The sequence below is a fragment of the Urocitellus parryii genome, chromosome 15, assembly GCF_045843805.1.
Source record: "Urocitellus parryii isolate mUroPar1 chromosome 15, mUroPar1.hap1, whole genome shotgun sequence".
NCBI lineage: Eukaryota > Metazoa > Chordata > Mammalia > Rodentia > Sciuridae > Urocitellus > Urocitellus parryii.
The window spans coordinates 21,377,980-21,449,402 of record NC_135545.1 but is presented as its reverse complement, the minus strand read 5'-3'; the positions used below and the strand labels follow the sequence as shown (position 1 = coordinate 21,449,402).

Here is a 71,423-nt window from a genome sequence, read left to right as displayed (position 1 = left end):
CCACAAAGCCCAAGAGGCTTTCTCTGCCATTACTCAGAGCCCCTGGATGTCCCCACTAACCCTTTCCAAAGTCCCATCTCAGCTACTATCACATTTGATCCTGAGGAAGAAGAATCAATCTATCCAGGCCCACTTTGCAGATGATGAAGCTAAGGCCAAGGTCAGCGTAACTGGCCAAAGGCTCACAGCAAAACAGATACTACCAGGCCCTCCAACTCTGGTCATGGAGAGGCTTTGCAGAAAAGAGGTGTAGGGAGAATTCCCATGAGATCTGGTAAGACAGAAAGTAGATGGGGTCTCCCTCTTACAGCCCCAGGCTGCAGGCAGAAGAGGAAGGAAAAGCCTGATCTGAGCCCAGGAGGGCTCCAGGAGCACCCGTCTCCTCTCTGGTCTTCGTGCCATGAGCATGCTCCTGACCTTACAGGGCTGCCAGCTGACTCCACCTGATATGGCCAGTGGGAGCAGGGAGGAGTCAGAAGGCCTCTCCAGGACCTTCACCCACTGAGCATCTACCCTTTCCCCTCCACGGGGCCAGGAGTTCAGAGAGGGAAGTGGACTAGGAGAAGTAGGACAGCCCCAGCCCATAGGCCTGGGCACAGGGACTTGGGCTCCTGTTTCTCCAGGACCACTGGCTGGCTATGTCCCCTTCCCACACCCACAAACCCTCCACTGGTGTCGTGAATGCTGGACCAGGCATCCTGCTGGGACTTGTGCCTGACTCCCACCTTCAGAGCAGGTTTTCCGGAGCAGATTGAAGGCCTTGGCCCAGTCAGACTGGCCTAGGCAGGACCCACTAAGACAAAGTTGGGTTCTATAGAAACCGATTCTCTATCAGAAGACTGCCTGGTAGAGCTGAAAGGCATTGCCAGCAGGGCCCTGGTGACCACCCAGATGTACCTGAAAATGCATGCAGTAGGTGTCAGACCCCCAGTCACCCTCTCGGGAAGGAGTCCAGTGTCATCCCACCTCCAGTGCTGTCTACTCTTAGCAGGGTGTAAGGAGCAATCCCAAGAGAGGCATAGTGTGGGAGCAGAGGGGCCACTCAGACTGGGATGGGGTAGGGACATTCTTCCTTATTCATGCCTTCCCTAAATCTCCCTGCATCCCTGTCAGGCCTGTGCTCCTATTCCCAGTTCCCACATGGCCACAATGGTGAAAGGGCAGCCACAGCCAGGGTTCAAGTCCATGCCGTGCATCTCCTGAATGCTTTTGCCACACAGGACTGCAAGGAATGAAGGATGACAGGCCCATGCTCTGGTCAGTCCAACACCATGGGCCTGCAGAACCCAGAACCCTCTCCCAGCCCAGCTGGTCTGCTGGCAGAATGAGTTAGCAAAAAACAAAATGCACAAAAATATGGAAAACCTGACTATTAATATTGATGAACTTGATTTCTTGGAGGAAATATACATACTTCTCCAGCACCCTATCATAGGTTTAAAAATATATATATATATATTTTTGACAACAAAAAAACCTCCATAATTTCCAAAATTATATAAAATCATATGCACCACATTCTTTTATCACAATACAATAAAACTAGAAGTGATAATAAATACTTAATTTTTAAAACCTAATAAAGGTCTTTAATTTAAAAAATTTACAAGTCTTTTGCAAAACTATTGGATTGCATAAAATTTGCATGCCTTTAAGAGAAGAACACAAGGAAAACGAGATATATATATATATATATATATATATATATATATATATATATACACACACACATACATACATACATTGGAGTACTATTTAGCCATAAAGAGGAATGAAATCCTGTAATCTGCAAGAAAATGGATGAAATTGGATATCAGTGAGTTAACTGGAAATATGACAAATTCAGAAAGACAAGTATTGCATTTTTTTCTTTCATAAATGAAATCTAAAAAATCAAAAAAAATGACATTAAAAGTTGAAAAAAAAGACATGAAAGTAGAAAGGGAATTTTTAGGGAAGGGGAAGGAGACTAGGGAGGTGGGAGAGAGGGTGATAAGAGAGAAGGAATTGTTTTATTTAACACAGCATATACATGCACACAAATGTCACAATGAAACCCATTAATCTGTACAACTAATATATGCTAATAATTTTTTAAAAACATGAAAATTAGAAAAAAGAACAGAACAATGATCCATTCATATTACAGCAAAGAATTCAAAAGTAGTTCAGAGGAAAATGAATAACTTTCTTTGCTCTCGTTACTAAACAAGAATAAAATCAAATGAGCTAAGTTATTGTTATGAGCTAGACATTAGGTGACCCCCAAGATGCTCATGTGTGAGACAATGCAGGAAAGCTTAGAGGTAAATGAAAGGGTTATGAGAGCCTTAATCTAATCAGTGCATAAATCCTCTGATAACTAGGTGGTGGCAGGTAGGGTGTGCCTGAAGAAGGTGGGTCAATGGGGGTGTGCTTTGGGGGTATATATTTTGTCTGTAGTGAGGGGAGTCTCTCCCCTGCCCTTCCTGGTGCCATGCTCCCAGCTGTTTTCCTCCAACATGCTCTCTGCCATGTTGTTCTGCCTCTGTCCAGCTCAGAGCTATGGCCACCTCTGAAACTATGAGCCTTAAAATAAACAGGTCGTCCTTAAAACTGTTGGTCTTAAAATAGTTGGTCTTGTCAGTTCTTTTGGTCCCAGCAGCATAAAGTTGACTAAAACGGTCGTCAACTCAATAGGAGGAGAATTTTCCAGATTCCTGCTTCATTTACACATGGACAGTTTGCACAAAAAAGACAGTCAAGTTGCTTGACAGTCTTTTTGTTGTTGTTGTTAATTTTTTTTTGTAGTTGTAGATTTAGAGATTTTGTAGTTGTAGACTTAGACCTTTATTTCATTTGTTTATTTTTATGTGGTGCTGAGGATAGAACCCAGTGCCTCACACGTTAGGCAAGCGCTCTGCCAACGAGCTACAACCCCAGCCCCCCGTTTGACAGTCTTGTAGAATGTTTTACTTCTAGACGACTCTGTTGAAATAAACACTGTAGGATATTTTCTTAAATAAAAATACTTCTTGTGTAAAACCATTTTCTATGAACAACATTTAATGGATGCGGTGCAATTTCAATGCAAAAGTCACAACAGAACTTGTGAATGAGCCTCATCAGCCTGGATTTAGAATGACCCACTGTGAGCCAATTCAGCCAGTGGGGAAAACCCGGATGCATACAGCATGTCCCTTTCTCTTCCCTTCCCACCTCTATCTCTAACTCCTTATCTCTATCTCTCCTATCTTCCCATTTTTAACTCCAGCTACCAGATTCACACATCGTAGCTTGTTATAACCTACACAGATCATTTTGTAAGGTGGAATTGATGATGATGATGTTAAGGTGAGCTCACCCAAGTAATTTGTGACAGCCAATTTTTGAGTCAACTGGCCTGGATAAAGGGATACCTACGCAACTGGTAAAGCATGATTTTTTGATGTATCTGAAGGTGTTTCCAGAGGAATTGGCATGTGAATCCTGGTGAACTAAGCGGGGAAGAGGGGTCCTCACTATGGGTGGGCACCACCCAATTGACAGAGGGGCTGGGTAGAACAGAAACAGAGACAAGGTGAGTTGGCTTCTCTCCTAGAGCTGGGACATACTCTTCTCCTTCCCTTCAAGTTCTCTAGTGTTTGGACTCCAGGATTTACACCAGAGACCCTCAAGGTTCTAGGATCTTCTGCCTCCAGCCAAGAGTCACACCATTGTTTTCTCTGATGCTGAGGTCTTTGGGCTTGGACTGAGCCATGATCTCTGCATCCCTGGCCAGTTGTGGGACCTCGCGTCCATCATCACCTCACCAATGCCTGTTTCTCAAATCTTTACATCAATTATAGTGTTTCTGTGTCTCTGGCAAATTCTGACTAAAAATTAATAATTGTTAAATACTAAAGTGGATTTTTTTTAATGCCTCTGAATAGAAAAGATCATGATGAGAACAACAACAACAAAAAAAAATTGAGTCAGTTTCCAGAAAACATACAGTGGGTGTCTTTGAGAACATGCATCCATTTTGGTAAAGGATCTCACCAGCTCCAGAGCTGCCCCCAGCTGAGGGCTGGCCTCCCAACACTCTAGTCCTGTCCTCAGGAATGCAGAACAAGATGATTCCCTCACAGCTAGGGCACCTGTCATGGTTTGGATATGAAGTGTCCCCAAAAAGCTCATGTGTGAGACCCTGCAAGAACCTTCAGAGCTGAAATGATCTGATGATGAAAGTGTTAACCTCATCAATGGACGAATCCACTGATGTAGATTAACTGGATGGCAACTGCAGGCTGGTAGGGTGTGGCTGGGGGAGATAGCCACTGGGGACTTTCAGGTTTATGTTTTGTCCCTGGTGCTCTGCTTCCTGATTGCCATGTCCTGAGCTGCTTTCCTTCTCCACACCCTTCCTCCACAATGTTCTGTCTCATCTTGTGCCCAGAGGAACGGAGTCAGCTGTCTATGAACTGAGACTCTGAAACTGTGAGTGTCGAAAAAACTTTTCCTCCTCTAAAATTGCCTTGTCAGGTCTTTTGGTCACAGCAATGAAAAAGCCGACTAACACAACACCTATGACTCTAGCTAGAACAACTAAAATTCCAGAGTCCCCTCTAGCGACTTCAGTGTTTGTGACATTGGCCCCCTCTGCCGGGACCCCAGGAGCACTCAGGGAACAGAGGCCAGAACACCGGGCTCATGGCACCCTCCAGGAAGTCCAGTGCTATGTTGGGTCTGACATGAAGGCAACCCTGAAATAAGGGATGGAGAGGGTGTAAGAAAGGAGAAGGAAAAAGAAGAGGGAAAGTGGGAAGGAAGAAAGGAAAAGGGAAGAAAGAAAAAAGGAGGGAGGAAAGGGAACAGCTTAACTCAGTACAGAAAAATGCCTACCATCCTTCAATTTCCACACATCTGCTAATTAAATTTTTGCATCAGTCAGTGTCCTCCTCCAGACTCTTCAGGTTACTCAGTTCTCATATAACCTCCCCTTAGCCCACAGCAGTGATTACCTCTGTGATATACACGATTCTGTCTTTGATTATAATTAACTTAGTAACTACTTTATTTTTAAACAGCTTTATTGAGGTGCAATTTGCAAACTACAAATTCACTCAAAACTATGTCACAGAATGCATCATGAGCAATTAGGAGCTTAGCAGTTATTGGGAGAAAAGGACCTCCACGGAGTTGTTTGGGGACCTGCAACTTCAACAGGCACAGATTTGGACCCTCCAGGGAGTGACTCCAGTGGACCTTCCCTTTGTCCCTTTCTAAGAGCGAGCCAAGGGCAAATGGATTCCAGGAGACAGGGCTGACTACGTGTGCCCAGATGTGGGACCTTCCTGCAGCCTGAAGAGTCCCCATTTCATTGCACAAATTATGTCTCAGGAAAGCTGCTGAAAAGGATTGCAGGCTATAATTAGAATAATGCCCTGCAGGATTACATTCACAAATGTAATTACATAATCATTTAGAGCTAAATGGCACCGTGAAACGACATAGTTTCCTGAGGAGTCGGGTGAGGGGAGGTGCCAGGCACCTCTTGTGGAGCTGGGGATTCTAACTCCTCTTTCTGATTCCAGCTTAGCCCAGAAATAGTTAAAGATGAACGTGAAGACCCTTAATTCCTCAGTGGATTTGTCTTGGGCATCCGTTGACCGAAAAGTGAATGGATAATGTGGAAGCGGCCCAAAGACAGCCCAAGCTGGAATTCTCAATCGGCTCCCGAGGAACACGCCAGGAAAGAGATGGTGGGTTTGGGATCCAAACTTCTTGTTTGTTTCATAGAAATCCTGTCTGTGTGGCACATATGTGTGTGCAAACACAGTGAGCCAGCCACGCTGGGAAAGTGCATACAGTCTGTTGTTTTACTCTCCTGAAACCTGAGTATCGCCCAACATTTTGGAGAGTTTCCAGCATTCTCCAGATAAAGATACTGAACTGTTCCTATCGCACACCTAAGATCAACATGGCAACATACACTCAGCTTCCGGAGATGGTCTGATCTCGTACCATTTTGCTCTATCAGACATCAGCGATCTATTCAATGTGCTGTGCTTTCTGAAACTTTGTGCCATGTTCCATATGTTTACATGCACAATGGAGAGAAAAATATCTTTTGTCAGCCCAACTGCCCTAAATTTGGGACCAGAAAAAAAAAAAAGGTAGCTGTATAAGTAGCCCACAGCTTTTGAAAGCCATGACGATAAATCACATTAATTTGGACCCCATTAATCTGAAGTATGTGCTAATCCCGTAGGCCTAGGGGGAAGCTTAGCTTTGAAGAAAGAGTTTGCTTTCTAAGCAAAGAAGGATGCAAACAAGCCCACAGTGAGTGTAACCTACTTAGAAGCAGATGTTGTTCTTAAAGAAAAAGGTGCACAATAAGCCACGTTGGCTAGCGAGTCCTGATCCCCAGCTCACCCTCCACTTTAGACATCAACCAACCAACTTACCACACAATATGGAACTCAGGCCCCTCACTCATTCTAGCAACCACAGCGCTTCCTCCAATACTCACATCAGAAATGGAAATGCTCCTGGAGATCCACGGGCCCCACAGCATTTGTGGGGAAACTGAGACCCTGATAAGGGAAGGAACCAGCCTAAGCTTACACACCTCCAGCAGTTCAGCCTGCTGATTAATTAATTAATTAACCCTTGATTAATCATCTAGATGTTCCAGCTTTGCCTCCCACAGATCAGGGTTCTGATCTCAGCTCCACCTCTTCCTGGGAGACTTTGGACAAGTTACTTGACCTTGTTGGTCTAGCCTCTCCTTGTTCTCTATGTAATACAGGTGAAGGCTGGCGTCTCCCCCACCCACTGCAGTCTAGATAAGATTGGTCCAGACTGCACTACATCCTCTGTGAATGCAATGCCCTCTCCTAGATCTCTGCCCTATAATCCTGCTTCCCTGCACAATGTCTCTGTTCCTCACTTCATGGACTCAGAGGGGACACCCAGCCCCATGCTCAACCTACAGACTCACACACACCTCTATGAATGAGGTAGTCTCAGGAGGGGTCCCTAGCTGAGGAAGAGAGCCAGTCTTTGCAATCCCCTTGTCAGTCAGTCATGGGCTACAGGGATGGGATAGGGGCGGGGGAAGGGCTACAACCAACACTTAGCAGCACTGGGAGTAGGAGAAGCAGCAGCCAGGTAACCACCTTAGAAAGCAGGGGAGGGGAGATGTTGCTCAGAAACTTCCATGCACTCAGCATCGGGTACCACGGTTCCTAAAATGTCCTTGGTCAACACATCAGGGTGCACCTTGCCCACATCGACTTCACCTTTGTGCCCTCTTGCTTCTCACCATATCATCTCTGCCCCCTTCTTCTTTTAGTTCTCCTTCCCTCTCTGGAACTTATTTAAATCTCTTTTTCTTCTGCACAACAGTTTAATCATTCTTCCATTCTTCTATTGCCTGAGCTGCCACCAACACCCTCCGTACAACCCAGCTTGCAAGTTTTAACACTGAAAGTCCCACATCCCAGGAAGACCGTCCATCCCAAGGAGACTGGACTCCTCCCCCATGGCTCTCTCAGCCCCCCGGCATCTCAAGTCTCTCTCCTAAATGGACAATAAGTGTGATATTGGCTAAGGTGGTCAATCATCTTTTCTTCTTTAATGATAATGTGTGTTAAATTGCATCAAATGCTGCTCAGCCTCTATTAAGAGACTCACAAGGATTAATCTACCAATGGAGTAAATTACATTAGAATATTATCATATTTTTGATCATCATTTGTGCTGGAAAAAAAGCCACATTTGAACACACAGTATGTTTCTTCTGCCCTCATGCTTGATTTGATATCCTAATATTTCATAGATAACGTTTGTTCCTAAGTGAGTTTTATTCACAGTTTCCTTTTGCCACTTTTGTGTTAGTGCTGGAATAGGCTCGCATTGTAAAATGAGTTTGAGAATGTTTCCACTTTTTTCACACCTATTTCCTTCCTGCCTGGCCTGACTACATGAGTGAAAAATGAAAGAAGAAAGGCATTCCAAGTTGTCACACGGAAAACTTGCCTCAAGGTGAAGGACTTCATCTTTACATCCAAAAAGCACAACATGTTCAGGAAAAAAATGTGTTCAAAATGACGGACATCAAGAAATATAATGGTTAAATAAAGAAAATAATTCTTCATGCACTCACAGAGGAAAAAGACGCATTTTCCAGGGTAGGGAGGCCTCGTGAAAGCACAATGCTTTCAGCTTCTTCCTCTGCCAGCTTCCAGCCGGAAAATATGGACCTGAAATGTTATGACCATTCACCTTGTCATTTAAGCAAAAAAGCAACAAGCAAACATTCTCAAAGAATGTGAAAGAACTCAGTGAACAGAGCAGCCACGAACTCGTCTTTGGAATCTCATTGACAGTTAAATCCAGGCAAATTATATCAAAAGGAAAAGGAAATTGGAACAGCCCTGAAATTAAGGTAAAGAAGGAGAGGTGGGGAGATGATTAGAGTTGGGGGAGAGGAGAGGGGGAGGGGGGAAGTTGGGGAAGGGATAAGGAAAGGGGAGGGCTAAAGAGGGGGAAATCCTCAATACTAGAGCACAATGCAAAAAGGTAGATTTTTTAAAAAATTTGTTCTAATTAGTTATACATGGCAGTGCATTTTTTTTTTGTACTGGGAATTGCACTCAGGGTCACTCAACCACTGAGCCACATCCCCAGCCCTATTTTGAATTTTATTTAGAGACAGGGTCTCACTGAGTTGCTTAGCACCTTGCCGTTGCTGAGGCTCAGCCGCTGGGATTACAGATTTTGGCTAATAGAATACATTTTGACACATCATACATAAAATGGAGTATAACTTCTCATTCTTGTTGTACATGATGTAGAGTCACACCAATCGTGTATTCATTCTATTACCATGCCTACTCCCATACCCCTCCCCTCCTTTCACTCTCCTCTGCCTAATCCAAAGAACTTCTATTCTTCCCTAGCCCCACCTTTTATTATGAATTAGCATTCAAATATCAAGAGAAAACATTCCTCCGCCTTTGGTTCTTTGGAATTGGCTTCTTTTGCTTAGCCAACTCCATCCATTTATTGGCAAATGCCATAATTTCATTCTTCTTTAAAGTTGAATAATATTCCATTGTGTATATATACCCCATGTTTTAAATCTATTCATCTGTTGAAGGGCATCTAGGTTGGTTCCATAGTTTAGCTATTGTAAGTTGAGCTGCTATAAACATTGATGTGGCTGCGTCACTGAAGTATGCTGATTTTCAGTCCTTTAGTATAAAATGAGGAGTGGGATAACTGGGTCAAATGGTGTTCCATCCCAAGTTTTCTAAGGAATCTCCATACTGCTTTCCATAATGGTTGCACCAATTTGCAGTCCCACCAGCAATGTATGAATGTACCTTTTCCCCCACATTCTCACCAACATTTATTGTTGTTTGTATTCTTGATAATTGCCATTCTGACTGGAATGAGATGAAATCTTAGAGTGGCTTTGATTTGCATTTTTCTAATTGCTAGAGATGTTGAACATTATTAAAGGGAACACCATATATGTTTCAAGTTGTTCTTAAAACAGAAAACTCAAGAGACAAATATTCTCTAGCACAAAAAAAGACAGGCAACACAGCACCCATGATTCTTAGAAGGAAATTAAAAAAAAAACTATTACACAATAAAATACAGCATCAAAATAGAAAAAAATTGAAATGCAAAGGTCATGAAAAAATTAAGAAGCAGCAAATACAACAATGTGTGGACTCAGAGGAAACCCCACATAAGAGAATCCAAATGTTTTAAACTCAAAGTAAGTCTCATCTAGGGAAAAAAAAAATCAATGAGAACCTTCAAAAAAAATTAAAACCTGCTAAATTCCTCAGCTTTCACAGTACAGAGCTAGTCAAAATTGTCTAGAATTGGAAATATGCCTAATCAAAATGATACCCAGAACATACTGTTTTTCCTAACCTCCTTTTTTTCTTAATTTTAGCAACTCTTTTAAGAAGGATTTTTTTTTTTTTTTTGAGGTGATAAAACGTTGGTCTGAAGTTCAACCATTGTTTCAGTTTCACTTTAGGTTTTTCATTGCTGCTATGAAAATCAAACAAAACGTAACAATTCTATTTTAAAATAGCAAGTGCAAAATGTTCAGCTGTTCCTATTTGTGTACCTGTGCATATTCCTAGAGAGACATCTGGAATGGCTACCACTTACTTTTAACAATGAATTCTGGATGGTGAGATGTTGGACTGTCTGTTCTCTTTTACTTTCCCACATCTCTCACTTGAGTTATTTACAAGGATGTATTAGTTTTATAAAATCAGTGAAGTCATTCTTCTTAAAAGGGGAGGCCAGGCCAGAGGTGCACATCTATAATCCCAGCGGCTCCAGACGCTGAAGCAAGAGGAACGCAAGTTTTAAGCCAGGCTCAGCAACTTAGTGAGGCCCTGAGCAACTTAGCAAGACTCTGTCTCAAAATAATAATAATAATAATAATAATAATAATAATCTGCGAATATGGTTCAACATCTCACCATCACTTCCCTGGGCTCAAAACCTGGTACCAATTAAAAGCGGGAGGGGAGAAAAAAGAAGGGAAGGAAGAAGGGAGGAGGGTGAGTTGGGGTCAGAACATGACAGCCCAAAGTGTGGCACCTTGGCTTGCTGAGAACTTTTTTTTTTTTTTTTTTTTTTTTTTATTGGTCGTTCATAACATTACATAGTTCTTAATACATCATATTACACGGTTTGATTCAAGTGGATTATGAACTCCCCCTTTTACCCCGTATACAAATTGCTGTATCACATCAGTTACCCTTCCATTGATTGACATATTGCCTTTCTAGTGTCTGATGTATTCTGCTGTCTGTCCTATTCTCTACTATCCCCCCTCCCCTCCCCTTCCCTCCCCTCCCCCCCTCCCCTTTTCTCTCTCTACCCCTTTTACTGTAAATCATTTCTTCCATTTGTATTATCTTGTCTTACCCCTCCTTTCCTCTTATATGACATTTTGTATAACCCTGAGGATCGCCTTCCATTTCCATGCACTTTCCCTTCTCACTCCCTTTCCCTCCCACCTCTCATCCCTGTTTAATGTAAATGGAAATGGATGGCATTAGAGCAGATTATGCTAAGTGAAGCTAGTCAATCTTTAAAAAACAAATACCAAATGACTCCTTTGATATAAGGGGAGTTAACAAGGACAGGGTAGGGACGAAGAGCTTGAGAACTTTGAACTGAAGGAGAACTGAGGCCTCAGAGGTAACCTAGTCTCTCTGACTTCCTCCTACCCTTCTGTCTCTCACCCTTTTCTCCCCCAAAATGAGTCGAAGAAACCAGAATTCTCTGCCCTGGGTGTGTCATGGAAACTAGAACTTCTCTCTCTCTCTCTCAAAGCCAGCAATAAAACCTCAAAAGATCACTCTCTCTTCCATTGTCTTCCAAAAAGACCTGCCCCAGACCCAGAAGGAAAGAAGGCCACAGGCAGAAACTAAAAAGAATCTGAACGGACAGGCCTTGCTGGGTCCCCTTAGTCTGTTACCATCAATTCAGACCCTTTGTCCCATCATTTCTACATGGACATTTATTCTTCATGGAATAAAAGCATAAAAATGGAGTCTTCCCTGGGTCTTTGAGTCTTTTTTTTTCCTGAAGGCTCTTATATCACAAAAACTTTGATTTAATGAATTTAAGATTTTCTCTTATTAACCTATCTTTTGTTATGGTATCGGGGGGCATGACCCATTACGGTGGGTAAGAAAAAGGACCACACCTTTCCACCCTCATGGAAGGAAAAAAGAAAAATCCTCAAAGCCATTAGACCGTATGGTCCCATCCACCATCCTCAAAGGAAATCAGGAAATCAGCGTGTCCTACCCTAGCATTGGCCACCTTCCCAAATTCACACATCCCCAGCAGCAGTGTGGTGACAGCCCCAGCCATGTGCTGTTCTGACGGATGGACACTCCTCCAGAGGTGGCAGGACATTTGGCAGAATTGACTCTACTGAGCTTTGATTTTACCCTCAAGAGGGTTGAGATTTCCTCTCCCATTTCTTTTCCATTGATCTCCATTCCCTTCAGAAACAAACACAAAATTTGCAGATGCCAATCACACTTACTGAGGTCAAAGTGCTCAGAACCCTGGGCTGGGAGCAGAAGACCAGGCATTCCATAATCTCACTATATGATCTTGGATAAGCCTGTCCTAGTCTTGGGGCCTCATTTTTCCCCTTGGTTAAAGAGAGGTTCTCCAAGAGATCTACCTACTCTGAGGTTTTAGGGAACAGTGAACTCTCAGTAACAAGGGCAGAATAAAAGCAGGCAGATGTTTGGGATTGCAACCCATTGCTGATATCCCCAGGTACAATCCCATGTCATATTCCCATCTCTGATGTTCACATTTGTGAAAAAGCTCACATGGCTGCAGTAATTGCTCCAAGGGCACCCAGCTAATAATGAGTAAGAGCCAGAATTTAAGCCCTATTCTGCCTTGCTCTGAAGCCTGGCTCTCTGGCATTTGTGTGTGTGTGGTTTGTTTGTTTATTTGTTTGTTTTGGTACCAGGGATTGATCCCAGGGGCACTTAACCACTGAGCCACATGCACAGCCCTTTTTATTTTCAGACGGGAGCTTGCTAAGTTGCTGAGGCTGGCTTTGAACTTGTGATCCTCCTATCTCAGCCTCCTGGGCCCCTGGGATTATAGGTTTGTTTATTTTTGAGACTGGATCTCACTGTATTGCCCAGATTGACTTCAAACTCCTGGGCTTAAGGGACCCTCCTGTCTCAGTCTCCCGAGTAGCTGCAACTACAGGCATTTGCCACAGCACCCTGAAGCCTTGCTCTCAATCACTCCCCAGTCATCCTTCCCTGCAATATCACCGGCCCTGAGCTGAGTTGGAGCAATAGCACAAAGGTTGGACTTTTTCACATCAAGGTCTATGCCCTTGGACAGGGTGAAAGACCAGTCCCTCTCTAGAGCCAAGCAGCTTGCTGCTGCCCAGGAAGAACTTGGAGGAGGCAAGAACAAGGCGGGAGGGACCTGCCTTGGCAGGCTGGAGAGGAGGCAGCTCAGGAAAGTCACCATTTTCCACTCCAGAGTCTTTCAATAAGGAAGGGCCTAGAAAGTAAAGATCCTGAGGTCCAGCCAGGACAGTGGCAAATGAAAAGAGCCAAGGTCAGGGCAGCACCAGGTAGGACATGCACGCAATGAGGAGGGCCCAGAGAGGTGCCCCATCACTCAAATGTCAAGGGGGCTATGCTATGGAAAGGATTCCTGCTGTCAGGGAGGGTGGGTTCATTTCCCCTGCAGAGCATACCAGTTCCTTCCGGCATCTCACTTCTCAAAACAACACTGTGACGTTCCTTTGGGTCAGCACACTTCCTCACTCTCAAGTTCTAGTGGTTCTGAGAGAAGCATGACCCAAACCTGGACAGTTGATGCCACCCAGATCTCTGGACACTGCCAGAGGTTCAGGTGAAGAAATATGACTCAAATTGATTGATGATACTCATTTCTAAGACTTTTGCAAGAATCACTAGGGAAGGAACCTGTAGATAGCCTGTAGACAGAGGGCATCCACATGGCTGGGGACTGCAAGATGATTAAGCTCAAAAAGGAAAGCAAAAAGACATATTTAAAAAGAAAGAGAGAGATTGAACCGCTGGATCCAGCCATGCCTAAAGCTTAAGCTTTTGGGTTACTGAGTGAGTTGCCCTCCCGGTTTTTATCAAGTATCTGATGATTTTCTGTCATTTGCCATTACATGAAGTCCAATGAAGCAGCCCCTAAAGACCCTTTCAGTTGGGAATGAAGTCTTGGGAATTATCAAGTAAAGCAGTTAGCAAATGGCAGAGGCCTCCTGAGCTGACATCTAGGGGAAACCAAATGTTGCATGTGGCCACTTCCCACGGGACAAAAATACATGCACACCCATTCACCAGCCTCTTCCTTTGTAGAAGTCACCTCTGGCTTTGGGATAGAGGCTGCCTTCATCATCCCTGGCCTACTTCTGCTTCAGAAGTCTGGAAGGGAAGGCTTTGGCTCTCCCCTAATATCCTGGAAGGAAAATTCTCGGGTGGAAAGAAGAAGGGGCTGAGCTAAACATCAGTTTACAGGGGACCTTGATAGAGGACCCCGCTGACTTCCCCAAAGAGATGGTCTCATGCAGAAGCTGTGGATGCTCAGCCTCAAGTGCTGCTGTTGGTGAGGACAGGGGTTAGAAGGAGCCTGAGGTTCCTAAGGGCCTCAGGAAACAAGGTGAAGGTAAGGGTGAGAGGCACTGATGAGCCTGGGCATTCCCACTGGGCATCCTGTAGCTTCCAGCTTCTCCTGGCCTCCAGTCTCCTACCCACCAGGAGCTGGTAGCCCACCTCTGAACTCCAGCCCAGCCCAGAGTTCAGAACTGAAAGAACAAATGCACGAGTGAATGAATGAAGCAGCTTCCATGCCCCTGGCCCTATATTTGCTCTGGTGGCCTGCATGTTCCTTCAGCGCATGTGCCTCTGAACAGTACCTCTAACCAGGGAAAGCAGAGGCCATCTTGGCAGAGCCGGCCATTCGGCAACATCAGACTGCCTCGAGCACTCTTTGCCAGTTAGGGCTGCCTGATCTTTTAACTAGCACTAAATATCTCCCATCCAGGCTGATTTCTTCAAGAGTCTGCACCAGGCAGAGCGTTTTCAGATTTCCCCAAACAGAACTGTCACAGAGAAGCATGGTGAAGTCTTGAGTGATGGGAAGCCCCACAGAGGAAGTTCCCCTCTCCTCTCTTCCATTCATACAGTGACTGACATCAGCCTCCTTCCCAGCTGCCCCTTTCTGCAGTGCTTTTCCCACGTCACATCACCAACCATTTGGAATCTAGAACCCCTTGTTATGCAGACCTGGATGCATACATAGCTCAAGGGCCTGAGAGCTGGGTATCTTATGACAATAAGTTCCCTCCTGCCCAGACACCATCCCTGGGGCTCTTTGAGGTCAGAGGTCTTGAAGGACTCCTTGTGCAAGGTAACGGGATCCCCCTCATTGTCTATTTGTACCTTGAACACTCAGGTAACTCGAGGTTAAATAAATCCAAGTGACATTCCGTGCTGGCTGACTCTCCCACTGAAAGCAATTAAGTATAGGAGGGAAACCAATAGAGAAGAAGGGGACTGAGAGGGAGAGAGGAAAGAGGTTCTAGGGAATGAAATCTACCAAATTATGCTGTACAAATATACCCAGAGAGTCCTGCTTATGTATATAATGATAATGTTCAATTAAAGTAGTAGTGGTAGTAGTAGTAGTAGTAGTAGTAGTAGTAGTAGTAGTAGTAGGGAGATCACTAGAGCAGAGCAAGCAGATCAGGGGAATAAGGAAGGCAGAGTAAAGTAGGTACTGGGGGAAAAGATGGAGCAAATCATGTGCATGTACAATGTGGCATAATGAATTTCACCATTATGTATCATTAGAATGCACCAATAAAAATTTTTTTTATGCAGTTAAGTAAAACTGAAGGTGTAGCTCAATGGTAGAGCACACGCTTAGTCTGCAGGAGGCACTAGGTTCAATCCCCACCACCAAAAAAGAGAAAAATCAATTAAGTCATTCATCCAGGCCACAGGCACTCCCTCCGCCCAATCCTGAGATGCAGGGAGGAAAGAGAACACGCTCCCCACTTTTCCAGTTGAGAAACTGAGGTGCAAAGAGGAGAAATGACTTGCCCAAAGACACAGAGAACTAACAGAAAAGCCATCACCAGAGCCACCTCTGCAGATTCCTGGTCCAGGGCTCTTCCCCTCTACGATGGGACACAGAAGCTGGCAAACCTGTTCTCCTCATCCTGAGGTTACTGACATACAACCAAAGTGTCAAAAACGTCAGAAGTAAGAAATAAGATCACATTCAAAACAGGAGCAATCATTGGGCGATTCACCAAAAATTCTCCAAATGCCTGAAAAACAATCCATTCTCTAAAATTCCCTCAATGCCCAATATGTTACCAAATATTTTTTTAAAGCTGCAGATCAAATGGTTTCTGATTCTTCAGAAGCTCCATGTCAATAGCTGATGTTAATATTTTGTGAGAGACAGGCAGAGTGGAACAAATGCAAAATCAATGCCATCTGTCTCCAGGAAACTACTCGAGATTCCAGACATCAGAGAGCCCTGACGCAAGCAGATTTGGGAGCAATAGACCCCACAGAGGCAGACAGAGATGGGAAGCGAAAAGATCCATTTCTAGTCAAAAGAAATCTCTTTTTGATTGTTTTAAAAAAAACAAAATTGGTAAGATTGGGCCATTTCTGATTGATGCTTCCTTCTTTTAAACCCTTGGTCCAAACACAAATTTAGAATACAATCATCCAGACTTGGCAGAAAGATAGCATATGGTCAGATAGCATGGGGGACTTTCTTGATAAGAGATTTGGAGCTCTGGAAGAGGCCGACCAGTAAGGCTGGTTTGTGTGAATGTCCCTTAGATCTAGTCACTTGTCCAGAAGCAGAGGCCTGGATAAGATAGCCTCCAAAGGCACCTGGAGGCTAAAGATTCTTGGAAGGCTGATCATCAGGTTCACCATCAGGAGCTGGAGCTGGGGACTCAGGATTGTTAGGAAGGACACCAATATCCCACAGACTCACCAGGTAGAAAACCAGATGAGCTTGAGAAATTGGCCAAGGCAGCTTCAGAAATCCAGGCCTTAGTATGGTGCATGTGATCGCAGGTTCCTGGCATGCTCAGCCAGGTGACCATGTGCATAGCAGAGCCAAAAGCGCATAGCAGAGCCCAGGCAGGAGCTCAGAGCCATTCCAATTAGGGAGTCCCCAAAGACTTCTGAGCCCCATGAAGGGTGAGCATCTCTTTAAGCTACCTGGCACCAAGATGGGCACCCTCTTTCCCAAACCCAGATCAGGACCCAAGGTCTGATAAGAACATGTCTGTGAATGAGGTACAAAGGACAGAATTGAATTCGGGAGAACTCAGGCCCGTGGCTGGTTCTTCTCCCTGCTGTGGACCACCCCCATCACACCAGAGGCAACTGGCCCTGGGCTCTTTAGCTTTCCTGGGCATCAGTGATGTTAGCTGAGCCAACGTACATGGGGCATCCCCACCCACCATCGGGCCTCCTCCCTCTTCCCAGACATGCTGACTGTGCACCACGGCACTGGGAGGGTGCTGACAGCTCACTCTGGCACCATTTCCTCTAACCAGTGTGTGTCCACTGCAGCTGACGGGCCACGGCTCTCATCCCTTTCCTTCTCTCCTCAGCCTGGTTTCCCTGAGGACCGCGTTGATCGCCATCTCTTGATTTGATCGCGTACTCCCTTAGATGCTCTAGCGAAAGTGACATTCAGTGAATGCTTGAACTGGAGCAGATATGCCAAAGGACAGGCTTCTATGCCAGACATTAGGATTACAATGAGCCAGGGGCTTCGGCGTCTGAACAAATACATCTTAATGAGGGTATGACAGTCAGGACCCTTGGTGACAAGTGACAGAAACACAAACCAAGCCAGATCAGGCATAAAGGGAGGATTCGTGGTTTCCAACCCCAGAAAAGACAGACATTCTCTATGGGTGGCTGGGGATGTCGGGGGTGTCTCCCTCTCCCCTCTCCATCTTTCCCAAGGCTGTCTCTGAAACTGGACAGTGGCAGCCACAATCCCAGGTTTACAAGTCCCAAACTGCCATAGGGTTTAGAGACAGCAAAGGGGGAGGGTCTTCTCCTGATTCCAAATTTAAAATTCCTGCTGATTTTCTGCCTCGAATTTGAGTCACATGGTCCCATTGGCCACAGCCTGACCTCCACCCCCAGGAAGTTCAGGGTGAGTGAAGGAAGAAGTTCTCCCAAAGTAGAAGCACACTGCTGATACAGAGGAGACAGACAGCACGGAACAAAGGGAAGGACACCCGTGACTGGGCCATGACCTCTGCAAAGTGCATTTAGCTGCCATTTCTCTCAGACTCTTCTATAGCAAAGGGCTCACCTTGTATGGGATCACAGGTGCTTTAATATCTGAGTGGGGACTTCTTGACTTCACCCTAAACTGCAAAGCACTGTAGAGGGGATGGTGGGCAGAGCACCACTCCACACAGATGTGCCCTGCAACAAGGCCCTCCAAGCCTTAGCCTCAGAGCAGCACATGGTCACCTGGCTGAGCATGCCAGGAAGCCATGAGAAGTGGAGCCCAAAGAGCGGCCTGCAGGAAAGGTGCCCTTTTAGTACCCTTCAAGTCCCCAGGCACTGCCAACCCTGAGTACCTGCCATCAGGTCCCCTGTTCCCATGCTACAAGACACCCTCTTCCCTCTCTGCCATTGTGATCACCCCATCCCCAACCATAGGAGCAGATCCTGATATAGCCCATTAATACAGTGGGAAGTGAGATGGAAGGAAACTTGCAGGATGTGGTCATGAGCAAGTTACTGCTCTAAGCTCAAGCCTCCTGGGGCACCACTGGACCATGGTGCAGAAAAGGCCTGGGAGCTGTCCCACCTATGAAGGGAGGAAGCAGGTATTTAAATAATCCATCAACTCTCCTCCATCACCAGGTGAAGGCTGCTCCTGGGGAAATGGACTCCCCCTAACCCTAGGCCCCCTGCTGCATGCTACTGAGTCTGCAAGGAGAGTGCCACATACTCAGGATAAAGAGCAACTGTGTGCAGGGCAACCATGAGGAATGGGGGAGGGGAGTGGCGCACCCATGGCATTTGCTGCAGTTCCAAGCAGCTCCTTTATGGGACTGAGACAAGCCCCAGGTGACAAGGAGAGGGTTTTAATCCCATAGAGAAGAGCAAGCCTCATTCCAAGTCACAAGTCACCCAGGGAAGCTGGGTGCCTCCTGCTGGCTCCTGCCTGCCTGCGCTGAGTGTCTAAAGCTGCGTGTCCTAGCAGGCTGCTCAGAGGTAACGTTTGCCCCAGAGTAGGCTTCTCCTCGAGGTGTGTGCAGACAACAGGGAGGGGGCCACTGATGCAACCTACCATGTTAAATGAAGTCAGTAACTCTCTCGTCTGCATCATAATTAACTTGACTTTCTTCAAAGGGAGACATTAAGGCAAAATGTTGGGGATTTTTTAAAAAAAGAAAAGCCATTTTCCTCACTCATATTATTTTTGATGAGCTAAGTGGTGTTAGCTTTTAAATTGCAATTGAGAGAGAAGATACGCACACACAGAGTAATGGACAATTTTAATTTTCAACAATTGTGATTGTGAATAATGCTGCTAATGCTACTAATAGCTTCCACGGTGGTTTATATTCATTTCCCCCAAATGCTCAACTCCAGACATCTATATTGAAGAATAAAAAGATGACTTGGGCCAATTAGTACACATCGTGTGTGTTCCACATCCTCTTATCCAGAAGAGCCTTCTGTGATGTACCCATTTATCAGAATCACGGGGTGTTTCTGCAGCCCTTACCGGGAAACGGAACGATTTGGAGGAAGAGATTCAATGTGACCCGCTGAATCACCACCTGAGTGGAGCATCAGGAAGGCCTGCCTGGCCAGCTCCTGAAAATGACTCTCCACCAGCAAGAAAACGAAGCACTCCCTTCACAAAACATCCCCATGGTCAGCGGCAACTGACGAGCTATGGGCGCCTTTAAAAATAAGCCCCATTGTTCCCCAACTGCCTATTAATAGCTCGAAAAGACATCTGTTCCTAATTTGGTCTTCTCAAATCAAGAAATCTTCCTTTCACTTTCCTCCAGGGCCAGGATGAAATCAATCAAGCGACAAAATTTATCAAGTACCAGGCACATTCCCAGCCCAGAATTTTGAAGCCAAATCTGCAGTCTCACCCAGGCACCCAGAGACCTAGGGAGCTCATGCCCTTTCTCCAGTGCTGACGCCCTTCCACACACAGACAGCACAGAGACCACTGAGAGAGAGCCCAGTGTCAGGCTGGCACACCCCTCAGCACCCCAGCCTCCTCTACTCTGCCCGCAAGGACCAGCTGTTTTACCAGATTCTGCCGCCACGTACAGCTCCCTCGGAATCCACTACTCTCGGTAACTCTTCCCATCTCTGAATATCTGAGACTGCTTAATTCTCCTGAGTGTGCCTGCCAAGGGCTGGGGATGTGGCTCAGTGATAGAGCACTTGCTTAGCATGTACGAAGCCAGGGGTTCAATCCCCAGTATAAAAAAAAAACAAAAAATTAAATCCCCTTCCCACAATAGGTTTTACTCTGCTCTCTGGGCCTTTATGCAGCAGGGTGACCCTTTTTTCCCATGACAAACCTTCAGCTACGTGGGAAGAGATGTCTCTCTGTCCCACAGGTCCTTCTCAGCTTTGGCACCTGAGAAACAGGGCTGTTGTGGACCCAATGCTCAGACAGAAAATTGAGTCCAGTGACATAAAGTCACATGGAGACACATTCCTGGCAGCAGCGTGGCCTAAGTGTTTGTGGGTCCCCCTCCACCACCACCCCTGCCCTCATTTCTTGCTGTTCCACATAGGCGATAATTCTTCTAGTCTCTGTGCTCACCCCAGAACCTTTGCTCTGCCTTCCTCTGCCTGGTAGCCTCTACTCTGAGTTCTGCAAAGCTGATTCCTATCTTTTCATCCAGGTCCTTAGGGTGCCCTACTCTGACCTCACTACTAAAGCACACCCCTAGCCATACCCCAGAACAACCTTTCTACAGAGAAGTTAGCACTATGCAATTTTTTTTTCTTCCTTTTTATTGACATGTTTATGAGCTGTGTCACCCTCTGGAATGTAAAAGCATGAATAACCACAGGGTAGGAACCTCATAAATGGTTATCATCTGAATAAAGAAAAGAGTTTCCCAGGCCAGGTAGGGTGGCACACACCTGTAATCCCAGCGACTCAGGAGGCTGAGGCAGGAGGATCACAAGTTCAAGGACAGCCTTGGCAACTGAAAGAGACCTCAGCAACTTAGCAAGACCCTGTCTCTAAACCCAAAAGGGCTAGGATACAAAAGGGCTCAGTGGTAAAGCATCTTTAGGTCCAATCCCTAGTACAAAAAAAAAAAAAAAAAATGAAAGCTTCCCAAGCCAAAAACACAGCAGCTGGAGTAAAGACGCACAGAGAAGCTATGGAAACTTCTGAATCTGAGCACGAGACTTGGAGTGAAACAGGTGCAGGCTGGCCAGCTGTGTGGCCTTGGGCAAGTTTCTTAACTACCCTGTGTCTTGGCTTGAACAATTTGCAAAATGAGTACAGTCAGAGCACAGGGCCTATGGCCGGTGTGAGGTGGTACCTGCACACCCCGTGGAATATTAGTGGGTTCAGAACAAATGCTCTGTCTATGAGCTACAGCTTTGAGTGGGGGAAACTGGGATCAGAGCCCAGGGGTGGCCACAGAGGGAGAGGAGGCTGGGTGGCAGGGGAGGAGGTGGCCTTGAATGTTATGTCAAGGCTCCTGCCCTGGTGAGAGCACAGTGGTTGGAGCTTCCCAGGGCCCAGCAAGCTCATGGAGGCCAAGAGAGGGAAGCTGCTCCTGGCTGGGTTGTTTCCCAGCATTCTCCTCTTTTGTACCCACAGAAGAGCCTCCAGCCCACTGCGGGGCACAGCTCAGGGGAGGGCAGCTCGAGGGGCAGCAGGTGGGCAGAGGTTTTCATCTGCAGCTCACATCCTCTGAGAGCCCACTGAGAAAGGAACCAGGCCCAAGGTTTCAGGCTGGGCCTGCAGCAGCCCTCCCTGCCGACAGAACTCATGCCCTTGGAGCGTGACGGCAAGCCGGAGGCCCCCGGGAAACGGGCTCCTTGCGGGCCTCAGCCTCAGCCTCCTGGGCCCCAGCCTCAGCTTCATAAGCTCCACGCCCCCTGCAGCTCCTGGTTTCCAGCCAACCCGCTTCCTTCATCCCCTGGGTCCCCAGGACACAGCCGGAATTGTCTGGCCTGTGGCAGGCGACGAGCCACAGCTGAAGGGACAAGGCCCAGCTGTTCCGGGAGACAAGTGCACAGCTTTCTTCCCACATGAAAAGGGAACCTGTGTCCCCTGGAAGAGGGAGAAGAGGAGGAGGGAAGGGCCAGGGAAGGCCCAGGAACAGTTATATATATCCCTCCTCTAGGGCCCCATCCCCTGGAGTGGGCCCACGTCCCCAGGAAGGGTGACGCACTTCTGACTCCTGAGCACACTGCCCAGCCTCCTCTGGATGCCCTGGCAGAATCCGAGGCCTGGCCTCTGACCCTTGTGGGACCCTGGGCCAGCCCCTTCCCAGTGTGGTTTCCGTCTTCTCCCCTGAAAAAGTGGACATTGGAGACTTTTCCCTGTGGTTCTTACACAGGAACAGCTTCAAGGAAGGAAGGGGCCATTTCCTAGAAAGGTCAGGGCCCCCTGGAGAAAAAGGAAGTATGACCCTGGACATGATAGGGATGAAGACCCAGATAGGGCCATCAGACCCCCTGTGTGCTTGGAAGGCAGACCCCAGCGTGCCCTTCCTGGCCTGGGCAGTCTCCCACGTTTGTTCTCCGAGGCCCCAGGAAATTACCAAAGAGGAGGTGCTGGGGCTGGAGCCTAAATCTATCGTCACTATGGGAAGTTCCTTCAAACCCTCCTCTGAAAGAGTACAGGACTAAAAACTAGATAAGGAGTGTCTCTTTTTTTATATATGTCCTGTTCCCTGGGCTTTGTCATCAATCATAACCTTATTCTTGGGAAATAAGAAATCATTTCTGCACCAGTCTTCACACACACATCCCCCAGGAACAGGACCCCTCCCCACTGACTCCACTTCAGTCTCCAGAACTGGATAAAGGCAGGACCTCCCTGAGCATCAGCCCTTTGAGATTTAGCTTCAGAGCACCTGGGACTCCCTTCCCAGGAGAGCCAAGTCCTTGGCTTCGAAGAGGGGCAGACAGTATGCCGACAGGGCTGGACAATAATAAAGGCACTGTGGATCACTAGTACAAGGTGTGGAGAGGCTCATTTAACCTCAGCCTTATTTAAAATATCAATGTCTGCTATTAATGACATGCTATTTAATTTTTAATCAGGGGTGGTAGAAACCTGGACAGATCCTGCCAGATCCTCTCTAGTGGTAACTGACAGAAAACTGAGCTCCAACTGGAGTTTAAAGAAAAAAAAGGGGGTGGGGGCCAGAGGTCACTGTATGGGGTACACTTCCCTCCAAGTGTGATGGCAACTAAGATGCAAACATTATAGAAGTCTTTTCTCTGTGACTCTGTCCTGACTCCTCATCCACATGGTGAAAGATGGCTCCAGCCATCATCCTCAATGCCTACCTTGCTGGAGCACTACTTTCCTGGTAACCAGACCAGACTCTTCGTTATGATGTGTTAGGTCCAATGAGACCCCATTCCCCTGGACCTCTTTTACTGGGCTCAGGCACAGGAGTGTCCTTATCAGCAAGGACTGGGTCACATTTCCCAGTCCCCTGAAGCTGGGGAATGGGACCAGGCACAACTGTCCAATAAAAACCAGTTGGAGGAAAGGTTTATCATCTCCATGTCAAAAGTCCCACCGCATACCTGGGATTCAGGTGAGCTTCCTCCATCCTGTAGAAAAATGAAGGCCAAGGAAACTCACTCGCCCACCTTTCCTCAAGGATTGCCATTTGTTGCATTTTGATTGAGATGTTTCTGAGAGGCCCATTCGTGTTACTAGGGAGCCACCTTTAGGACAGGTGGTGTCCATGCCTCCTCAGAGTTTGTTCCCTCTCCAAGATCACCCCACAGAGCTGTGGATGCAACCCAGGCACCCAATGATGTGACGCAGGGCCTCTGCAAAGCCGAGCAGGCAAAGGCTCGGACATGTTTTAACAGTGAGATGGAAGTCGTTAGCTCCCTTTTTAATTTAACGAGCCCAATTTTATAAATAAGAGTGAATTTTCCCCGGCTATTATTTCTAATTATGCATTTACATCAATTCACATTATGCGGTTGATGAAATGTTAATACCAAAGGCAATTTTCTGCTGACGGGTGGCATGGAGAAGAGCTTTCTTCACATTACAAGTCAATATTTTTGGAAATAATTACCCAGTTGCTCACCAGAGTCTGCACTGACTAACCCAGTGGCTGCGTCTATACAGCCCCCAACTTGAGACACTAAGGAAAGGCTCCAACAGGGAAAGAGGACAGAGGAGACCCCATGCACACTGAGTGGCATCTGGACAGCTCTGACTGGTAGCCCCCACCAGGCCTAGCTTCAATTCAACTGTGTCCTTGGATTCATTACTAAATGTCTTCAGAACTTAGTTGTTTTTTTTTTTATCTACAAGATGAGAATGATAAAAGTCTCTCATAGAGTTAAGTTAATACATTCATGTCTTCATTGTTGATTAACTTACGAAATATTTATTGCAGTCCTACTGTCAGGCATACTCTAGGTGCTCAATAAATGATAGGGAGTTTAGGAGGAGGAGAAGGTAAAAGCACACAGATATTCTAACAGATGAGGTCAGTAAGTGTCTCCTTGCCCTGTGTGACAATGCCCCTTGGGACTGAATGGCAACAGCAGCCCAGAGACAGAGAGGTCTGGCTCCAGACACAGTCCAAATTCTAAGGGAAAGCACCAGAGGACCCGCCCTTCAGCACAAGGATCATTCCTCCACAGCCAAGTGCCAGGGCTCCGGGAGACCTTGGCATCATCCAGGAAGTGATGAGTTGGTGACTGAGGCCATGAAGAGAAAAGGACACAACTGAGAGAAAGGTCACGGCAATGGGCCTCAGGGCGAGTGAGAGAAAGGGTCAAGGATTCCTCCCATTGGTCTTCCTGGCTGTCAGGAAAAGCACTCAGACTGAGAAGGTTGGTGGTGGACCAGGTCTCACAGGGCGCTGTGTTCATGAAGACAAACCATGAGCCCCGTGTGGACATTGTGAGGTTCCCTTGAGACACATACGCTGAGGCCCACAAAGACAGAGCTAGAGAAAAGGCTGACGCTGAGCAGCAAGGAAGCCCGGCACTCAGTGGTTTGGCAGACATGATTATAACAGGGGGACTAGGGTGTGCAGCCAGAGCAGCTAGAGTCAGTAAAGAGACTGTCACAAGTCAGGGGAAGCCAGCACTTCAGGGAGCGGAGTATGCTCGATGGTGCTGAATGTTCTAGAAGGCCAAGCTCAGGACATGTGAGACTTACCCTGATCTGATCAGGATATTTTGTATACACGCATTGGCATGTCATGCCGCACTCCATAAATATGTACAACTCTGTGCTCATTCGATTTTTTAAAAAATTTATTTCTTTAAATCTTCTAGAACAATGAGGTACTGAGGTATCTTACCAGGAGTCACTTCAGTAAAGAAATAGGGTGGGAGCCAGGCGAAGAAACTAAAGGGCAGGTGAAAACAGACATAGAGAAGACATCCTTGCTGTGAAAGAGAAGAGGGAGAGAGGTGGGTGCCTCTATCAGCCTCTGTAGGAAGATCCTGGAATGAGACCAGCTGTGTTCTCCCCAGTCTCAAGCCCAGGAGCCAGGAGCAAAGTAGGCCAGGGCAGAAACCTGAGAGCAGAGCAGACCAACCTAGGCTTGTTTCTCCTTCTCTTGAGCTCAGTTTCCTTGTCTGTGGGAGGTGGGGAGGGGAGTAATTCTGGACACAGGGTGCTGTTGAAGGTGGAATGAGAGCACGGAGCCTGGCCAGCAGCCGCTGCACAACCCACCCCTCAAGAGCAATGTGCACATGATTCCCTGGGGCCAGCACCACCACTTCCCTGAAGTGGCTGCCATATGCATGCCACACGACAGCAACACCCCCAGAACTGAGCAGTGCCCACCCCAGGTGAGGCATAGGGCTGCAGGTCAGAAATGAGGCCTCCATCACCTCCTAGCGGTCCCCCACATCATGGCCCCTGACCTCCCATTTAAAAGAAGCCCCATAAACAGTTCTCTGAGAAATGCTTCTTGTGCTGAAGGGTGGGTCCTTCTGGGGCTTTCCCCCAGGGCTCAGGCTGCATGTGCAGACAAACATCTCTGATTTCTCTGCCACTCATCAGCATCTCTCCCTTCCCCCTTTATATGTCCGCCTGGCCCTCAAGAGCCTGGGAGTCCAGTGGTGGGCTCCACAGTTCTCCAGAGATCTCAGATACACTCTTCCAGCCAGCAGGAGGGGGAAGGGAGCCTATGTGCTGCATAAACAAGTTGATCCCTCTGCTGTGCTAGGGTACAGGTCCTCAGGTCACCTGAGCCGTCCAGAGGGGAAGGGAAGAGAACCCAACCATTCTTCCCTAAGAGCAGGACAGCAGGAGAAGGAGGACTGCCCTGGAGGAGGAGTCAGGGAGGGAAGAGAGGACAGGAAAGAGATGGGAAGAGAGGACAGGAGAGGGAACAAGAGAAGAAGGAAGAGAGGAGGAGGAGGAAGAAGAAGAAATATAAAAGGAGGAAGACAGGGAGAAAAGGGCCTTTTCCTAGTGCAGTCTCCAGTTTCCTTTTCCCTTTCAGCACCCCCACACCCCAAAGAGGACACTCTTGGGAGAGCAAGCCAAGAGGCTGAAAACTGCCTCACTGTGATGTGTGTACACACACAATCTGTGCACACACATACACACACACGCACATGGCCTGCACACACACACACACTGTCTGGGTATTTTCACATCTTTGTGTGCACCTGTGTTGTCTGTTCACACGGCTGTCACTCTGTCTGTATGAGCAAATTACCTGTGTGCACACACATAGATACACAGAAGGTAACCAATCTGAACATACTACACCCACACTCTGGGCAAGTCATCCACACAGTTATAGTGACTGCACACATGTGCATGTGCACACATATACCTCCTCTACATACCCACTATCTGAGTGCATGCCCACCACCTACGTCCTGAGGGTACATCCCTCAGACCCCGGTCCCCAAGAAGAAGGGTGGTGGAAGGCTGGAGCCCATCTGGAGAGCATGCCTGCACCAGATTGTCTTTGAGAGGAGAATCTGCAGGTGAGAGAATATGCAAAGAATGGGGGTTGGTGATGCTTGAAGCTGCAATCCAGCCCCAACTTGCCTAGGTAGGTGTGGGCAGAAGCTACAACCCCTTAACAAGCCTACAGGTGTACTCCAGAGACACTTCTGCTACTCTCCCTTACCCCAAAATGCACATCAGTTTGTGGCTCATCCCTGCCCATCAGGCCACCCTGATCTCCCTCTGCCCACCCCCAGCTGGGGGGCTCTGAAAGCCACACTGCATGCCTGACCCCTACTGCCACAGTGCAGGCCAGTATTGTTGCTGCAATCTCATGGGACAACTCTTCCCCAGCAAGGGAGAGTCCTGAGCCCACCAGGGCCTGGTCCTTTGTCAATAACTGGGACAACTGGGCCCTGAGCTACCCCAGGCCACTCATACAGCAGGTGCTCCCTAAAGGCTCACTATACTGAGGCTACCTCAAAACTTGACAAAAATTTTTATACCTATTCTCCCCTATTGCTGGCCACCTGGTCCTGGAAAGAGCAGGACAGTATGTTGTTCCCCAGGATCAGAGGACGGGGCTAAGCCAGGGGAAGGACAGGGGCACAGGCCAGCATGGTCTGGCACCAAAGCCTTTCCCAGAGAATCTCATTTGATAGTTTTTTTTTTTTTTTTCCCTAGGAGGGGAAAAATGATATTTTGAAACATTATTGTGAAAAAAATATAAGTTAGATCTGAAGCATCAAAGACATTTTGCAAATAAAACCAGATCTTTCTGTGGCTAGCAACTACAGAGTTTAAACCTCCAGGCGCCTAGGCCCAGCCAACAGGCCCCACGGGGCGCAGCACTGTGTCCACCTGACATTGCACTCCTGGGAGAAAGTCGGCCTGCCTCCAGAGAGCTGGGGCAGCAGAGAAATCCCATGTGTGCATGGCCGTGGCAGCTGGCCGTTGCTCAGGCAGGGTGACCTTTTGTCAACTTCGGACAGGAACACAAATCTACCATCACTCTGGACTGGCCTTGATTGGATCAAAATCCCATCGGAAAACGGGGGGGCGGGGGGAGGCAATAAAACCTCCAGAATTGATATTAAACCACTGACATTTCACAAACCTAGCAGCGCTGGCAGCTGCCAGTCTATCGGCAGGAGAAACTCTAAAGGGGCAAGTCAGGCGTGAAGGTCATGGCAGTGCCAGGGAGCCACTCCCAGGCCTCAGCATCAGCGCCAAGAGGAGCAAGAGCTTAGATGGCAGAATTCAGCCTACTCAGACCAGGATGGGAGTCCCTATAGAAACACCCTGTCCATGTTGGACCCTGTCTATACATTTGCACATTTATATTGAAGCAGGGGTAATGAACTGACCTTCAGGGTGGCCCAGACCTAACGGGGTCCTGAAGCTAAAGATGATCTTAAATCAGGAGCTCGTCCCTACCTTCTGACCACCATACTATAGCTCCACAGCCAGCACCCAGGACAGGACCAGGAAAGACCAAGGTTACTTTTAGAGAATGGCTGGGACCTGGGAATTCACTGAAAGTCGTATAATTGCCTTGGCTTCCTGCCACCCAGCACCCATTGAGCATCTGCCACATGCCAGACAAGGTGTCCAGGTAGGTACAAGGATGAACTGGGCATAGCTCCTGTCCTGGAAAGACTCAGACTGTGCACATTTTTCCCCAGGTGAACCCTCCTGGGCAGAAGCAGGGAGCTGGGCTGAAATAAGGCACTGCCAGGAGCCAGTCCTCCCTCTTAAACACCTGCCTCTACACTGAAAGTGAACAGTGAAGGTCTCCTCAAGTCTGCCAACTCCAGGCACAGATCTACCTGTGCCTACGGAGCTAGCCCTATGCCGGCCTTGAGAGGAAAGCACGAGAAGGTCTAGAAGGCGGAAGCCCTGTCCAGTTCCCAAGGAGGCCCAGGAAGCCACTGTGGAGGTGGCAAATCCTGCCCCTTTCCTCTTCACCCCTGCCCCATGGCAATGGCAGACATCACTAATCACCTGATGTGGTCTCAGAGAACCCAACACAGAGTCCCCATAGTCACCACCTCTTCCTGGAAGTTGAACTGTGAAATGAAAGTAAGACTGAGCTCTCCTGGAACAAGAGCTTAAAGTCATACCTGAGGGCCACTCTGGGTATGGGAACAACACCACCACCAACAACAACAACAACAAAAAAAAGGCAGACAAATGTGGAGGGAGAAAGAGATTATGTGGAAGATTTCCTAGAGGAAAAATAGACTCCAGCTGGGCAGAGTTAGTCACAGTGCTGGGTGAACAGGCCATCTGTCCAGGGCTGGCCTGACAGGGTGGACCATCTGGGACTAGAGACAGACTCCTGAACCCAACCTTGAAACTCCTAGGTGGAGCCAGAGATGAGTCCTCTGCTGGAACTGCAGGAGCTCCTCAGCCCAGGACAGCACTGATGGGATCAAGGATCTATCTACTTTGCTTTCACCTTTGGAGCCACCACCGGGGCATGGAGATGAGTTATCGAGTGCCCCAGAGCCTCTTGTGTCCCTCAGTGCCTGGCATCCTGTTAGGGTGCTCTGGTCAGAAACCTACCATGGTGGCCCAGAACGTTACAGAGGGATGACAGAGTCCTGAGGTCCTGAATCCTCAATGTGATTGGCATTTCCTGAGCCACTTCTAGAATCCAGAAATGCAAGGGACACCAGTCCATAATCATTGACATAAGTCTACCTCATGTTGATTTACAAAGTCACTTTCTGGACATCAGTTCATTGACCCCATATCAGCCCTGGGAGGTAAGGTCCTGGTGCCCTCCAAAAGGAGGAGCTGAGTTCAGCATAGTGGAGACTCAGTGAAAATCCCTCAATAGCAGCACCCACCCCTAAGCTTGGACTTCCCCCACCACACACACACACACACACACACACACACACACACACACACACTGCTACCTCCATAGCACCATGCCCCAGACCTTGTGCTCACACTGGTCCCTTCATGGATTGAGGCTGAATTTTCGGAAGCCAGTCAGTCCCAGAGAGACCAAGACCAGCAGGAGTAAACACGAGGATCGAGGGGAACCATAGATGCCTCTATCCCCCCCAAAAGCATCTCCACCGGAATCATCAGACAGTGTCCTGAAGGAAGTCTGGAGAAAGCATGAGAGCAAGAGCCCTGACCCTCTGGCTGACCCCTAGTCATTAATAGCCAGCTTTGTGTTTTCCAATCACCGTCCTTGCCATTAAGGTGAAGAAAGCACATGGGGAAATAACAGAGTTTATCTCAAACAGATCGATCTGCTCAGATCCATCTGGCCCCAGCCTCTTAATTCTCCATAATGTCAAAGCAATTTTTGGTTAAGTATACAGACTGTCCTCTACTAAATTAAACTAATAGATCTAGTGGGAAATAAAACCCCGAGTGTATTGAGAATATTAAAAATAAAAAAAAATAAACTCTCCATGGGTCTGTAAGATTTATTTTGGCAAATGATTAAATAACATACACACACACACACACACAGACTATAATAAAATCCATTAGGGGATGCGCAGCTCCATTGATCACCTCCAAGTTCTGACTCCCCTTCTCCTCTCTATAGCACCTTCCCTTCCCAGTACCCAGGTGCAAAGACAGGCAGAAAGGACCCCAAAATGCCCATCCTCCATCCTCATAACACCAAAGGCAGCAAACACATGTGCTTTAAAATGTGTGCTGCTGCCCTGCTAATACTACACCCCAGCTGCTGAGCAAGCTGCTCTCAAAAATCGATCCTCCTGTCCACCCTTTGCACTCAACAATGTTAGCACACCCTTCCTACAGATGTGAAAGCTGAGGCTCTGAAAGGCCAAGACAAGGCCAGGATCTGAAACCAGGTGCATCCAACTCTAGAGCTCTGGACACCACCTTGTTCTGCTTTGTTTCACTTTACTTTTTACTTAATTGTCCCATGAGCCACAGACAACCCAGGCCATGGAGACAAGACTTTGCTCAGATGACACTCATCAGAATCATTGTTGATGTTTTCCCAACTAAATCCAGAATTTTGAGGAACCAGGAAGGATAAGGCAAAGACTTGAGCACTGCCAAACTTGGGCACCATGGGACTCACCCCCAAACCTTCACACTTAAATTGTGCTGGGTGTGCTGCTATTTGTGAGTGTCAGCTCTCAAGGTCAAGGAGAACAGAGAACCGAAAAAAGGTGATAGGTAAGGACATTTCTCAGAGCTGGGTCCAAATAAGGAGGTGTCTGTGGCAACCACCTTGCCTCTGCTCTGGGCTCCCAGCCTACAGTCTTGCACCTTGGATGGGATGGCCAGTTTCCTTGCTTCCAAGCCCACCCCACCCTGCAGATCATCAAGACCTCCTCAGCACTGAGTTCAGAGTCTTAGCCTATCCTGTCCCTCAACTCCATTGATGATCCTGTCACCCTAGACTTTTCTTTCTGTCCCTGCCACAACCCAAGATCTCCTACTTCCACAGGATTGCAAGTCAGCTGCTTATTTGAGATGCTGACACACACACTGACCCCACCCCAGCTAAGCCAATCACCTTCTCCTGCGTGTTCAGGACTCAGCTTGAAGTCCGGCAGCCTTCCTGGATAGGATCTACCTTTTTCCTCCCTGAAGGTCTCCCGCTAGAGGCTGGATCATTACGTGCTGGATTTGCTCACCCACTAGGCTCCATGCACCATGACCAGGGCCATATCTTGTTCAATCTGAGCCTCTCTCTTCTTGGCACAGAAATCCTCATGTTAGCCACCCAGCCCCAATGTACTGTCCCTGCCTCACCTCACCATGCCTCTGAAACTCAGTATGTTCTACCACATTTACCCTCTACCCTAACCTTGGCACTTGCTGCACCTGATGCTAAGCCCTCTTCTTCTCCCATGTCTCTGCCTGGCTGACCCCCCTCAGATCTCCCCCTGATCACTAAGTGCAGAGGGAGGGGGGCTGGGTGTTGTTACCCACCACTGGATGAAATGATCAGGCTGTTTTGGTTTCCTCTTTGAGGGTCTTTCTCTTCCTCTTCTCTGGCTTAATGCAGGTTCTTGGCAAGCAGAAAATTTCTCTGGCTCATTACAAAAGCCCCAGCACCTACACCATAGAGTAGGTGGCCATAGGTATGTGCTGGCCAATGAGGAAATCAGGTGCTCAGGACACGTTGGCTTGAATGAATGTCTGAAGTGAAACAGGCTCTGCCTGGAGCTTCTCCCTCTTCATTTCCCTTCTCTAGACAATTCCCAAGCCCAATCAATCCTGACTCTGACAAGCAAACACAGCCCCAGGCTCTGGGGACTCAGGGAGGGGACACTGACAAGGCAATGAAAATGACGACAGGCCAGATCCTGGGGCCTGGCAGCTGTGGGTCTCCTCCCTGAGCCAGCTGAGCCCAGGCTGACTGAGAGCCAGGCTCGCGTTGCCGAGGGCACACAAACAGGGCCAGGCCCTGAACCCTGAGAGAACAGAGACGCCCTCTCCTGACTCTGCCCTACAGGGGCTAGAACCCAGCTTGGCACTCCAAGCTGGTGACAGGTGGGACCAAAGAAGGCCAAAGGAACCCAATATGAGCCCTGTCACTTGCCCTCCCCCTGACTCAGGAGCACTCTGCCATCTCTTCCTTATCAATCCCCAGCAGTTTTTACAGGGCACCGAGCAGGCCTGCCCTCCCACCCAATCCCTCACTGACCTGACATGTGCCCTTGGAGGGCAAGTCTTCCTGCTGCCAGACTCCAGGCCTTTATCCCCTGACACTGATGGCAAGTGAGTGACTAAATTGGCCAAAAATAAAAGTCCTATAAATCTGATATTTTGCTTTAAGCTGTCGGGTACACAGGGTGTGCTGGGATTATTGATAGAAAAGTTTATGGATGGGCTGCATCTTAAAATCAAAATACATTACCCAAAATCAATGTTGCTGTACGTGGTACAGGGAGGACAGGAAAGGTCAGCCGAGACAAGAATATCGAAACCCCAACTCCAAAAGGACCTGAGCAGTAAAATAAATAAATTTTGAAAGTGAGTTCCAAGGAACGACATCTTCACTTAGGGCTGTAATTTAAGGGCGCTTTCACAAGTGACTGGGCAGGCTTTTTCTAAATAGTGCTATTTGAGGTACCTCTGAGAGCCCTGCGAAACCGTCCACAAAATGATATTGACAAGCGCCACACATCCCAACTCCAAGCCCAACAAGAGCAGTGGGTGATGGCAGGAAAGTGACAGGGCACTGAGGCCGGACACACGGAAACCAGGGCAAGCCAGGAGCAAGCCCAAACCTGGGCCAGATAAACTAAAACCCCACTGGTCACATTATAGGAGTATTCACTACCAGATCCCTTTACACAATGACCCCACAGGCATTTCAGAGCTGTGCCTGGAGGGAGAGAAGGAGGATAAATGCTTGTCACCACCCACTGATGAGCAATCAGGTCTGGAAATAAGACAGTTGTGAACTGTGCTCACAAGTCTATCAGCAGGAAACCCGTTTCACTTCAGGAAAGCAAGATTCACTCTAAACAGGGTATCTCTGTGGGAGTCCAAAGGACATTTGCAGTTGGTAGGGCTGAATAGCTCTATCCCCAGAGAGAAGCATCCCTTTGGGAGAAGCAACACTCCACCAGACACCTTCTTCTAGAACCTCCAGCTGAGAGACCACCAGGATGTGTGAAGAGGGAGCCAGCTCCTCCCAGGGAGTGGGTGGCCAGGCAATGGCAAGGTCCAGTGGGAACCACGGCCTGGTTTCAGCATCCTGATCCTCCAACTGGCAAAAGGACTGAGTCAAAATCCCTGCCCTGCCCACAGGAAACCCTAGCAAAAGGGGATAAAGTGCCCCTTCCCCAACACCCCTAACAGTGCTCCTAGTTTAAACATTTACTGGGTCTAAAGATGGATCAGACCCAGATAGGAGTTAAGGACACAGAGAAGAAGGTCCAACAGCTGCCTGCACAGGTTACAAGAGGGGACAAAAGAGCAAACAGCCCCTTTCCATACAGCTGAATGGTCAGGGAAGAGACTGCAAGGCTCTATCAGGATGCCCCTGACTGCCCTCAGTCCAAGGCAGGAAGCCCTGCTCTCTTCACCAACTCCAGGTGTGGGGACCACAGTCCTACCTGCAGTAGGGAAGAGCTGGGTGTTTTTGGTTAAGAACAAGGACCTCAGAGTAAAACAGACCTGGATGGAAGTCTCACTTGGCCCTTACTAGTTGTGTGAACTCAGGGAATTTTCATAAGCTCTCTGAGCTTCAGCCAAATCACCCATAAAATTAGGTGAAATCACAATGTCTCCCCTACAGGGCTGATACTGGGATAAAATGACAACCCCATTCATGCACTCATATTTACTGAGCATCTATTCTGTGCCAGGCCCTGTTGTAGGGGCTTGGAGATGCATCAGGGAACAAAGCAAAGAGTTTTATAAACCTTGAACAAGAAACACAATGAATAATTGTACAATACTTTGGAAGGTGAAAAGGGAGATGTGGATGAGAAGTTGGGACTGCTGGGCAGTAAGCTGCAGATTGCAATATTAAATATGTAGACCAGGTGGGGCCTCATTGAGAAGGTGACTTTCTGGAAAAAAAAAAAAAAGCAGAACATAATGGGGTTAGCCAAGCAGGTGAAGCAGGTGGTTGGGGGAGGGGCATCCAAGCCAGATGGTATAGTTGGTGCAAAGACCCTAGGGTGGGAGCATACCCAGTATATTGCATTACAGAAAGGAAGACAATGTGGTGAGAGAAGTGTGAACCAGAGAGAGGATAGAAAACACAAAGAGGTGAAGGCAAAGGAGAAAGCAGGGATTGGAAAGGTGAATCACTTGACCTTGTCAAGCCACTGGTATTTATGCCAAGTGAAATAGGAACCACTGAAGGGTTTTGAGCATAGGAAAGTAATGTGATTTCTGTTTGAGAAGGATATCAGTTGTCCTGTTGAGAACCGAAGCGTGGAAAGTGAGTGGCCAGTTGTCTGCTACATGAAAACCATGTGATATTATATGGCTCTTACTCTTACTAATAAAAATAACCCCGTCATGCCATGGGCAAGAAACAACTTACCCCACAAGGTGATACAGACATAGAAGATCCACAAACCCTAAAAGTAATCAAGACATGACTCCCTCTAGCTGCAGGAATTCTCCCCTTGCGCATCCCTGATCACTGGTCATCAGTCTTTGCTTGGAGGGGTCCTGCTTGGATCTGGAGAGGAGACTGCAGCTCCTTCAGGCAAGCCACTGCACTGTGAGCTAGCTCTTGCCATGGGAATCCTGTTTGTAATTAGTCCCCAAATGAAATCTGCTTTCCTAGAATTCCACTATGGTCCTGAATCTGTGTGGCACAGTGCAAGTCTGCCCCCTCCCTTCAGAAGCTGAGGACAGCAATGGGCCCTGCAGGGTCTTACATTCATCAATCCATAGTGGTTTCTAGGGGCAAATGGAATTTCCAAGGGAAAGCTGGTAAGTGGCACAGTGACAGAAGGAGTTAGCAACTGCATCTTTGGAGACCCTAGGAGGGACTTTGGTAACCAAGGGCTTAATAGATGAGCAACAGTGACCCGGGGTATAGAAATGACTCCTTGGCCATAGATGAGGAAACTGAAACCCAGGCCCAGGAAGGAGGCAGGGCGATGCCCAGGGGCACCCCTCTGGCAAGGACAAGGCTTAGAAAGAGCTTGCAGCTTCTTCCTCTTGGAGGCTGTGCCCCTGGCAGCCAGGACCAGGGTGGCTGCTGGAAAGTATTTTCCCTCTGGTTTCCTTCTCCTTGGCTCTCTGGGAACCCTCTGGCGGTGCCTCCCCGGAGACTAGTGAGTAGGAAAAGCAGATACAGAATCCACTAGGTTGCTGCACCCCAACCTCGGGTCAGGGCTGCAGGACAGGGCTGGGGCATTGACAGAGAAACTGAAATCCACTGGCTGGGGACTCCCAAGAGGTAGGAGAATAGACCCATAGACCGGGACTATGTACCCGGTCCCAACCATATGTCAGCCCTATATTTCCTTTCGGGGACCAGACCGCACTCCCTCAGATGTCTGAGGAGATGGCAGGCTCCGATGAAGTCTGGGGGAGACCGGGATGCAGGGGCTGCAAGAGCGGGGGATGGGCCCCAGGATAGCGGCTGTGGACTCGACCTCTGCCTCCCGTCTCCCGGATCTCCCTTTGCACTGAGTAAAGAGGGGGTAACCGCTGGCTAGGAACGTGCGGGTACGCAGGGACCGGCTATCGAGGGACAAGAACCCCGCCCCCGCCCAGAAACCTCCCGAGCCCTGAGTCGTGCCCGGCGCTCCCTACCCCACCCCACCCCCGCCGCCTCTGCCGTCACTCACGGCCGCTGCTTGCTGGCTCGCTGGTGCGCTCTCCGCGCCACAGGCACCTGCTCGCCGGGCGCTGTGCGCTCACTCTCGCTCACACACTGCAGACTCTCGGCGTCGCCGCCGTCACCCGGCCTCATCCCCTGTCCGGCACAGCGCTCCGCCCTTCTCCCAGGCCCCCGGCGCCCACCCACCCGCCATGTCCCGGGCCTGGGCCAAAGAGTGGTGCAGCTCATTGCCCAAACTGGGGTAAGGAGTTGAGGCCTGGGGGCTGCAGAAAGGGCCGAGGGACACATAGGAAACAGGGATGAGCGACCGCCTCGAGGGATGGAGACTGGGAAGAAACCTGGGAGAGTTTGGGTGGGAGGACCCCCCAAGCAAAGCGGGTGTGGGGCGGGGCTGCGCTTCAACCTGAGAGATGGTGGTCCCTCTGAGCGACCCCCGAGGAGGGAGAGGGTGCGCTCCAGGGCGAGGGGGGGCAGTGTGAGCTGTGGCAGAGGAGGGGAGGGCGGGGGTGATGCAGCGGTGGAGGCGGCTCCGGCTCGGCGCTCAGCCACTGACCGCCCCCTCCCTGTCCTCCCCTCCCCCTCTCCCCGCCTCTCTCCGGCTCCGGGTCCGCCACGCCGGACCCGCTCTCCTCGCGCGGCGCTGGGTCGGACGCCAGGTCTGCGCGCCACGGCTGAGCGCCCACTCGCCTTGCGGAGAGAGTCGCGGAGAAACCAGCGGGGGCGGCGGCAGAACTGGGCGAGGGCTGGAGGAGGTGGCAGTCGGAGCTGAACCAGGAGACCCGGAGGCAGAAGCTCTTGGCTCTGAGGCGCGCACTCGCTTGGCCAGGGATGGGTACTGGCGCAGCCCGGCCCCTGCCCGGCCAGCCGGGCAGAGACTGAATCGCACATCCCCAATATCCTGTGGACCTCTGACAGAGAGAAACACTGACAGATCGCCAGTAGCCTTCCGGCGGCGGGACCTCACCTCCTGCCCACCCCGCGCAGCGCCCCCAGCCGCAGCAGCGCTGGGCAAGCCGGCAAGGGAGAGGGGTTGATTGGCGGCCGCCGGCGGCCAGGGGAGGGAGCGCCGTGCGGGGCCATGGCAGGCTCCGAGGCGTCCTAGCCCAAGCCGGAGCCGAGCTCACGCTGCTGCTACCGCTGCCTCTCCGCGCCCGGTCCCCGCCGCCGCCGCGCCCCCTGCGGGAGATGGAACAGCGGAACCGGCTCGGTGCCCTCGGATACCTGCCGCCTTTGCTGCTGCACGCCCTGCTGCTCTTCGTGGCCAACGGTGAGCGCGGGAACTTCGCTGCCGCGGTGGGCTCGGGGAATTCTTTGCTGGGTCCACCGGAGCCAGCCTTCCCCGGCTGCCATGAAGGAGAAAGAGGAAGAAAAGGGGAAGCATTCACGGTCTCCAATAATCCCTGTGTGCAGTCCGGGCCCGGAGGGGTAGGGGGAGGAAAGCAGCGAAGGGTCGCGGCAGCCGCGGCGTCCGCGCGGGAGTCGTTCCGAGTCCGGCCGGGATCCGGCTACTGAGAGGAGGCCTGCGGGGAGCGAGAGTTAACGCACCCAGCCTGGCTCTGATGGTGCCGCCCAGAGCTGGCGAGAAGCGTGAACCTCCCCTGCCGTCCCACCGGATCTGGAGCGAAGCAGCCTGCGGCCGGCGGCCAGTCCCTGCTGCCGCCCTGCAGCTGCTGGACTGAACTTTGCTAGCGCCTCCGGCCGTGGGCCACGAAGTAACTGGGGGGTGGGGAGCCCAAGGCCAGTGAGCGAGCGGGGGAACCTACCGCCTTGCCTTGGGTTGCCCCAAGCCCCCGCCCTACAGCTGGTCACGCCTCTCTCTCCCCCCGCCCCCAGCTACATTCACCGAAGTCCCCAAAGATGTGACAGTACGGGAGGGAGACGACATCGAAATGCCCTGCGCGTTCCGGGCCAGCGGAGCCACATCGTATTCGCTGGAAATTCAGTGGTGGTATCTCAAAGAGCCTCCCCGGGAGCTGCTACACGAGCTGGCGCTGAGCGTGCCAGGCTCCCGGAGCAAGGTACCCCGCCACCCACGCGTCAATGGAGCTCCTGGGTCTCAGGGCTAGGGCAGCGGAGAGTTAACCCCTGGAAGAAGGCAACAGGGTTCATGGACTCAGTGTGCCGCCCTGTCACGCAACCCATCTCCCACCCTCGGCATCCCACTGCATCTTCGAAGTCAACAGTTAACTCAAAACCCTATCAATTCTTTTGATAATTTCCCTTTTCCTGCAACCTCCTGGAATTCTATTCCCTCCCAGCCCCTAAGAAGCCACGCCTGGTCTAGTTGGCCTGCTCTTCTTGATGAGGGTAGAGCATTTGATAGGTGCTGGCTGGTGAGGGAAGACCACTATGGTTCCACCAGGCTCTCCCTGCCCTCTGCCACTCCGAGGTCCCCAGGGCACAGGGCCAATGAGTTAAGCTCCTCCGGGCTGCGTTCCAGAGGCCAACAGAAAACCGTATTTGGGGAAGCCAGCAGGTCACCTCTAGAGCCTCCACAGGATCAGAGGGATTGCCTTCCTGTGGCTGCAATCCGACTCAGGCTGCCCTTCTGCCTCATAACCCACTCTCTTAAAAGCGCTCCAACATACACACACACACACACACACACACACACACACACACCCCTTACACACATACCTGCATTCTCCCCAGGTTCCCTCCCAAAGTTATTCATGTCTCTCACTGGGTCCTGTCCAGACAGCCCGGCCAGCCCCTCCATTGAATTTTTCACGGTTCCAAATTAAGAGACAAGGGAATGAGGATGCTCCGGAGGAGGGACATGGGCCTTCCTAGCAATGCATTCTCCCCTCTTCAGCCGGCAGGTGTGTGCTAAGACAGCCACTCCTTGACAGGCACCATGTTAGCTCTAAACCCAGCTTTCTTCCAGTCAAACTGCCGGAAATTCCGACGTCCTCCATGCCCTCAACCCTCGCCATACCCCAGGCAGTTTCGGGTCGCAGCCTGAGCGTGGAAGGTCCCTCGGCCAAAGGCAGATCTGAGTTTCCCGAGCCTGAATGCCAACAGCCTAATGTGTCTCTCCCTTTGCATTTTAGGTAACAAATAAGGATGCAACTAAAATCAGCGTAAGTGTGGAGCCCAGCATGGGCCGCGGGAGACCCCTTCTGGCCGCTTCGGGCCCCGCAGCTCCCTCCCCTTTAGAAAGTCTAGGCAGCCGCGCTGTGTACAGCCGCACTCGCAGCTTTGCATTGTCGGCCGCTTGGCGTGTCTGGGCGCCATCTGTCGCTGGTAGCAGGATCGGTTCTCTTTTGTGTAAATCAAGGGTCCAAGGCCTGAGTCTCCCAAGTCGGCTAGGCTCTCACCTGTAAAACTCTCCTTCCTCCGGACCGCGCGCTTAGGCCTCTTGGGCCTCTGCTGGCTTTTCTTCTACTGTCATTTCTCCCAACACCGCGACCCCGCGGCTGCCTGCCCTCGCCGAGACCAGTGCTCCTTTTCCCACCCCTCTCTGCTCCGCCCAGCACACAGGCCCCGCGGCCCGGCAGCGCCCGCCGCTGCAGCCCTGCCCTCCGCCTGAGCGAAGTATTGTTGGGGGCGGGGTGACCGGTATTCTTGCCCAGCTGCGCGGGGTCGGGGTCCTGGGGTTCGTAAAGCTGGGAGAAGCGCCCGAGCTTCCGCAGTCGGAGCGTGGAAGTAGCTGGGCCTGAAGACAGCGAGAGCCTCCCCGTGGGCTCGGTTCAGAGGTGAGGGTTCCCTGGGTGTTTGGTGAGTGCCTCTGAGCGGTTCCTTCCCGACGACTCCACCAGGCAGCAGAGAGGAGCGCTTTGTCGCCAGCTTCAGGCGCCCTCGCGGAAAGGCGGGTTCGTACCTGGAGTCCAGAGAGTCAGGCAGTAGCCTCAGTGTCTCCTACCTCCTTGGGAGAGCCAGGGTTAGCTGCGACGGGCGGGGATCACAGTAGGCAACGAGGCTTTCCCTAATACTCTACCCAGGCCCTCCCAACTCCAGATAAAAGGGAGCGTGAATGCGGGTCTGAGTAGTGGGCTAGACTTAAGGCAATGCCTCAGAGCTGATGCGGTTGGTCGGAGCACCTGCAGCAGTAAAGACGTGGACGGTTAGCGATCAGGAGACCCAGCCTTCTTTCTTGAAGGTGCAGGAGGAAGGAAGGAGAGAATGATTGCTATTCTGAAGTAAAAGCTAGGGGAAGACAAGGTGTGTGGGGACGGAGCAGGGGGTTCAAGAAGAGGAGTTGGGGACCTGGGAACCTGGTGACTCAATGGACATAGCAACAAGGCCCCCCAAACGGAGTTGGGAGCCCCATGCCACTGGGGAGATATGGATTGAAAGGAAAGCCAGACTCTGATGGTGGGCATTCCAGGGTCAAGGAAGTATTGGAAATATTGGGGTGCTCTGGCAAGGAGACTCGATGGCAGCACCAGTAAGAAGAGCAGGTTTGGGACTTCCCCAGACAGGCCTCTAACCCCACTCTTTTGCAGACCGTGCGTGTCCAGGGTAATGACATCTCGCACCGGCTTCGGCTCTCGGCAGTGCGACTGCAGGATGAGGGCGTATACGAGTGCCGCGTGTCAGACTACAGCGACGACGACACGCAGGAGCACAAGGCCCAGGCGCTGCTGCGCGTGCTCTCGCGCTTCGCACCGCCCAACATGCAGGCTGCTGAGGCCGTGTCCCATATCCAGAGCAGCGGCCCACGCCGCCACGGATCCCCCAGCGCCGCCAACACCAACAACGCGGGCGCCACGGGCCGCACCACTTCTGAACCTGGCCGAGGCGACAAGAGCTCACCACCCGGGAGTCCCCCTGCAGTTCCTGGACCCGGAGTTCCAGAATCCGCTGCCGCCTCCGCAGCCCACACAGCCACCACTACCGTCGCATCTGCTGCCGCTGCTTCGTCAGCGTCGCCACCACTGGGCCAGGCTGTCCTTCTGCGCCAGAGGCATGGTTCCGGTAAGAAATCGCGTGGAGAGGGGACGCGCACACTGGAGGGGTGGGGTGTGAACGCCCCAGCGGGCTCAGTTGGAGTGGCCACCGCACCAGGATCATTTGCATGTGCTTACTGTGCCAAGCTAAGTTGCCCTGAGCTCAACTCCCTCCGCTGTTCTCTATCTTTACTGTTGGGCTTTTGGAGCTTTCACAATGTGTATTTATGAATGCGGGGGCTGCCCCGCCAGGACCAAGTCTGGAGTGTGGGGAGCCCTCTCGAATGTGGAGGACTGGGCCCAGAGAGTTACACTCCTGGAGAGGTGCGGGGGGGGGGGGGGTGTCAGCTTTACTCAGTGAGCACTAAGCATAGAGAGGAGCATTCCTCAGGTGGGATATTAATACCCTGATGCAGAGTGGGAGGCAGTCAGTTAAAATTTAGGACCTGTTCCTTTTTATGCAGGTTGGATTGATTGGACAAACACATATTGTCTTAGTGTGGACCCGCCTGTGTAACCTCCATTCTCTTTGGCTAAGGGCAAGATGGGTGTAGGCATCAGATCTGCACCCTGCTGGAAATTTTGCCTCTTGTTCCCGTTGGGTCCTTGGTGTGGGGGAGAGTGTGTTAAGGATCAAGCTCTTCCTCATTATTAGAAAGAGGCCCAGAAGTTAAGGACTGCTTTCCTAGAGCTGAGAAACTGAAAAGGACAGGATTCAGAGAAGTGGGTGTTGGAGAACAGGACAGGAAAATGAACTGAAGGTCATGACAGGCAAGTCCTGGAAGGGCTGATTAGCAGTAGAGTGGGCAGAAAGGCCAAGTGCCCAGTGTGCTCCTTCCCCCAAGGCACTCCCCACTCCCTCCCCCTACTCAAAGGTGGGCCTCAGAGATGGGCTTAACTCTGATTTTAAATAAGTCACTCCCTGTCTGAATTCTACCCCTCAGTCTTATATGATGCTGAGGGCTTCTCTACTAGAATTAAAGCATTGTGAGGCTGGGACAGTCACATGTAAAAAAAAAAAAAACCTTCCAGGTGTGCTCCATGTAAAACACTTCCAGGTGTGATGGAGCACATGTCCCTACCATGGCAGTTCTCAAAGTGAGTTCCACTACTGCCAGCTAAGGATGAAGGCTCCTGGACCATGCTGCTGAATCCAAGGTGACAGGCCTCATATCACCATATTATTCTACTTCCTTGATTGATTGTTAAACCCTTGAACAGTTAGGAGCTGCTGGTCCATCTTACAAATAAATTCTGTTTCTTGCTTAGCTATTCCCACATGGGAGCTTCCACTGTGTCTCACGCTGTTGCCTGAATCTGGAGGCCCATCCCTCTTAGTTCCACAAAGAGACCCACAAGACTTTCCCCAGGCTATGGGGAAGGTGGGTCAGCTGGAACCTCTCCCAAAAGACTCCAAGTTCTCCTACCTGGCTTGGAACTTTCTACCCCTGTATTAATTTAAGATAAATTTGGTGCTGATATAAACCACAAAATGAAAGGGGCTTGATAAATTTCAAATATATTATTTCTTGTTCACATCAAGTCCTGCCCCCTGGAATGAGGAGTATGATAGCTCTATTCCATGCAGTATTTAGGGACCCAAACAGACATAGACTTTCCCATCTTCAGCAAGTGGTTCCCCAAGTCACTCAGGATTGACATGTGGCTAACAGATGAGGGGAGAGAAATGGAAGCAGCCCATCTCAAACCAGTTCGAAGGTAACGGAGCTCTAGGCTTTAAGTCACACTGTATGTAGTGAATCAACTTCTTTCCTAAGCTTTTAGAATTGCCCAAAGGATGTATCACTCTTGAGAAATCAAGAAAGCAGACACTCAAACCATTTTGTAGTGCTTAATTCTCTCAGAGAAAAGCTGATGTAGAAAATAGCAAGGTGGGTGTTTAAGGACCAGGCTTAGATGTGGTAAATAATACTTCTTCCTTCATCCAATAACCATCACATGGTCCAGTGTAGATGTTGGAAAATGTAGTTGATGGCTTGGCAACTGCTTTTCAACCTCATCTCTTCACAGGGGAAGGGAAACATGAATCTAGGGAAATTAACCATCTTTATGTTGTGCACATTACATGTTGGAAAAGTGTTTATTGACTTATACAGTGCTTTAATTGATACTTATTGATAAAAAGACTCTTCTCCCTATCATCTCAGGCCCAGCAAGTAAACATTTGTGTCACAAGCTGAAACCTCGGTAACCTCTGGGTTGTTCCCCAGACCGTTAATACAGTAGCAAAGCAAAGGATTTGAAAGGCAAAAGCCTAGATCTGAGTTGTGCTTCTACCACTTCTTGACTGTATGACTTTAAGCAAGTGGTTTAACACCTCTGAGTCATCTATAAAAATGGAGAGGGTGATCCCTGACCACAGAAGAAGTTTGGTATGGACATTGCTGCAAAGATATGTTTATTATTATCACTATGGTCATTAGCTGCTCTGTAAGAGAGGAGAGGATAGAAGAAATAAAACTAAGTACTTGGTAGTTGGAGGCCAAGCTAAAAAGGGCTTTAAAAGTCAAGTGGAATCAAGTGAAGGATTTGGTCAAGGAAGTGCCAAATGAAAGAGATCTATGAGAGTGAACTCAGTCACACCCACAAGATGGGAAAGAGGTGAAGGTCATGAGCTCATTTCTATTAGAATCTCCATTTTCTCCTGGCCAGAGTCTGATGCTTGAGCCCAAGACCCATCTGACAGCCTGTCATAGCCATTCAGATCTCTAATCTGTCCTGGCCACAGGGCCTGAATAAGGGAGTGGGAATGTTCTAGGACCTTTCATCCCACAGCAGAAAACACATCCATGGAAGGTGGGATGGAGAGCACCCTTCTTCCTAGAAGATATGGGGTCATTGCATCAGCTCAATTCTGATGGTTCAGTGCCCAGGAGTTGGGGCCTTGGGGATCTGCCAGCCACAGAACAATATAGTAATGCTTATGTAGGTCAGGGCAGCAGCCCAGGCTGAGGGCTTCTATCTGTGTTTCCTGGGGTCCGGTGCAGGGTTCACTGCCATCCAGAAAGTATAGCCAGCTGGGCTCCCAGCAGGACATTACCACTGGGATAAGTTATGGTGGCCCCGAGATCTCTGTCACCTAATCAATAACCCTTGGAGGAGTCAGGTAGACATATCTCGGAAAGAACCCTGAGTTCCTCCCCAGCTCTCCTAGAAGGTGTATCTTCATCTTCAAGGTCAGAACAGTTGTGTCCCTTACTCCTTGTGAAGTTCTAAGAATGTTATTTTGCTGTAGACACCTCTGTGTATCATCTGAGCATGGAAAAGTGAGTTATATGACCTGTAGTCCACAAACACACCTCATCAGCCTTGTCCCAAGGAAGGAACCATGCCAGTTTTGTTTTTGTTGTTGTTGTTTGTTTGTTTGTGTGGTGCTGAGGATCGAACCAGTGCTTCGCCCATGCTAGGCAAGCACTCTACCACTGAGCTACAACCTCTACCACTGAGCTACAACCTCTACCACTGAGCTACAACCTCTACCACTGAGCTACAACCTCAGCCCTCATGCCAGTTTGTGTCCCATCTTGCCCCTGCCACCCAAAGCCACCTAGGCTATGGTCTTCCATGTGGATGACAGTAAAAGCTTCAGACGAATTCTTTCTATTTTTAAGATTGACTTTTTATTGCAGTAAGATACACAAACATGAAGTTTACCACTTTAGTCTTTTGTAGATGTTCAGTTCAGTGGTGGTGTGTGCATTCATAGTGTGCAGCCATCACCACATTCCATTTCCAGAACCCTCTTCATCTTCACCAACTGAATCATCATACCCACATAACAATAACTCGCCATTCTCTTTCCCACTTCCAACCATGAGAATTGCTATTCTACCTTACGCAGGTATTAATAAACCTTCCCAAAGAACTGCCTCATTGAGCAGTGCCCTGAGCTTGACCACCGGTGCCAGGTCCTGCTGAGCCTCCCTGGGAGGTGGCCAGCCAGATAGATGATGGCTCAGCAACATGAGCCAGAGAAGGAGCTCAAGGAGGGTGTCCCCAGGCCTGGCCTATCCAGCTCAAGTTCTCAGCAGCTTTGTGGGGAAAAGTCCAGAAAGGACTGTTAGCTCCTGGTTAGCAGGCAAGAGTGTTTGCAGAGTATTTATCAGGCAAATGCTGGCAGTCGCAGATGGCACATTCACGAAGTCACCAAGGGGAGTTGATAAGGAGTGTTTACAAAGTTGTGAATGGGATTCAGGACCCCTAACAGAGGATGTCTGCAGGTCCTTAAGGCTAACAGCAATGGGGGTCATTAGCATCCCTAGGCTGAAAGAGCAGGGGAAAGGAGCACATAGCAGAAGTCAGGGAGGATAGCCAGATGGACAGGGCTGCCTGACAGGAGTCTGACATCAGGGAAGGGATGCAGCCAACCCACAGTGACCCAGCAAGGACTTCACTCTCCTTCTGGCCTCCAGTTTCCTCTGAGGGCCTCCAATTGACCAAACCCTCCTAGAAGCCAAGGTCAAAGGAAAGGCACCAGGGTGAAACAGTCTATAGAGGTCGGCCCCAGAATGCATAAGGATGAGAGGAGGATTTGGGAGACTAAAAAGGTCCATCCCCGGCCCTGGTTGAATGGACACTGGCTGGTTCCCATTGGTGACTTTAGGAGTGTTCCCAGTCCACTTCTGTAGTCAGTCCCCATTAAGCAGTTACTTCCAGAAGGACAACAGAAAGAGGTCTCTGTTTTGTTAAGTGAACTACTTTGGTAATACCAGGAAAAAGAAAGAGGGGACTCACTCAAATCTTCATCCTTTAGCTACTACACAGTCAGGCAAGAAAACCCTTCCCATGCCCATGTACGCCTAGCACAGCCAATACACATTTGCACTAAAAATTTATGTGCAAAACTCATTCATTTCATATCTCATTTGTCAGGAGACATTTTGGTATTTGTGCTTAAAAATAAACACGGACTGAATTAGAAAAGCAGAGCAGGCATAGAAGGCTGGGCCCCTTCTTAGCCATGTTCATAAATCTGGCTCCTAATTAATCTGAACATTTGTCATGAAAACTCCATTGCTGGTTGCCATTGAGAGAGAAAGAGACAGAGACAGAAAGAAACAAAACAAAGTACCTTACAGACAAACACTTCCCACCAGAAAAGGCACTGCAGAGTAGGGCTCCAATGATAAGAGTCTGCAACTGATTGGCTTGCGTGTTGGCAAGAGTTTCACCTCTGTAGGGACCTCGGGATCAGATCATATTGTGTGAACCTCTAATTAACCTCAGGGTTTCGGCTACAAGGAAAGGCACCATGACCCCTACAGAGAGCCAACTGGATGTTGCAAACTGCTGCCTGGTGCCCACACAAAGAACTGGCTCTCAATATTTCAATTAATAATGAGAGAAAGACAGCAATGGCCATGGTTTTGAGAGGCAGTTACTGTTGGGAGTCATCAAGGGCGGGTGTCCTTGGATGTTGTCATGGGAACCATAAACCATAACCAAAGGGGGCTATGGGCGAGGTGAAGACACTCACTATGTCTCAACCCATGCCCCAGCTAGATGTCAAAACCGTGAGAAATGGTACCGGTGTGACCTTGGTGAATCACAATACAACAGAGAGTCTCCAACCACACCAGCAAGGCCAGGGACCCTGGGCCCAGGAGGACCCCAAAAATGGCTGCCTTAAATAAACAATTCAGCCTTCCTTCAAGTTCTGATGTGACCTGAGGTTCATAATTAAGTAGAAAATAAATGTGGCAAAAGATATCCCAGAAAAGAGAGGGCGAGGCTCTTTGAGCATCCTGAAGGAGAAAATTAAAGGATTTCATAAAGGAAATGGCTGAGCCTCGCAGCTGGCAAGAGCTGCCTGCCTCATCCCTGACGGCAGCAAAGGCCTGTGATTATCAGCAACAGGGCGTCCTCTCCATTAAATGCCACTCACTGGGGTCCTATTGGCTCAGCCTCATGCTGGTGCTAAGGGGAAGTGGAGGTGGCAACTGTGGACTCATGATTAAGGAAGTCAGGGCGCCCAGGTAATTTCAGGACAGAGATATCTAGGCCATCCCCAGTGGGGATAGCCCTGATCCAGCTGAGACAACCCAAGGAGGCTCTCTGTAGGCAGGGTGGGGTTTTAGGCTTGAAAGAATCACCTAGGGCTGATATCCTCCCAGCTTCCGTCAATTCTGGGAAAGCTCCTTCCACTCCACTCCCAGTGCCCCATGGACTGAGGTCACGCCAAATGGAATGACCTCTGTCCATCACGGCCATCACTGAGTGGTCAATCAGCTCACTACACAATTACTCTCTCAGCATCAGAGAGGCCCCAAACTAGGGATAAAACAGCTGCTCTTGGATTATAATAATGATATATAATCACACTTGCCTTTTAGTGAGCATGCATCACGTGCTGCGCTCGCCTCTTGCAGGGTTCCCCCTTTCTGCAGCTCTCCCTAATTCTGCCTGCCCCACTGCATTCCCAGAAGACACAGCCCCTCCCCTGCTCATAGCCAGAGCCCAGACCGTTTCTTCAGCTGGAGTGGCAGCCCCCAAGAGAAGATCTGAAAGCCAGCCTTTCTAAATGTCACCTGGAGCCAAACCCACCACGGAGCTTCTCATTAAATACGCCCAGCGCACATTTTTAAAGCTGTGCATATTAAGGATTCCCCAAGCATCGGTGGGGATAAATGAGGTCAAGTGCTTTTGTAATATGATATTGATTAGTTCTGCTCCATGTGGACAGTGGCAAGGGCTTGGCTGTGGTCTAAACCCTCAGCATTATGGGAGATGCCAGCATGGTTTTAAGACATTTTTCCTGCAGCACAGAGGAATTTTAAAAAGTATTTCTACTCCCCCATGCTTTGCTGATTCTTACCAGGCATCTCTTGGAAACAAGCCGTTGAGAAGTTTCACTTTGTCTTATGTAAGGGCTGCAGGAAAGTTGAAGACCCAGCCCCTGGAACTCCTGGTTCCTACCTATTCGTTATGAAGGATGGCAAGCCTCCTTCCCTGGGGTGGTGCTTCCGGGGAAATCATCCTGCTTGTCAATGGCTTTGTTGCTTTCAGGCAAGATGCGCTATAAATACTAAGATGGATTACCCTATTTGGCCTCCTCCCGCCTAGGGTTTAGCTGCTGTACAACACTGAGCAATGGAGGAAATGGTAGGAGGTGCTGGATGCTACCAGGGTGCCCTCAATGGATGCTGGAGTCTGAAGCCCAGGCTACCATTGGGCAGCTTCTTCTGCCTATGTCCTCTATGAAATGGCCCCTGAGAGTCAAGCCTTGTGAAGCCTGGCCCTGCTGCCAATCCTAGGTAGAAACTGTTTCCAACTATTATTAGTTGTTCAGTACTGTCATCACCGCTACTGAAATCTCAAAGATACTTCGGACTGGATGGAGTTGGCTCTGGTTTTATGATTGTCTAAGCAGAGTTCATTGGAGGACTACTATTGACTCAAAATATAAATCCAAAGTGGACATTTTGGAAGTTGTTCCCTGCTCCTCTTCCCAGCTACTCTTCCGTGCTCATGGGTCCTGCTTGTGTAGCTCATTCTAAAATGACCAGAAAGATGCCATGAGGGAGACCATCAACAGTCCCTGAAGGTGGTTTGGACACTTTCAAAGAACACAAAGCTGAACACCCCCATTAGGGAGTGAGGTCGGGGGAAATGACCCAGAAAAGTCACTCTTTTGGAGAGTGGCCCATTCTGGTTGACACACTAAAACATAAACCCAAAAGACACTCAGGGCAGTTTAGAAGAAGTTACGGTGGCCACCATTTCCAGCCATTTCCCTCTCTCTCCTGACATTTTAAACACTGCTCACTGTTTAGCCAGGTATGCTTATAGGTAAGCCAGGGTCTGAATGCCAACAAATTCTTCTCATTTTTGGGCCTTAGAGCTCCAGCCACCCAGAAATCTCAGTATGTACCTTATCTTTCTTGCCCTTGTCCTTCATAAGTACCAGGCTGCCCATTTTCCAGATGTGTCCAACCCCTTAGATTTGAATCCTGACTCCTTCACTCCCCATGTGCAAGTTCCCTCCTCTGTTTATCATCTCACTGATACCAGTTCTCATGCCACAGCATGGTTGACAGGATCAGAGATGATCCTTAATCGTCTCTTAGCTTAACACAGAGCCTGACACCTAGCGAATGCTTAGTGGATGTTGGCTCTTGTCATCAGTGTTTTTCATGGGAACGGCATTAAGTGTCCAGGATCAGTAAATAAACTGGATAGGGTGCCCTGATTGGAGACGTCAGTCACCAGTGGAGCTAAAGAAGATAGAGCCGATGGAGCTTCAGAACAGAAAGTGCTGTGAGTTTGCAAATGGCTCAGTGACTTGCTATTTTTGTACATTCCGTGCCATTTTGGGGGCTGGGGTAAGAAACGGGGTTGATGCTATGTCCTCATCTTCGTCTAGCAGGGACTATTTTCCATGAGTCAGGAGCTCCTTGGTGAGCAAGGACAGCTTCATTACAGTTTCTGATGTTCCACCAACAAATTAAATCAGCATGTTTGCACATGTGCCCCGTAGGCCTGGCTGTGCCAACTGGGTTCCGTGGGAAAGCCACGCCTGTGTTGTGCCTGGTCGTGCTTTGTCATGCAGGCTGCCATGGGGGGTGGGGGGGCGTCCACTGTGATGCAAGGAGGTAGAGCCCAAGCAGCAAAGGAGCTGATTTTTGAGCTGATTTTTGCAGCACTGCATGGGAGAGGGAAGCAGACCGAAGAAAGCTCCCTCCTGTTGTCAGGTAGCTGAGGAGACTCTAGGGAAGACCTGGGCTGGCAGAGTTCCCTTCCATGGGACTTTTACCACAAGAGAGAGAAAAGAGAGCCTCTTGTGCTGGGAAGCACCATGCCCCTCAGGGATGGGCATGTGAGATGATGGAGCTTGGAGCCACCTCTACAGGCTCCGGGCATGTGCTAGCTCTTCCCTTTGTGTTCCTACATTTTTCTTGCCCACCTTCCTTCACTGTGGCTGCTGTAACTGGTGATTGCCACTAAAGGTTGCTACTTGGCACCTAGTAACTGGTCAGAGGGATGCAAGACAAATACACCACCTCCAAGTTGAGTGCAGTTGCACACACCTGTAATCCCAGCTACTCAGGAGGCTGAGGTAGGAGGATCACAAATTCAAGGTCAGCCTCAGCCACTTAGTGAGACTCTGTCTAAAATTAAAAAATTAAAAGGACTGGGGATATAGCTTAGTGGTAAAGCCCCCTTGGGTTCAATCCCCTGTACCACAAAAGACAAAACGAAACACCTCAACCAACAAAAAGAAGCCACCCCAGGAGGCACTGGGAGGCACTGCATACTAGGCTATCTGCAGGTGTAGGAGGCCAGGACGCCTCCTGCCCAGCCTTACTGCTCCATATCCCATATGGACCTACCCCACCACCACCACCTAGCATTGAGACCACTACAGATTCCCCAAGGTCAGTCCCCTACCTAAAACTGGATAGCTCCAAATACCAGAGAGCCCTTCCCTCTGCTGATCCCTGGCCCCTCCCATCAGCTCTCCTGGAGAGGAGGAAGCCTTGGTGTTCTTTAAGCATGTCAGTATCCTTATAACAACTGTTATTACAGTTGATTCTCTCATTCAAACGCTGCTTAGTCCAGAGGGACTTAGGGGAGGGTGATCTGAGCTAGGGATGGGGTTTCTGGATAACTACATCTAGTCTGGCCAAGGCCAAGGAGCAGAGTACTGTTCAGAGCATCACCTGGGCTTAGCCGCAACCTCAGGGAGGAGCTTGTGGTTGAACCATGGGTGGCCAGACCGGAAGGAAGTGCTCTAGAATGAACAGGAACTGTGGCTGGAATACAGAGGGGCTCAGGAAAGGCAGGGCTACGGTAGGCTGGTATTTGGAAGAACAGCTTCCATGACCTTGAAACCAAAGAGATCTCATCCAATCTGAGCTTCCAGAAGTCTCTGGCTGTGCTTTGGAGGTTCTCCAGCTTTTCCTTGCTGAGTACCCCACTGAGAATGATGGCCCTGAAGGACAAGCCTTGTTCAGTCTCACTTCTGTATCTCTAGTACCCCACATTCATTAGGCCTGGAACTAGTTCATTCATTTATTCAGGAAATGTCCATCAAGCATATTTTATAAGTAGGAACTGTTTTAGATATGGAAGGCACCATAGGAATATGAGCAGTGAGGTCCTGAGAATCTGACAGGGAGAAACAGACATCAGACAAATCTACACATAACAAGTGGAAATTTGCAGCCATAACTGGTGTGTCAAAGGGGAGACTCATGGGCTAAGGGATCTAAGAATAGGGGAACCCCAAGGAAGTGATGTTTGAGCCATAATCCTCTGGAAGAGAGCTGAGTTGACTAGGTAAAGAGAAGCAGGGGAAATTGAAAGGCCTGACAAAAGGTCACTGTGGCTGGGGCAGAGAAAGCAAGAAGGAGAAGGGGCAAATTAAGTCAAGACGAATTCACTGGTCAAACAGGATCAAACTGAGAGACCTTGTGAGGCGGGTATGGAGCTTTGGCTTTGCTAGCCCACTTTCAAATCTAAAACTCTTGTGGGTTCTGGAGTGCTGGTATCCCCATTAAACAGACTGGGGAATGGAGGAACATTGGGCTTTATCCTAAGATTGGCTGGGTGAGGAGCAACCGAGATGGGGCAGGGCATGATGCTTTTGGAAATGACCACACTGGCTGCAATGTGGAGATTAGAGAGGCAGGGATAGAGCAGACCAGGAAACATCATTTCAGAGACAGTGATCCAGGTGGAAAGATAATGGGTTTGGGCTAATTAGATGGATGGGTCCATGGGTGTCTGAATGAGTGGTGGATGGACGAGTGGAAAAACAAGTAGCTGGTAGGTGGGTGGATGTAAGGCTGTATGAATCAATGAATAGAGGATGGGGCATGGGTGAAAGGAAGGATGGGTGGATGGGTAGATGGATGGAAGAATGGAATGGGTAGGTAGAAGGAAAGATGAGTGGATAGATGGATGGATAGATGGATGGAAGGAAGGAAGGAAGGCTGAATGGATAGGTGAGAGCATAGGTGGATTGGAATGGGAGAGCAAGTAGTTGATGAATGGGTAGAGGAAGGATGTGTGACTAGGTGAAGGGGGAGATAAATGATGGGCACAAGGAAAGATAAGTGGATATGGATAGGGATGGATGGAAGGATGAGTGGTATGGGAATAAATGGGAAAATAGTTGATAGATGGGTGGGAGGAAGGATGGATAGAAGGGTGAATGGGGGATATGGATATGGGACACAGGTTGAGCCTTGAAGGATGAGTGCAGTCAAATCTGTGGACATGCCTACATTTGGAATCCCTGGCACCAACACAGCACATTCAGGCCATGTCTTCTAGACATGGAGGCCATAGAGAGAAAAGGTCCCAGGTAGTGGGATGGCCCAGAATTTCATGCCAGCCCATGTTCTGAGCCTCTGAACATAGACAGAAGGTATGAGTAGAGCAAGTAGACACAGCCAATCTGCAGCTAGCTTCCAGCTCCCCCACTGGGACAGGAGCAGGGGACCCTACCACCTGCTGGACTCTTGGCACTCTGATAGATACAAGCTGGTCCAGATTTACTGATTATTGTCCATGTAAAAGTTAATGGAGATATGTTTTTTTCAGGCATTTAGAAAAATCAAATCTCCAGATGGGCAGATGAATAACGGTATTCACATTAAACACTAATATAACAAAAAAAATACACAAGGCAATAAATCATAATGCTTTTTCTATTCTACAGAGTCATATTTTAATGCGTGACATATCCTGGGCAGCTCCTCCGTGCTAATTTTATTTAATGAGCACATGTTATAGAATTTTCAGAGCACTATCCCTGGGCAATCAAAATGTGTTAACCTTTTCAGTTAAGTTGGGCTTCTAAGGAAAAGTCCTTAGTGAGCAACAGGAAGAAATATCCAAGAATCATGGAGGCAGAACCTAGAGGAAGGTTGTAAGAGGGATGAACTGCTGTTGAGTCTGGAATGCGCCGGCCTCAGGGACCTTCCGCCCTCCTCCCCCACCCAAGGACCGTGTGTTCCTGATTCCTGATTTTGCTTGGCTACTCCAGTGAGTTGGAGGAAGAGACGATGGCCTGCACCCCATGCTGAACAGCCTTCATTGAAAAGGCATTGAGAGCGCACTGTGTGGATGAGGCACACTCTGACTAATTGGGACAGGAAGACTGTAGAGGGAAGGCAAGGATCCTAGACAACTAGGATTTAAATAGACTGGGACAGACGACTTCTAGGAGGAGCAGGGTCCCCTTATTCAAAGCCCAGTGTTCCCCCATTCCCCAATCTGTGTAATGGGGATACCAGCACTCCAGAACCCACAGTCGGAGAGTTTTAGATTGGAATGTGGACTAGCAAGGTGGGGCAGGGCCAGTAACAGGGTGAGATCTTCCATCTGAAAGAACTTGGGTGGGAAGGAGGGGCTAACACAGAGAGGGAAGGGTGTTCCGGTGAAGGCAACAGCATGTTGCCTTGAGGCAGGATCAGTGGTTCTCAAACTGTGTTCTTTCGAATCCTGGGCATCCCACCCCCAGTTTTGGCCAGTGTTCTGGCTCTAATGGCTTTATTCAGTGTGGGATCATGCAGCAATTAGCTTGATAAAGAGATTCTATGCTTTAAAATATTTTAAAATAATTTATATGGTTCAAATCACACACGCAAATTTATGACTTATATGAAACATACAAAATCTACAAATACTTTACGTATTTGCAACACCGAAAAGAGAAATTTGAAGTGGCTTTTAAAACAGTGTGCAGCATAATAGAATAAAAATTTAGAAAAGAAACTGGAATAAAAGGAAAATGAATGTAAAATGATAAAATTAGTTAAAGAAAATGTTAGTCAAGGGCTGGGTTGTAGCTTAGGGATAGAACGTTTGCTTAGCAAGCAGGAGGCACTGAAAAAAATTAAAGGAAAAGGAAAAAAAAATCAAGTTAGTCCAAAGGATGTGTGCTGAGTCTCAGCCAATTGAAAGGTCAGATCACTGTGATAGCCCCGTGCTCCCCTGAGGATCCTCGAGACAGACTTCCCAGCCTCAGCTGGTATTTGAAGGATAAAAATGCAATGCTGCATAGGAAGAATCTGACCTAAATAGCTGGCATGTTGTGGACCAGGTGGAGTGTCTAAGAAAGACCTTTATTTATTCATTCAACAAACATTTTGTGAGCATCCCACAGTGTAGGCTTTACCAGGTGATGGGAAAATACACAGCTGAGACCACAGTGGTTTCTGCTCTCCTGATCCACCCTCTGGCAGAGGAGACAGGTATCAGAAGGTAAACACACCCAAGTTGCCCAAATACAGCCCAGAAGAAAGGGAACTTGCTCTGGAGTCCGTGGGACAGAGGAAGCCAGTGGACCTGGTGTCTGAAGGAGACTCATGGGTGGAAGGAGGAAGATGGGTGGCCGGAAGGGCCCAGAGACCAGCAGTGTAGATGGAAATTAAGCTGGGAGGGAGGGAGGCGTGGGGGTGCACGGTGGGCTAGTCAGGTGAAGTAGGGCGGCAGGGTGAGAAATGTGAGGTCTTCCATCTGAAGGAACTTGGGTGGGAAGGAGGGGCTAACACGGAGAGGGAAGGGTGTTCTGGTGAAGGGAACAGCATGTGCCAAGAAAGGCCTGGAGGCGGGAGAGTTTAGGTACACGTGGTCTCCATGCAGGAGTCCAATTTGCCTAGAGCTTGAGGCACTCAAAGGTATGTGGAGGCAGGTAGAGAATTGTGTGTCCCCTGGCTAGAGAGCCTGGTTCCTTTCATAGGAAGTCACTTGACATTACTCTCTACTACCTACCAGCTGTGCAACCTCAGGCAAGTTACTTAATCTCTCTGGACCTTACCTATGAAATGGGAAAATAGCTTCTGTATCCTAAGGCAGCTGAGAGGATATTAAGGGATAGAATTCTCACAAAAGGCTGAATACAGCTCCCCGCACTGAGAATCTTTAGAGTGCCTATTAGCACCCTACAGCCCCTAAGGTTGTCAAATCCAGATGGGTCAGGAGGTGAGGGGCTACCAGGTAAGGACTGGGCCCCCACAGTGAGGGAGGCAGCCCCACCCTCCCCACCTGGTGAGCACCCTGATGCCCACTGTGGTCAGCGTTGCCCATGGCCCCACTGAGAGCAGCCACCTGACCACAAAGACAGGGCCTGATTACCATTCTCTTTAAGTGACACTATGGAAGGATCTTTTGGTGCAAGAATCCACTTGTAAAGAAATAGGAAGCTGGAAAGGAGCTAGCAACACAGTTGGCCACATTAAAAAGCAATTCTGAAAGTTGAAATTCAAAGAAAAAAATTCCCTCCCAGTCCCTCTCCGCAGGGTCCAGCTGAGGCACATGGGGAAGGACAGCCCCTGTTCTTTGGGGGTTCACTATGTGAACAGAAACCAGACTGCCTTGGTTCAAATCCCAGGCCTGCTTTTTATCCTAGAGTGGCCTTCACAGGACTGCTCAATTTAGCAATTTGGATTTCAGATAGAAAAATAAAAACAATGACACCTCAATATAAGTATGATCTCTGCAGTGTTTGGGATATATTTGTACTAAACACTATCCATTATTGACCTGAAACACAAATTTTACTGGGTATCCTGTTGTATTTTATCTGTCTGAATAGGCCTTAGGCAAATCACTTCACCTCCCTGGATCTCATTTTCCCCATCTGTAAAACAGGAGTAAATGATTACCTCCTCCATTCAGAAGGTTGTATTTAACATGGATAACACACTTGCCACAACCCCTGCCTACTAAGTGCAGGTCACCTTTGTCACTGATACAGTGAAAGGGCTCAGTCCTGTCTGTCTGGGCTCCACTGTGCCTGCTGCCTGCCATTCACTCCTGTTGTCAATCATCTAATGTCATAAGACTGGTGCTCTGGCTGTGGGGAGAGCTGCTTGCAACCCTCTAGTGCAAAGGCATCCACCTCCAACAGAAAGGTGGGACATGTGAGAAAGACACGTCAAGGGCCACATGAACAGCAGGCATTTGTGTCAAGCATTCTGTCCCCAAGTGCACAGGGCGTGCTCCCTGGGGGAGAAAGCACATGTGCAACACTTAAGGGGGCAGTTGAGCCCTAGACCTAAGGAGAGGGTGGCTAGTCATTCCGCAGGGTCAGCCTGCAGTTGCTTGCAGGTAGCAGTGGACCAAAGCACACAGCTGGTGGCAAAGGAGCGGTGAGAGCGGGGTGACTGGGGAGGACCATGGATAATCCCCAACAGTGGCACTGAGACAGTTTCTTTCTCTTGTGAGCAGAAGGGACCCATCAGGGAGAGTTCTCCAGGAGGAGTTCTGCATCTGAAGGAGGAGGAAGGGCACAGTGGTCATGAAGGCAGGAAAATGCTTTAATAGGCCACTGTTTTCAATGAGCTGTGGCAGAGAGGGACAAGGAATAGCTAGGATAGGCGTTGACACCACCTCTGCCCCCATTCACCCCAAGAGCACTCAGGCTCCTCCCACTGCCTGGACACTGAGCTGCCATCTGAACATCATCCCCAGCAGATGTGATGTCCATAGGCAATTTGTTATCAAAACCAGGAGCTAGTTACTCAGGGTTAGGGGGCAAGAAGAACTGGGCAGAAGCAGGAGGCACTGTGAGCCCGGGTAGGACAGATCAGCAGAGCACAATGAGAACAGACAGATGGTCCCACATCTCACCCACTGTCCATGGCTCCCTCGGCCTTTGTTCTGGACTTTTCTTTAAAATATCGCCATTTCCTTTAAACACCGACAATGTTAGTCACTCCTAGTTTTGTCCCCGTAACCAGCACACGTGAATTTTATGGAAGAAATTAATTCTACCCAAACAAATTCTGTTAGTGCTCAATTATTCCTCACTAACTCCCTTTGAATGAATATCTAGGAAGAGGCTTTGATTAAAATGTCAACAAGGGAAATAGCCCTGCAAGGTGGTATTTTCTCTCAGCAGCAAGCTGGACCATCAGCATCCAGGGAGAGCAGAGGGCTGGGCTCGCTGGCAGGACCAGTCCTGCATGTCAGGAAAGGGGTTTCCTTGGCACACACTGCATGGGGACAGGTGGGATGCAAGCCAAGCCTCCCAGATCTTCACCAGGGATGACTCAGAGGCTGAAAACTCAGGCACCAACAAAGGAGAGTGTGTGGGTGATGGGTGAGTAACACACCTGTGCAGAGTCCCAACTGCACAGGTCGGGGGCAGGGACTGGCAGCTCACCCTGGGCCTGGGTTGGGAGTCAGAAGGGAGTGGGGAAAGGGAGATTCCTGCCGAGAAGAGCAGCCAGCCACAGGTTTGCCCCAGCAGGAAAAGCAGGAGCAGTGTTATGGTTCTTGGGCCTTTCCAGAATCTATGCCTTCATGTGGATGTCTCCCAAGTTTAATATTCAGATTAGAATTTATTATTTTTAAAAGCTGAGGACACCCAACTAGACCCTTGTGCAAACCAGGCTCAACCCTTAGGCAGGCAGCTTGTGCCTTTTTGCCCCTGGTCTCTGTAGAAGATGGCATTTTGTAACCTCTGAGGCAGGAAGTTGGGAAGGTAGGAAAATAGGAAGGAGAGTGAGGGGCCAGTCTCCAGGAGTGGGTCAGTGATGCCTCTGACGCTGTCCTTGGCACTGGCCTGGGCTTCTGAACTTATGCAGAGGAAGGGATGCTGTTGGTCCGTGGGCAGGATGACTCATAAATGCCCCCTCTCTGTTCTCATTCTACAAGCCCCTGTAAGCCCAGGGAAACTCATTGCACCCTGGCCCCTGGAAGCTCAGAAAGGGAACCTTCTCCTTCAGAATCGAGGGATGTTCGTCTGCTGCACTCACAGAGTGGGGCTCAGAGTGCTGCTGAGGTGGATGGTGGCCCAGGGCAGGTGATGTGAGCAGTGGGTAAGAGCCAGCCTGTTCGCAGCTGCCCTAGAAAGACAGACCGCTGTCCAGCCCTGAATGAATGCTCAAGTCCAGTTAAGGCCACCGTTGCCTCTCAGGAGCAGCCCTCTTGTCTCATTCTCAAAAGGCTGCAAAAGAGAAACAAAAAAAAGATACAGAATTGACCATCAGTGCCCAAAAGGCCCCCATCCCCACCACTCGGCTTGGTTCCCTAGGTCTTCTAGCCAAAGAGCCCTTGTTCAAAGATGTGTTATGACATACAAAATGCAGAGCAGATGTGAGTGGCCTTGATCTGCTCAAGACAGGAGGGGCCTGACCTCGAGACCCCCGAGGTAGTCCCCCATGGATGGATGCCTTAGACACCCGAGCTCATGGTTAGAATGGCTTTGCCCCCTCACGACAGGACAGTATCTATCCTTGGCTGCAGCTTGGGAATATACTGCACAACCCTGGAGGGAGCAAGTTACAGGCAGGCAGAGCATTACAGTGCCAGCCTACTAAATGAGCTTCCAACTTAGCCAGGCTGCAGGAGCCAAAACCAGCCTGCTGACCTTAAAATATCTTCATTCTACTTACTCTTTTCAAACCTGAAAAAAAAAAAATGTAGCCTGTGAGCAACTCTATAAAAACCCCTGGACTCTCAGTGGCGTTTATTTGCAAATCGCTGACCCAAGCTCCCAAGTAGAGCCAGCTGGGCCCAGAGGCCCCTCAGTCGGCCCCAGTGGGTGGTCCCCCAACCCTCTTTTCCACAGAATAAAGCAGATGCCCCGTGTGCAAGAAAGGACAGACCAGAGTGTAGGTGACCGGATACCACCTCCCTTGACCCTACTACCACCAGTCAGGAACCTAACTCATGGTTGACCCCTGGACAGTGTGGCCTGAACAGAGTCTCCTCATTTACTTTTATCTCAATGCATTAAAGAGCCTCAAAACTTCCATATTCTTTTCTGTAGGGCTTTGGAATTCTGCAATTACTGGATAAATGGAAATAAGGAATTTCCCAGGCAGAAGCTTCTTGGAACGAGAGGGAGGGAAAAGAGGGGAATAAATACCCCCTTTGTGTTCTTTCAGGTTCTCTTTTAAATGGCTCCAGTGTGTCTCTTATCCTCGCTATCTAAATGATAAAAATTAATATCTTGATGGATGTCTTAATCTTAAGCCAAAGAGGCTTTGATTTCTGTAAGAATGATTAGCAAAGTGGAGAGGCTGGTTTCATGTACAGAATGAATCAGCGGCTCTTTCTGTCAGAGGATTTCCCTCACCTCCCAAGCAGCCTCATTTTGCAGCTTCATCATGACCAACTTCTGCCTGCTCCAGCGCTCTTCCAGGCTATTCCTGGCACTCCTTGGGAAAGGAGGAGATAGATAAGGAGACAGTTAGCATCCAATCAACACAGCAGCCTCCACCAGCCGCCAGTCTGCTCAGCCTCATGCCCTGGAGCACAGATGTCTCCATGCCATATTGGAAAAGAGGCCAATGGGTAAAAAGGAGACCCCACTTCAGCTCAGCCAAACCTCAGCTGGCCCCAGAGGGGTAAGGTGAGCTGGGACCTGTCAGCCCAAGTATTGCTGATAGCCCTAGCTGCCTTCAGGAAATTCACTATTTCCTGGAATCAGGATCCAAATGCAGAGGGGACCCCCATAGCCAAGTGCTAGACAACAGTCAATCTCCCTCAAAGAAAGAAGCAACACCCAACTTCCTTCAGGGAGGCCCCAAAGCCAGTCTTCCTTGTTTGCCCTGGTTCTTTGGGGAAACTTAAAGACAGTGTCTGTTTGCCTGGTGAATGAGGTAGGAGAAAGTTCCACATCCAGGGTCTGTCTTTCGCCAGAGAACTAGGGATGTCTCAAAATTAGTGATAGAGGAGATAGTCTGCCTGCCTGTTCTATCTTAGAATAAAGTTTCCTCTTGAGAGAAGGACATCACCAAAAGTAGTTTTTCTTCAACCCTTTACAGAGAAGTAATTATGTCACCCTTTTCTACAACATTGATTGGTGTGGCTTTTTATTCTATTTGAGGCCCTTTTGCTTCCATGCTTGTATGGGTTAGCCTTTGCTGTGTAACAAAGAACCCCAAAATTCAGTGGCTTGGGCACAACACTGTAACTATTTATTCAGCTCACAGTGCTGAAGTTCAGTGATTTGGGCTGAGTTCCCTGGTCTTTATTGAGTTCATCCATGCAATTGGTATCGAGTCAACTGGGGGATGGTTGGTCTAGAGGGACCTCAGCTAGGACATCTGATGGCTCTTATCCTTCATCAGCTGATCCAGGCTTTATCTCATGGCAGTGGGTTTCAAGAGCTGTGAGAGGGGAGTCCTCAATGCATGAGCATTTTTCAAGTTTTTGCTTGCTTCATACTTGATCATATTTTTTTGGCTAAAGCAGATCCTATAGTCAAACCCAGAGTGAGCACAGGAGGGCACTATCAGAGGGGTTCTTGTGGCCATTTTGCAATTTACTGCTAAAATATGGCTTATTCTGACACTTGGCCCATACACATCCTCATTTTATGGAGTGTGACACTAGAACCAGAGAGGTGAAGAGAATTTCCTGGGATTACACAGCAAGCTGGCAACAAGGCTAGGCTTAGAAGCCCCTCTCCCCAGGACAAGCCTACTGCCCCACACCACCTCTCTTGCCAACCCCCATGGCAACACTAGGCCAGGAAGTGAATGAGGTTCTATCCAGGAGCCAAACTGTGGCCATCCTGTGGCAGACATAGCAAAGACCCCATAGATCCTAGTGTCCCCTCCCGGGGGTTCTGGAGCCACCATTGCAGGGCCTTCTGGCCCTGCTGCTACCTCCTTATTTCAGAGCAGAGTGGCAGGCTGGTTGTTTAAGGTCTTTGGAAAGTCTTGCACAATTTTCAAACTTTTAAGCTTGCGTAGGTGAGACTGTAATAGTGGCAGTGACTAGTCAGTGGTACTTGGAGGCAAATTTGAATGTCTCCTTGCCTCTCTTATGCCCATCACTCCAATCAGGCCACCCGGCCAGCTTTACCTTGTCGGGCTCACCATTTTACTGCCACTGCATACCTTGAGAGTCGAGAGTGCTATGCATAAGCATCCACCTTTAAATACCTCACATGAGTTATTTCTGTCTTACCTGCACCTGCTCAAGTGTCAGGGTTTTGCAGGAGCATAAAGATCTGAGCCAGGAAGAAGATCAGGGAGACCCTTGGTCTTAGGCTGATCTCATAGGCCTTATGTGCCCACGAGGCAGCGCTCTGCTTTTCTGGCCAGATCCCTGTTTTCTGTACATCTGAGCCTCAGTGAATTCCACCCAGGCACCTGGCCATCCATCAACTCGCCCATCACCTCGTCCTTCCCAGTGATGCGTGACAGTGAGGAGCAGCAAAGCAGAATCAGAGTCTTTGGAGTGACCATCGCACTGCGATTCTTTCTGCTGACGGATGGCCAGAGGCAGAGTGGCATCCTGAGCCAAGCTGTAGGAGGGCCAGGAGTGACAACTGTCTGGAAAATTAAGATCTGAAGAGGAAGGTTAGCACATTTGGATCTGTCCTGTCCTTGCACTTCTCAGCGGGAGCTCAGAGCTGTGCACAGAAGCAATTAGCTCTGGATGAGACATGTGCAAAGTGGATAGCCCCTATCCCCTTTTCATTCAGAGGTTTGAACACCGCCCCTACTTACCAAAATGGACAGAGGGAATCCTGGAATTTCAAGCTAGAACATTTGTCCAACCCTCTCCTTTTACAAAGGGGAAACAAGAGGCTCAAGGCATGAACTCCATGACACAGCCAGCCATGGGCAGGGCAAGAACGATTAGGGAGTGGAGGAAACACGTTGGATAGAAAAGACCAGTAATGCTTTTACCTGCAGAAGAGAGAAAGTCATACATCCAGGCCCAGGTTTTTTAGGGAAGCCACAAAATTCACACTGAGTGAGACTGAAGGGACAGGCCACCCTGGCAGCAGCTTCCACAGGCAGCTGAGTGAAGGTGGCCGCACCCTCTGCACCATACGGTGTTTATACAAAAAAAAAAGGGGCCTTCTGCACCCCCTCCTAGGTACAGAGCTCCAGCCCCTCTGGCTGAGTGGGTGAAGGAAAGAGAAAGGCCTCCAGGTGGCGCAGGTGAGAAGGGTGGAGCAGGAAACTGCTTCCCTTAATTGGGCTGGACGCTGAGTCAGTTAGCAGTGAGGCTCCCTAGGGTTTAGACAGCACTGAAGAGCAGTGTGTATGGTGCTTGTACTCTTGCTACTCTCAACCCTGGAGGGAGCATCCCACTTCCTAGGTGAGAAGCCTGGGGTTCATGGGTGGGCTTTCCCTGGTTCACAGGAGGCCTTGCAACAGCTGGAGACGCTGAGGACTAATAGGGAGCTGGGCAAGTGGCCCTGGTGAGGCAGGATGAAGGTGTGGTGTTAAGGCCTCAGAGGCAGGCCAGGGACCCAGGTTAATGGTTGCATTGGAGAAGTAGGTAGAAGTGCTAAGAGTGCTAGGGTCATTTTTCAAGGATGGTAGCTCGCTCACCTTCACCATCCAGTGATTTCTGAGTTCCCCATTGCAGCTCGAGGGATGGACTGACCATGTGGTTATGGAAAGAAGATTCACACAGAAAACTCAGGTTGCCTATGGCAGGGCCTCTGGGAACACTGAGCTGTGTAGTTTAGGCAGGGAACTAGAGTGGAGTCACAGCAAGGGTAGAATTGTGTGCAATCATGGCATCTTCCCAGAAGAGGAGGGGAAGCTAGGTTTTCATTATTGAGGACATTTTGCAGCATAGATAGTACTCAGTGCAGAGAAAGCAAACTATTAAAATAAGATAATGACTTGGACTTTAGAGCTATAATCTAGCACATCCCCCTTAGGCCAGGGGCACCTTGTGTCTGACCACAGTAGGCTCCTGAAATGTATGGTCTATAAATAACAAGCAGTGGCAGCAACAAAATGCTTTATCATGAAATTGAAGTAGCCACATGTGCAGCCTCCGGCCAGGAGCTGAGATCAAGAAGCCTTGGAAGTCTCACTCTCTCCTGGTCTGCTTATGAGATGCCAGATTCCTGTGAATCCAGGGTTAACCGAGCCTGTTTTCTCATCCCCTGCAGGAACCGGCCCCAGCTATGCCACAGACCCGCTCCTGTCCCTGCTCCTGTTAGCCCTGCATAGGTGCCTGCACTTGCTCCTGGGGCACTGACAGACGTGGCACCCAGACACCTCAGCAGGCACACACCACCTGCCTGCACCCCTAGGGAGGACCACGTCGCCAGATGGACACAGAGAGACTGAGAAAAGCATGAAGAAGTCCACGCAGAAAATAAATAAATCATATTTTTGGGAAAGTCACACAAATGTAGAATACCCAAAATAATGCATCTAGTTTCCAAATAAGATGGAGTTTGGACCATGCAGTGAGCATGGGATCAATGATTTCTCTACTTCAACATATTTTTCTTTTCTACACCTTCCCTCCAAGTCTTCATTTTGCACGAACTGTTGAGCAGTTATCTTTAGGATAATATGTAAAAATGTTGGGTTAAAGCCTTTCTGACAAAGCAAAATATTTTTAGTAGATTATTGTGTTTAGGATTTTTTTTTAATTTACTTTTTCTTTGGGGGCTTTTCTTTTTTATTAAATTATTTCTTTTGAGACATTTTGATTAAAAAAAAGACATCATAATTAAAATTCACTGTCAATAATATTTATTTTTAAATAAAGATTGGAAACAAGGCCAGACACTTGTTTATAAACTGTATTGTATATTGCTAAATAACAGTTGAATAAAAAACACCTTTGAAATAACCTTTCTACAGCCATGTATGAGTGTTCAGCCTCGGTGACCACTGCAGCGTGGATGCCAAGGCTCCTGCTCCCTGACACCAGCTGTACTCTTGACTGGATGTCTCCCAGCATGGAGGATAGCCCAGGGCACCTGGCTGAGGCCACAGTGAACAGAGAAAACCACTTGCACAGCCTCCCCTACAGACAAAGGACTTCACAGTGGCAAGAGTAAAAGGAGCCCGATGCCTGGATCCTGATAGAGAGGTGGTCGTTGTATAAACAAGAACTATGCTCTCCCCTCTTGCTTTAAATTAATTGCACAATGCATTTGTCTACTTGGAGATTATACATCAAGGTGCACTTACTATTGCTGGCTTTGCAGCAGCTAGTTTGAAGAGAGAAGCTGGGGCCCTCTACCCTCTTTCTTCAAAGATTCCTTAGAGTCTTAGAAATCTATGGGTTTGGGGGCAAGTTGCATGTCTTAAAGAAACTGACATATCCTGGGAGCTTTCTGTTTTGGGTTTGTGTGTGTGTGTGTGTGTGTGTGTGTGTGTATGTGTGTGTGTGTTTTGTTTTTTTGTTTGTTTGTTTTTGTTTGGTTTGGGTTTTTTTGTGTGTGGGGGGGGGGTTTGTTTGTTTTTGTTTTTGCATTACTGGGAATTGAACCCAGGGGCACTCTACCACCAAGCTACATCCCCGGACCTTTATATTTTTTATTTTTTATTTTGAGACAGTATCTTGCTTAATTGTCAGGGTTCAAACTTGTGCTTCTCCTGCCCCAGCCTCCAGAGTTGCTGGGATTGCAGGTGTGCATTAACACACTCACCTATTATTCTTCATTCTATGACAGGATCCCATTAAGTAGCCAGATCCCATAGATTTGTTTAAAATCTAGCCATATTTTTATACCTGAAGTTCAAACAAATGTGGTTGCCAATGATACTGTTCACCAAATACCTCTATTCTCCACTGACCAGGCACATGATAAGACCGTACTTTCTGCCATCCTATGACAGTTTGGAGTCATAGCTTTGGCCCATGAGTTGTAGACAGAAAGGACATGCACCACTTCTAGTCTGAGGTTATTTATTTATTTGGTACTGGGGATCAAACTGCCACTGAACTATACCCCCAGTCCTTTTCATTTTTTTATTTTGAGGCAGGGTCTCACAAAATTGCTTAAGTCCTCCCTAAGTTTCTGAGGGTAGCGTCAAATTTACAATCTTCCTGCCTCAGTCTACCAAGTCACTGGGATTACAGGCATACACTACCATGACCAGCTAGTCCAAGACTTGATTGCCAGCACAAGGCCCTTCAAAGTACTCTTTTCCTCTACTATGAAGACCAGCAACATTCAAAATAGTGAGTGTTCTGCCAGCTCAGTTCCTGAGTGTCTCTGATGGGAGTCTTCCTGTTGGCCAGCACTAAACATGCAGCACAATGAGGAATCAACTTTTGCCAATTCAAGCCACTGAACTTGGGGGTTGTTTGTTATTGCTGCATAACCCAGCTGATCCTGACTCAATATTTAGTTTGAAAGGAAAGAGAAATGGTGCACTTAGATAATCTCACAAGTACAGAGACTCCCTAGTGTGGAGCTGATGTCTTGGGATGCCTGTGTGAAGACAACCTCAGGACTGATGCTTCTGGAGGAAACATTAAGTTGTTTCACATTTCATTTATATTGATCAGCACCAATTGAGCTGTAAATTTAATCATTTTGTCTGGTGGATAGTGATTCTGTCCAGAAAGATCATCTCTTTTTATGGTTAACTCAATACTGCAGCAGGCTAATGTCATGTTAAATACTGGCCCTCTGTGCTTGAAAAGAAAAAGGCACTTCCCAGATGCCAGGTTGAATGGAGGGGATGTGTCAGAGACGGGAGGATGTTGTGCCAGATCACTCCAGGAGCCAAAAGCTGGAGAGTTGCTTCCCATCGCCAAAAGCCGTTCCCTCTGCACAAGGGTAGTCCGTCAGGGTCCTGACCAGAATCTCCTGACCTGGGCATGATGGCCTCAGAGAAGGGAAGCTCTGGAGAAACTGCTCTCCTGGATCGCCCCTTGTTCTGCTCAAAGTGGTGGAACAAACACTAAGGAATGAGTGTTCCAGTTGGCCTCCTGGGGACTGAGCACTTCCAGGAAAGAAACTGTGGGTGGGGCTGGGCAAGTTCCTGAAAGTGGGAGCTTCATTCCCCACCTGGACCCCAATAATAGAAGCAAATGGAACTCCAATGGAGAGCAAGGCTATGGAGAAAGCCAAAGCAAATCTTCCTGGCCCTGGGCCCCTGTGGGGCACTTGTCAGCATGCCTGCTGGTTCAAGGCCCTCGACACAGGAAGACAAAGTGAAGTGTGCACCTACAGATTCACAATGCAGAGAGTGGGCTCAGGCTCTCTGGGGTCCGTCATGCAGCACTGTAAAAATGAAGACAAAGAATTGGCAGCCTGCAATGAATTTTATGAGGTGCATACAAACCAGAAGAGGTGAACGCTTGCCAAAAATGGAAAATGTGACATTGGACTCACAAACCAAAGTGCATTTTCCTTCAAATTTTGGTTTCAGCCTGGAACAGACATGGGATGGGTTCTTCTATTTGGAAAGACTACACAGTGGGTGATGAGGAGCTCTGGTCCCAGCCTATGGGGACCACCTGATCTACTTGAAGAGACTGTGGAGCTGTGGGTCGGCATCGCAACAAACACCAAAATAAGGGCCAGGAGTTGGGAGGGGAACCACAGGCTGAACCACAAGGCAGAGGGCAACAGGAAAGGTGGAAGGCATGCTGGAGGGAGCAAGCCATGCCCCATATCCCATGGGGGTGCCCCTGCATTCTGCAGTCCTAGTGAGGATGCCCCCTGGTTTGCAGCACCCTGTGGCCAATCCACTTGTGTCTTTCAGGCAGCCACCAATATTTAAAAGCATAGCCTTCGGGGGGAGGACAGTAATTCTTTGTTTGACAGGAGGTGACATGACCAGAGGCAGTAGCATTATGAACTTCAGTTCTATTTCAACCCCACATTCCTAGTTACAGCTCAGACCCAGAAAAAAAGAAGCAGGGGTAACTCTATCTAACTGATCCAAGACTGCCCTTGACGGGAATACAACACTGAGCTACTTGCAAGATGCTGAGCTTGCAGCTAAGAGGCTTCTGAGGCTGATGGGTAGAAGGCTTTTGCTTATTTTTGTATCACTTCTCTGTGGAACCCTCCCCACCTTAAGCAACCAGGGGCATCTCTTTACCAGTGTTTCAGAGGGTGCAAGCTCTGCTTTACCTGGATACATGTAGTAATAGGTTGGGTGTGTCTTCTCCTCTGTGCATGCACTTTAACATGCTCAGCAGTCTGCTGCTTTACAATACAATGCTTTGCTTTGCTTCCAGTGAGATACACAGCTGCAGGAATGTCCCAGCATATGGGGAAACTTTGGCCAACCTGGACACTCATGCTTTGCACAGCTGCTGCCCCTCAGGGCTCCCTGCTGTCATCAGCCCAGAGGAACCAGCACAACCCAATAGGCATAAAAATAATACCCTTTACCTCATCCCAGGAGCCCTGGAAATGCAAGGAAAACCCATGACCTTTATGAAGGACACACCCCATTTTGTGACTGCAGACACAACATGAGGTAAAGTCTAGAAACACCACCAGAGGTGACCCCTTTTAAATGAAAAAGACCCAGGGAGCACCAAAAATATATTTCAAGTCATAGAAAACATGACTTCACCCCAAGTCTAATCTGCCACCAACTAGCAAAAACCCAAAGAAGTTCAGATTTGCTCCCTGCGCTTGATTGTTTCAAAAGAGAAAATGATAGGTAGAGTCTTAGTAGAAAACAGAGATGATATGTTAGATTTGAAATTAGAAAGAATTATTTAAATAAAGCCCCCAAAGTGTTAACTATAAAAAAGATGAATAACTCTGACTGCATTATAACTAAGAGCATTTGGTTGTCAAAAGCCACCATAAAGAAAGTGAAAAGTGATTCACAAAATATAACCAACAAAGAACTGGTATCAAGGATGCATAAAGAGCTGGGCTCAGTGGCACATGCCTCTAATCCCAGTAGCTTGGGAGGCTGAGGTATGAGGATCACAAGTTCAAAGCCAGCCTCAGCAACTTAGCAAAACCCTAAGCAACTCAGCAAGACCCTGTTAAAAAAAAAAAAAAAAAAAAAGGTGGTTTGGGCAGGGGGTGGGGGGAGCTTGGGATGTGGCACAGTGGTTAAGCACCCTTGGGTTCAATCCCTAGTACCAAAAAATAAATAAAAGGATGCACAAAGAATTAGTAAGAAAAGCACAAACAAAAGAAGGGGGAAATAGACAAAAGTAATGGACCACCATGTCCTGGAAGAGAAAATATGACCAGTTAATTTATAAAAAGCCTCAAGAAATAATGAAATGCAAATCAAAACCACAATGATTATGCCTACTTAATTACCAAAAATCTAAATATCTGACAATGCCAAATGTTGGAGAGGATATGGATCCACAAGATTGCTTCCATGTATTGATTGTGGGAATGTCAATTGGTACAATCTCATCAGAAAACACTTTGGCACTAATTCTTAAAATTGGACATTCATAAACACTGTGGCCCAAAGAATCCACTCCTCGGTGGCAAAATCTCTTGCTTACACACACAAGAGAGCATGTAAAGAAGAACTCACAGCCATTCCTTTGCATAGCCCAGAAACACACAAGTCCCCATGAACAGGAAAGTGAATAAATACATTATAGAACATTCTCATGGTGGAATATTACACAAAAACCAAAGTGAATAAATATAAGCAACAAGTAATCAAATAGTGAGTCTATTAGTAGAAAAAAAGAAAGTCTCAAAAGACTAAATAAAACTGGGCACAGTGGCACGTACCTATAATCCCAGCAGCTCAGGAAGCTGAGGCAGGAGGATCATGAGTTGAAAGCCAGCCTCAGCAAAAGTGAGGCACTAAGCAACTCAGTGAAACCCTATCTCCAAATAAAATATGAAATAGGGCTGGGGATGTGGCTCAGTGTCAGGGTGCCCTGAGTTCAATCCCCAGTACCAAAAAAAAAAAAAAAATTAATACCTTTATACTAAAAAGACTTCATAAAGCATAATACCTTTTTAATAAAAAATTAAAATTGAACCAAAACAAATAGATATATAGAGGATGGATAGAAGAAAGGATAAAGATGGATGGACAGAAGGATGGATAGATACATAGATGAGAAATGAATGAGATAAAATGTTATAAAAAGGGAAGCAAAGAAGTGAGTATAAATATGGATCTAGGACCTGGTTACATGGTGCGGGAAGGTTCAGGGACGGGGTGAATGGGGAATGCACAGATAAATGACCATAATTATCAAGATCTTAGTTTTCAAACTAAGTGGTGGCTAAGGGTACTTACTATATTATCCAAAATGAATACATGAATGGGCTGGGGATGTAGCTCCGTAGTAGAGCCCTTGCTTAGCATGCTCAAGGCCCTGAGTTCAACTCCTAGTACAAAAAAAAAAAAAAAAAGTGTCAATGAATGATGTCGTTGCAGAACAACAATGACCAAATATCATCGACAAGAATAGTGATTAATGAATTCTGTGCAGGTGATCTAAAAACAAAGGAAGAAAAACAAGATAAACTCCTATCAGGGATTATTAAAATGAAAACAAAGTAACAACTTTCTCTGACCACAGCCTCCAAGACAAATTTACATCTAACTCCATCTCCCACATGGAAGGTTGCCAACAGACAGTTGACAAAGCATATCAGGCCCACATTCTGGCTTTTCTTGGGGAAAAAAAAGGACTATGTGGCCATACAAGGCCCACATTCCTATTGTTGACAATCAGTGGGGACTGAGCAATAAGTGCTCCCTGAGATAGAACACTGAGCTCTCCATTGCCCACTGGACAGCTGCATGCTGCCACACAAACTCTGAGCACCTGCAGGCAGGAGAGTTTGCACTCAGAAGGTTTGTGGCCAGTCTCCTGCCTTTGTCCTCAGCAGCTTCTGCCAGCTGTGGTCACCCTAACAGCACCAAAAGACCTTGCAGTCATTCAGAATAGTCCTCAAAGAAGACTGGAGCAAAAGAAGTTTTAGGGTTAATCACAATCCCATTCCTGAAACAGGTCATTGATGTTTTCAAATAACATGTATCCAGTTTTCGATTAAAGAACGCAGTGACAAAGTTAAATTGGATTGCAGATGACCTGAGTTTTCTTTTCCTTGAAAATGCTGAGTGTGTGTGTGTGTGTGTGTGTGTGTGCACGCGCGCACGTGCACGATTTTTTGTTGTCATTGTAAATTACAGTATACAAATTTTCTTCTTTGGAAGAAAGTCTGCAATGTTTCTACAACACAATCTGCTAACAGACTCTTATCTACATAACCAATTAATTTCCTACTTGCAGCTAAACATGTTCCTGCTCCCTCAGTATCAAAAGACTTGGTCTGTGTTGGTCAAGCTCCCCTTCACTGACCCAGCCCTAAAAACCTCAACAGTAAAACTTTGCTCTTTCCCACCACTGCCCCACAATAGCTTCTCCAAACTAGAAACTAATGAATTGGTGCTTTTAACTAAGGTAGACCTCAGTCGCTTTTCAGAACGTTAATTCCCATAAAATGGGATGTCAGTTTTACAGGCAAGCCTCTCTTTTATCAGCGAAAACTGATTCCATCTGACTGATTAATTGTCCTTAGAACTGTCAAAGGCTTCCAGACTAAGGGTGACGGTTTGGGAGGAGACAGCCATGCAGTGTTGCAATGTGGAGCACTCCTGCGCTGGGGAAGCCAGGAGATTACAAATGCACAAATAATTAATTCAAATCAATACAGTGAGGGGTTCAGGCTGAGAGACATTCAATTATGTTGTTCAAAGAGAAGATGCTGATCTTCAGCTAGTCCGCTCCATGCTGCAAATAATAGAGCATTTTTAATTTGTGCAGCAGGGATGTTAATCTTTTGCCGTGTAATCCAGTCCTTGGGGAGCGCCATAAATATGTGGCACTGTGTGCGTGAGGCTCCCTGTGGAGGGCACTCAATCAACCCAGGTCTGGCTTTCCTGCCTGTCTTTTTATGTCAATCTCTCAACACTCAATTAGGAAATATATGATAGGCTAATAGAGGATGGATGGATGGATGGATGGATGGATGGATGGATGGATGGGGATAGAGGCAGAGACAGAAATAGAAAATTTCAGATTGTCAAACACTACACACACACACACACACACACACACACACACACACACCATAAACAGTTTATGACTTCTGGATTTTACCTGAGCCAATAGCACAAATAAATCCCCAGGGACTTATCCACCTCTCAAAAGGATTCACTTTAGAATTCCTTTAAATAGCAAGTTCCGTAGCGTGTTTAAAATAGGATTTGAATGCTGATTTTATTATACAAAGAAAGAGAAGCATACACACAAGAATAAAGATTTGGAAGGCTGTATACCAACAGCCTTATGTTAAAAGTTTATGTCTCACCAAACATATTGGTGTCTTGATCTTGAACTTCTAGTTTTTGTAAGGACTAAATCTCTCTTCTTTATAAATTACTCAGGCTCATGTTCTATGTTATAGTAGCACAAAACAAAGTAGAAACAACCCAAATGTACACCATCTTATGAATGGGATAAACAAAATGTAGTATATCTCTGCAATGGAAGATATTATTTGTCCATACTAAGGAATGAGGTATGGGTACAAAATCTATTAAAATTTGTAAAATATTTATGTCTCCATGCAGGGGGGATTGTATAGACTTTAATACCTGAATGAGCTCCTATTTTCTGAAATGAGCATTTATTAATTCTGTAATAAAATTTGACTTTTAAAAATCAAATCGTTACTTTAAAAAATACTATTTTACCAAGAAAAAAAAAATGTAAGGTTCAGTTTGTGAAAATGGAACTTTCCATCTGTTCTATGTTCTATGAAAAGAGACTGTCCAGGAACATGGTGGCTTCAG

The 71,423-nt window shown here is 48.4% G+C and overlaps 1 protein-coding gene across 2 annotated transcripts; it reads left to right on the top strand.

Moving 5' to 3' along the window:
* The first annotated feature begins 36,110 nt into the window (after positions 1–36,110).
* Vstm2b (V-set and transmembrane domain containing 2B) lies at positions 36,111–63,368 on the top strand. Of its 2 annotated transcripts, none has more exons than XM_026391246.2 (6): positions 36,111–36,284; positions 36,700–37,310; positions 37,877–38,061; positions 39,097–39,126; positions 40,492–40,963; positions 62,792–63,368. In XM_026391246.2, exons 2-6 carry the CDS (start codon positions 37,229–37,231, stop codon positions 62,878–62,880), a joined length of 858 nt encoding a protein of 285 aa, XP_026247031.1. In that variant the 5' UTR covers positions 36,111–36,284; positions 36,700–37,228; the 3' UTR covers positions 62,881–63,368. The 2 variants fall into 2 exon arrangements, with proteins under 2 accessions (XP_026247031.1, XP_026247032.1); XM_026391247.2 differs by lacking the exon at positions 62,792–63,368 and adding an exon at positions 48,026–48,088.
* The last annotated feature ends 8,055 nt before the right edge of the window (positions 63,369–71,423 follow it).

Bases quoted from the DNA above. Each gene is read 5' to 3' on its own strand.
- Vstm2b (XM_026391246.2), top strand. From the start codon at position 37,229: ATGGAACAGCGGAACCGGCTCGGTGCCCTCGGATACCTGCCGCCTTTG. The intron at 37,311-37,876 runs GTGAGCGCGGGA...CCCCGCCCCCAG, and splicing joins GCTGCTCTTCGTGGCCAACG to CTACATTCACCGAAGTCCCC. The intron at 38,062-39,096 runs GTACCCCGCCAC...TTTGCATTTTAG, and splicing joins TGCCAGGCTCCCGGAGCAAG to GTAACAAATAAGGATGCAAC.